This window comes from Oryx dammah, unplaced genomic scaffold, assembly GCF_014754425.2.
Source record: "Oryx dammah isolate SB20612 unplaced genomic scaffold, SCBI_Odam_1.1 HiC_scaffold_23, whole genome shotgun sequence".
Classification (NCBI taxonomy): domain Eukaryota; kingdom Metazoa; phylum Chordata; class Mammalia; order Artiodactyla; family Bovidae; genus Oryx; species Oryx dammah.
Genome location: NW_024070207.1, coordinates 1,593,089 through 1,665,177, shown reverse-complemented (window position 1 = coordinate 1,665,177; position 72,089 = coordinate 1,593,089). Strand labels below are relative to the sequence as shown.

Here is a 72,089-nt window from a genome sequence, read left to right as displayed (position 1 = left end):
ACTGTAGCCCGCCAGGCTCTTCCGTCCATGGCATTTTCCAGGCAAGAATATTGGAGTGGGTTGCCATTTCCTTCTCCCAGGGGAAAAAAAAAATCAAGTATACTTCAACTTAAAAAAAAAATGTAAATCATTGGGCCCCCATCTCAGAACAACTGAATCAAAAATGTTGTGACTGAAGGCCAACAATTTGTTTTAGCATGCCTTCTAGAAGATTCTGATCCATGCTAAAATTTGAAAGAAAAAAACAAACTGCATTAGCAAAATGAAGGAAATAATGAATTTAAGGACTGATTGCTTTGAATGGGCAGTTATCTGCTTAATGACTTTTCTTTTTTCCTTTAATTCACATTTAATTAATTTAAAATACCATTGACCTCTGCCTGTTAAAAAATGGCTACATATTAGGAAAAGTGGATACATCTATTGGATTGGCCCAAATGTTCATTCAGGCTTTTCCAACATTTTATGGAAAAATACTAACAAACATTTTGGCCAACTCAATAGGCTTTTCAATAGCTGGCTTGGGATCCCTAGATGTCTGGTCATGGCCTATCTGGAATATCAAATGACAAAAAGTTTTGAATAAAATAGGAGGTGATATGTTTTATGATGATGGGAGAAATTTAGTAATCATCTTCACTTACATAAGTAAGTTGCCTTTAATGTTTGTTTACCCCAAAGTCATATAGATGATTAACACTATGTTGGGGGAGGGAGTGAAACAAAAGAAAATCACTACTTTCATAAAGTTCACTTTCTTGTGAACCTTGGTGAAAATGTATGATTTTCCTTCTTTTTGTCTCCTTCACTATCAGTCAAACTTGAACTAGGACTTGACCTCATAGCTATGGCATTGAAGACACTGTGAATTCAAGAAAAGATTTTCATGTTCTGTTTGCCAAGTGTCTTTGTCTTTGAGTTACCTGCAAAACTCCAAAAGGTCATGATTGAGGTGGAGGATATCTCCTGCTAGTTGTACGTTGACTGCAAAGTGCCAGATAATATTGTGGCTGACCAGCAACTAGCAAGTATTTACTTTGTGCCAGATACTAGTCTAAGTTTTTGCATTTAAAAATTCATCTGTGTCTCTTATATGTGAAACGAATCGCCAGTCCAGGTTTGATGCATGATACAGGATGCTCAGGGCTGGTGCACTGGGATGACCCAGAGGGATGGTATGGGGAGGGAGGTGGAAGGTTCAGGATGGGGAACACGTGTACACCCATGGTGGAAAGCCTCCAATTAAAATGAACTTATATTTAAAAAAAAAAACTCATCTGATCGTAACAAACCTAATGAGCCAGGGGCAATTATTAACGTTCCCATCCTACAAATCGGGATACAGAGGCACTTTGTAACTTTGCCAAAGTATTCACAGACTGCATGGAACCAGCATTCAATTCTAGACCATCTCTCTTAAGAAACTGGGCTCTTAATCAATGCACTGGTGCTACTTTGTTATGTCAAGGAGATCATTTCCTAAGAATTCTATACCAGAGAAATCTTCCTGAAGCGTTCGTGACAAACAGTAGAAGTTTCCTCTGATGATGCTGAGAATAGAATGGGTAATTCCTTCTGTGAACTGTCAACCAAGTAACTAGCACTGTCTCCTTAACAGCACTGACTCTGCAACTAAAGCCATTACCTCAGCCTTAGAAGAATTCCTCACATGTTCACTCAATTTCTCTCTTTTATTTCCATCTCATAATATATACGTGTAAAATCCCTTTTGTATGTGTACATGTTTCTTTTTTAGCTCTCATTCTCTCCCCAAAATTCACCCTCAAACTTACCCAAATAACCTTTTGGAAGTGCTGAAGTACGGCTGTTTCTATAGCAGCAGCTTTCAAATAGCTGATTTTTTTTTTCTTTTGCAACACTAGCTTTTTAAGGTCAATCAGAAAATTAAAGCAACTATTCATGAATATGCTGATATTTCAAGCCTTGTTCTTTTTCTGATGAAATCCTATTAATGAATTCTAGCTACAGGAAGACAGAGTCAAAAACTTGAAGAAAAACAGCTCTTTTGGAAGAAGGAATATAGCTTAGACTTCCCCAATATCAGAATTTAATGATATTTTATTCTTCATTACAAAGACCACCAACTTTTTAAGATTAGGAACAATAACTTTTCTTTTTTTTTTTTTTTTGTTTTGTCTGGTATCTCACAGAGCTAACTTCATAGAAGTTACTCAGTAAACACTTGCTTTTTAATTAATTAATTAAAAATCAAAGATTAGGACTTCTGCTGCCAGTCAAGATTCAGTAAGTCAACTGTAGTCTCTCTCTTCCACTGATTTCAACTAAGACCTCTGGGAAAACTGTAAAAAGCAACTACCAGAGGTAAATATAAAAGAGTATTTTTCTTCCTGTTAATTTCCTTAAAAAATTGAAGTAGGTAGAATGGCCACCAAAGATGCCCATGCACTAATCCCTGGAACCTGTAAATATGGTACGTTACAGGGGAAAAGGCACAGTGCAGATGCAATTAAGGTCACGACTGATGTTGAAATCAGAAGAAAGGGAAGTCAGAGAAATTTAAAGTAAGTGAGGTCCTCAGTGTGCCACTGCTAGAAGGAGACACATAGATAGCATGAGAAAGAATGCAAACAGCTTCTAGAAGAAAAGACTGACCCCAGCTGACAGTCAGCAAGGAAATGGGAACTTGAGAGGCCCAGATTGAAGGAAATGTACTCGGGCAACACCTGAATTTAAAGCAGATTCTCCCCCAGATTCTTCAGGAAGGAATGCAGCTCTGCGGACCCTTTGACTTAGGTTTTCTGAGAACTTGTACAGAGAACCCAGCTGAATGATGTTGTGCCTTTATCTCTAACCTACAGAACTGTGGAATCATAAATGAGTGCAGTTTTAAGGTTTGTGGTAATTTGTTAAGGCAGCAGTGGGAAAAGAATTCATGTCTAGGTATCAGAAGTGAGGTAGTTATACAAAGAAATAAAAGAAAAATAGGCAAACAGGTTTGGAATCATTTGAGAGTGGTGGTTTGAAGAATTTTGAAGAATATGATAGGAAAAAAGTCTATCTTGCCCAAACACCCTGTCAGTAGAAATATGGATGCTGCTTGTAAAGGCTCAGAAGGAAGAGAGGAAATTTCAAAGAAATCTTAAACAATTTAGAGAAAGTCCACATCACCATGAAATCTGGACTTGGAGAATACTACTGGTGAAGGCTCAGAAAAAAAGAAAAAAGAAGAAAAAAACATGTTCTTAGAAACTGGAGGACAAGGGACCCATGTCATGCATTGGCTGACAGTTCAGTGGAATTGTCCTGCAGTGATATTGAAGCAGAATTTGTAAATGAAAGTCTGGACAATTAGATGTGATTTTCAAGGAAAGTGTTGAAGATGGTTTTCTCTTGATGTTTATGGTAGAATGCAAGAAAAGAGACAAATTAAAGGAAGTACTGTGAAAGAAAAAGAAATCAAGACTTAATGATTCAGGAAATTCTTAGCATACTCAGATGTCAAAATGTCAGAATATTCAGTCAGACAAAATATTCTTTGAAAAGATTGAGGGCATGATTCAGATTCCCTGGAAGAAATTAGGGAGTGTCTAAGAATTTTAAGAATATTATCTTTTAGACATCTCAGCAGAAGCCAAAAATGGGGAAGGGATATTCTCAGAAAGATGTGTAGACCTAACTTCTGTTTAATGAGCTTTTTTTGTGACATCCACAGGAGACCCATAAAGTTCTTAAAATTTTATATCAGCAGAAACACTGCTAACTTAGATTGAAAAGGACAGAGAGAGTACAGAATGGAAGAAGGCTGCTGAACCTTCAAAATGCTACTGGTGGTAAGCAGGTTAATAAAACTACTCAGCTGCAAACACTCTGCTACTTTTCATGAAAAAGGAAAGATGACTCAGAGGGCAGAGCCAAGAGACAAGAGAGAAGAACTTAGAGGGCAAAGCTGAGAGCTACAAAAAATTACTTCAAGGTATTGAACAATAAGTGAGCTTGAACAGCTGGATTTCAAAACTTATTTGGACTGGTGATTCTTTTTTACAATCCAATATCCCCTTTTGGAAATGGAATATTTATAATCTGCTATCATATGCCGATGCCACAAGTGTATGTTGGGAGCAGAAACTTGTTTTTTTTCAGTTTCACAGGTCCCCAGATGTAAAGAAACTATGCCCTAGGAGTTGGACTTAATGGATTATAGTCAAAGCCTCATCCACACCTGGTTTAGATGATGAGACTTGGAATTACTGAGTTGCTGAGATTTGTATGTAAGCTTTGGGTTTGGAATTGATGCTATAATAGGATGAGAACTTTGAGGACCTTTGGGTGAAGTGAATATAGTGTTCATTTGGAAGGGACATGGATCTCAGTGAGCCAGATGTACTATGGTAGACAGAATATCCCCCAAATGTTCCACAATTCTAATACCAGGAATTTATTAATCTGTTACATTATGTGACAAACAGGAATTTGCAAAGAGTCAGACACGACTGAGCAACTAAACTGAACTGAATTGAACTGAGATAAATCCACGCACCTACGGACACCTAATCTTTGATAAGGGAGGCAAGAATATACAATGAAAAAAAGACAATCTCTTTAACAAGTGGTGCTGGGAAAAGTGGTCAACCACTTATAAAAAAATGAAACATGGCGGTCAGGAGGAGCAACCCCATGTGCAAGGAGCAGTGGCTGCGTGGGCGCAGGAGGGCCTAGAGGATCCATCCCGCGTTGAAGGTCAGGAAGGGCCACGGTGAGGAGATACCCCCCATTAAAGGTAAGGAGCAGAGGCTGCACTTTGCTGGAGCAGCCGTGAAGAGATACCCCATGATCAAGCTAAGAGAAACTCAAGTAAGATGGTAGCTGTTGCAAGAGGGCATCAGAGAGCAGACACACTGAAAACATACTCACAGAAAACTAGAAAATCTAATCACACTAGGACCACAGTTCAGTTCAGTTCAGTAGCTCAGTCATTTCCGACTTTATGCAATACCATGAATCGCAGCACGCCAGGCCTCCAAGTCCATCACCAACTCCCGGAGTTCACTCAGATTCACATCCATCGAGTCCGTGATGCCATCCAGCCATTTCATCCTGTATCGTCCCCTTCTCCTCCTGTCCTCAATCCCTCCCAGCATCAGAGTCTTTTCCAATGAGTCAACATTTCACATGAGGTGGCCAAAGTACTGGAGTTTCAGCTTTAGCATCATTCCTTCCAAAGAAATCCCAGGGTTGATCTCCTTCAAAATGGACTGGTTGGATCTCCTTGCAGTCCAACAGACTCTCAAGAGTCTTCTCCAACACCACAGTTCAAAAGCATCAATTCTTCAGTGCTCAGCCTTCTTCACAGTCCAACTCTCACATCCATACATGACCACAGGAAAAACCATAGCCTTTACTAGACAGACCTCAGTCAGCAAAGTAATGTCTCTGCTTTTGAATATGTTACCTAGGTTGGTCATAACTTTTCTTCCAAGGAGTAAGCGTCTTTTAATTTCATGGCTGCAATCACCATCTGCAGTGATTTTGGAGCCCCCAAAAATAAAGTCTGACACTGTTTCCACTGTTTCCCCATCTATTTCCCATGAAGTGATGGGACCGGATACCATGATCTTTGTTTTCTGAATGTAGAGCTTTAGGCCAACTTTGTCACTCTCCACATTCACTTTCATCAAGAGGCTTTTTAGTTCCCCTTTACTTCTGCCATAAGGATGGTGACATCTGCATAGCTGAGGTTATTGATATTTCTCCCAGCAATCTTGATTCCAGCTTGTGTTTCTTCCAGTCCAGCATTTCTCATTATGCACTCTACATATAAGTTAAATAAACAGGGTGAGAATATACAGCCTTGACACGCTCCTTTCCCTATTTGGAACCAGTCTGTTGTTCTACACCCACTTCTAACTCTTGCTTCCTGACCTGCATACAGATTTCTCAAGAGGCAGGTCAGGTGGTCTGGTATTCCCATCTCTTCCAGAATTTTCCACAGTTTATTGTGATTCACAGAGTCAAAGGTTTTGGCATAGTAAATAAAGCAGAAATATATGTTTTTCTGGAACTCTCTTGCTTTTTCCATGATCCAGCAGATGTTCACAATTTGATCTCTGGTTCCTCTGCCTTTTCTAAAACCAGCTTGAACTCAGGAAGTTCATGGTTCACGAATTGCTGAAGCCTGGCTTGGATAATTTTGAGCATTATTTTACTAGCCTGTGAGATGAGTGCAATTGTGTGGTAGTTTGAGCATTCTTTGGCATTGCCTTTCTCTGGGATTGGAATGAAAAGTGAACTTTTCCAGTCCTGTGGCCACTGCTGAGTTTTCCAAATTTGCTAGCTTATTGAGTGCAGCACTTTCACAGTATCATCTTTCAGGATTTGAAACAGCTCAACTGGAATTCCATCACCTCCACTAGCTTTGTTCGTAGCGATGCTCTCCAAGGCCTACTTGACTTCACACTCCAGGATGTCTGGCTCTAGATTAGTGATCACAATATTGTGATTATCTGGGTCGTGAATATCTTTTTTGGACAGTTCTGTGTATTCTTGCCACCTCTTCTTAATATCTTCTGCTTCTGTTAGATCCATACCATTTCTGTCCTTTATCAAGCCCATCTTTGCATGAAATGTTCCCTTGGTATCTCTAATTTTCTTGAAGAGATCTCTAGTCTTTCCTGTTCTGTTCTTTTCCTCTATTTCTTTGAATTGATCACTGAAGAAAGTTTTCTTATCTCTTCTTGCTATTCTCTGGAACTGCATTCAGATGCTTATATCTTTCCTTTTCTCCTTTGCTTTTTGCCTCACTTCTTTTCACAGCTATTTGTAAGGCCTCCCCAGACAGCCATTTTGCTTTTTTGTATTTATTTTCCATGGGGATGGTCTTGATCCTTGTCTCCTGTACAATGTCACGAACCTCATTCCATAGTTCATCAGGCACTCTATCTATCAGATCTAGGCCCTTAAATCTATTTCTCAATTCCACTGTATAATCATAACGGATTTGATTTAGGTCATACCTGAATGGTCTAGAAGTTTTCCCTACTTTCTTCAATTTGAGTCTGAATTTGGTCATAAGGAGTTCATGATCTGAGCCACAGTCAGCTCCTGGTCTTGTTTTTGTTGACTGTATAGAGCTTCTTCATCTTTGGCTGCAAAGAATATAATCAATCTGATTTCGGTGTTGACCATCTGGTGATATCCATGTGCAGAATCTTCTCTTGTGTTGTTGGAAGAGGGTGTTTGCTATGACCAGTGCATTTTCTTGGCAAAACTCTATTATTCCTTGCCCTTCTTCATTCCGCATTCCAAGGCCAAATTTGCCTGTTACTCCAGGTGTTTCTTGCCTTCCGACTTTTGCATTCCAGTCCCCTATAATAAAAAGGATATCTTTTTTGGGTGTTAGTTCTAAAAAGTCTTGTAGGTCTTCATAGAACCGTTCAACTTCAGCTTCTTCAGCATTACTGGTTGGGGCATAGACTTGGATAACTGTGATTTTGTATTGTTTGCCTTGGAGATGAAGAGAGATCATTCTGTCGTTTTTGAGATTGCATCCAAGTACTGCATTTTGGACTCTTTTGTTGACCATGATATCTATTCCATTTCTTCTGAGGGATTCCTGCCTGCAGTAGTAGATATAATGGTCATCTGAGCTAAATTCACCCATTCCAGTCCATTTTAGTTTGCTGATTCCTAGAATGTCAACATTCACTCTTGCCATCTCTTGTTTGACCACTTCCATTTTGCCTTGATTCATGGACCTGACATTCCAGGTTCCTATGCAATATTGCTCTTTACAGCATCGCTCTATCACCAATCACATCCACAGCTGGGTATTGTTTTTGCTTTGGCTTCATCCCTTCATTCTTTCTGGAGTTATTTCTCCACTAATCTCAGCCTTGTCGAACTCAATGAAAGTAAGCCATGTCCCCGGGGCAACCCAAGAGGGTCTTGTCATGGTGGAGAGGTCTGTCAGAATGTGGTCCACTGGAGAAGGGAATGGCAATCACTTCAGTATTATTGCCTTAAGAACCCCATGAACAATATGAAAAGGCAAAATTATAGGATACAGAAAGAGGAACTTGCCAGGTCAGTAGGTGCCCAACATGCTACTGGAGATCAGTGGAAAATAACTCCAGACAGAATGAAGGGATGGAGTCAAAGCAAAACAATACCCAGCTGTGGATGTGACTGGTGATAGAAGCAAGGTCTGATGCTGTAAGAGCAATATTGCATAGGAATCTGGAATGTCAGGTCCATGAATCAAGGCAAATTGGAAGTGGTCACACAGGAGATGGCAAGAAAGAACATCGACATTCTAGGAATCAGCGAACTAAAATGGATTGGAATGGGTGAATTTAACTCAGATGACCATTATATCTACCACAGTGGGCAGGAATCCCTCAGAAGAAATGGAGTAGCCATCATGGTCAACAAAGAGTCTGAAATGCAGTACTTGGATGCAATCTCAAAAATGACAGAATGATCTCTGTTTGTCTCCAAGGCAAACCATACAATATCCCAGTAATCCAAGTCTATGCCAGAACCAGTAATGCTGAAGAAGCTGAAGTTGAACGGTTCTATGAAGACCTACAAGACTTTTTAGAACTAACACCCCCAAAAGATGTCCTTTTCATTATAGGGGAATGGAATGAAAAAGTAGGAAGGCAAGAAACACCTGGAGTAACAGGCAAATTTGGCCTTGGAATACAAAATGAAGCAGGGCAAAGACTAATAGAGTTTTGCCAAGAAAATGCACTGGTCATAGCAACACCCTCTTCCAAAAACACAAGAGAAGATTCTGCACATGGGCATCACCTGATGGTCAACACCGAAATCAGATTGATTATATTAAATGCGGCAAACGTATAAAAATTAAAAAAAAAAAAAAAAAAACAAGACCAGGAGCTGACTGTGGCTCAGATCATGAACTCCTTATGACCAAATTCAGACTCAAATTGAAGAAAGTAGGGAAAACCGCTAGACCATTCAGGTATGACCTAAATCAAATCCCTTATGATTATACAGTGGAAGTGAGAAATAGATTTAAGGGTCTAGATCTGATAGAAAGTGTGCCTGATGAACTATGGAATGAGGTTCATGACATTGTACAGGAGACAAGGATCAAGACCATCCCATGGAAAATAAATACAAAAAGTCAAAATGGCTGTCTGGGGAAGCCTTACAAATAGCTGTGCAAAGAAGAGAGGTGAAAAACAAAGGAGAAAAGGAAAGGTATAAGCATCTGAATGCAGAGTTCCAAAGAACAGCAACAAGTTATAAGAAAACCTTTTTCAGCAATCAATGCAAAGAAATAGAGGAAAAGAATAGAATGGGAAAGACTAGAAATCTCTTCAAGAAAATTAGAGATACGAAAGGAACATTTCATGCAAAGATAGGCTCGATAAAGGACAAAAATGGTATGGACCTAACAGAAGCAGAAGATATTAAGAAGAGTTGTCAAGAATATACAGAAGAACTGTGCAAAAAAGATCTTCATGACCCAAATAATCACAATGGTGTGATCACTCATCTAGAGCCAAACATCCAAGTCTTGTGGGCCTTAGGAAGCATCACTACGAACAAAGCTAGTGGAGGTGATGGCATTCCAGTTGAGCTATTTCAAATCCTGAGAGATGATGCTGTGAAAGGGCTGCACTCAATAAGCCAGCAAATTTGGAAAACTCAGCAGTGGCCACAGGACTGGAAAAGGTCAGTTTTCATTCCAGTCCCAAAGAAAGGCAATGCCAAAGAATGCTCAAACTACCGCACAATTGCATTCATCTCACAGGCTAGTAAAGTAATGCTCAAAATTCTGCAAGCAGGCTTCAGCAATATGTGAACCATGAACCTCCTCATGTTCAAGCTGGTTTTAGAAAAGGCAGAGGAACCAGAGATCAAATTGCCAACATCTGCTGGATCATTGAAAAAGCAAGGGAGTTCCAGAAAAACATCTATTTCTGCTTTATTGACTATGCCAAAACCTTTGACTGTGTGGATCACAGTAAACTGTGGAAAATTCTGAAAGAGATGGAAAGACCAGACCACCTGACCTGCCTCTTGTAAAACCTGTATGCAGGTCAGGAAGCAGCAGTTCGAACTGGACATGGAACAACAGACTGGTTCCAAATAGGAAAAGGAGTACGTCAAGGCTGTATGTTGTCACTCTGCTTATTTAACTTATATGCACAGTACATCCTGCACTCCATGGGGTCGCTGGGGTTCGGACATGACTGAGCAACTTCACTTTCACTTTTCACTTTCATGCAATGGAGAAGGAAATGGCAACCCACTCCAGTGTTCTTGCCTGGAGAGTCCCAGGGACGGTGGAGCCTGTCGGGCCACCGTCTATGGGGTCACACAGGGTCGGACACGACTGAAGCGACTTAGCAGCAGCAGCAGATCAGAGTACATCATGAGAAACGCTGGAAGAAACACAAGCTGGAATCAAGATTGCTGGGAGAAATTCAATAACCTCAGATATGCAGATGACACCACCCTTATGGCAGAAAGTGAAGAGGAACTAAAGAGCCTCTTGATGAAAGTGAAAGAGGAGAGTGAAAAAGTTGGCGTAAAGCTCAACATTCAGAAAACGAAGATCACGGCATCTGGTACCATCACTTCATGGGAATTAGATGGGGAAACAGTGGAAACAGTGTCAGACTTTATTTTGGGGGGCTCCAAAATCACTGCAGATGGTGACTACAGTCATGAAATTAAAAGACACTTACTCTTTGCAAGAAAAGTTATGACCAACCTAGATAGCATATTCAAAAGCAAAGATATTACTTTGCGACTAGGTCCGTCTAGTCAAGGCTATGGTTTTTCCTGTGGTCATGTACGGATGTGAGAGTTGGACTGTGAAGAACGCTGAGCACCGAAGAATTGATGCTTTTGAACTGTGTTGTTGGAGAAGACTCTTGAGAGTCCCTTGGACTGCAAGGAGATCCAACCAGTCCATTCTGAAGGAGATCAACCCTGGCATTTCTTTGGAGGGAATGATGCTAAAGCTGAAACTCCGGTACTTTGGCTACCCCATGGAAAGATTTGACTCATTGGAAAAGACTCTGATGCTGGGAGGGATTGGGGACAGGAGGAGAAGGGGACGACAGGGGATGAGATGGCTGGATTGCATCACTGACTCTATGGAAGTGAGTCTGAGTGAACTCCGGGAGTTGGTGATGGACAGGGAGGCCTGGCGTGCTGCGATTCATGGAGTCTCAAAGAGTCGGACATGACTGAGTGACTGAACTGAACTGAACTGAGAACACTTTCTAACACCATACACAAAAATAAACTTAAAATGGATTAAAGAACTAAATATAAGACCAGAAACTATAAAACTTCTAGAGGAGAACATAGGCAAAACTCTCTGACATAAATCACAGCAAGGTCCTCTATGACCCACCTCCCACAATACTGGAAATAAAAGCAAAAATAAACACATGTTACCTAATTACAATTTAAAGCTTCTGCACACCAAAGAAACTCTAAGCAAGATGAAAAGCCAGCCTTCAGAATGGGAGAAAATAATAGCAAATGAAGCAACTGACAAACAACTAATCTCAAAAATATACAAGCAACTCCTGCAGCTCGATTCCAGAAAAAATAAACATAGCATTTTGAAAAAAATATTCCTTGAAAATAAAATGCTTAGGGATAGATTAATGATGTATAAACAATAACTTAAAGACATACTTGTTATAACTGTTTTAGCAACTTTCATTTCTGACATAGATTTTGTCACAGTGAACTATCATCTAGTCATGTTGAGGTAGGATGTAGTGGGCCTCTGGGCCAGACACCTGGAATTTGTCAAGTGGAGTAAAATCTAAGCTTCCTTTTCACTCAGACCCTCCAAGGACAAATCTAGTGGCAAAAGCTGAGATCTGCTAAAGCAAATAGATAAGGTGCCCTCTCCTGAGATTAAGGAAGACTTCTCTGTCTGCATATGCACGGGGAAGCTTCTTGAGGTTCAAAAAGGGAGAGTGCCCTGCTCCATAATAAGTGTAAACATGCAGCTGCTGGCCTCTGCAGTGGGATCCATCATAGAAAAAAAGTTGTGTATGCATATTGAGGAGGGTCCATGGACCAGTCAGGTGTGAAGAAAGAAACAAGATAGTTGGCCAAAGGTAAACAAAGACCTGGTAGAAGGCGATGGCACCCCACTCCAGTACTCTTGCCTGGAAAACCCCATGGACGGAGGAGCCTGGTAGGCTGCAGTCCATGGGGTCTCAAAGAGTCAGACGGCTGAGCGACTTCACTTTTACTTTTTGCTTTCATGTATTGGAGAAGGAAATGGCAACCCACTTCAGTGTTATTGCTTGGAGAATCCCAGGGACATGGGAGCCTGGCGGGCTGCCGCCTATGGGGTCACACAGAGCCGGACACGACTGAAGCGACTTAGCAGCAGCAGCAAACAAAGACCCAGAAGGACTGTCCTATATAAGTGATTTACATCACCTCTTTACTGCTCTCTTCCTCATTCAAAATGCCCTCACTCCTCTCGATGTGTGTCTCTGCCTAGCTTCTGACATACAGCATTTCTCATTTAGGATGCCTGCACTCCTCCCCTAGTGTGTATCACTGCCTTGCCTCTGACAAATAAATAAACTGTTTTCCTGTGAGCCTCTCATACATTATACTGTGCCTCTAATAGTAAAATTTGTATCTGCTTTGCAATTTTTGCCTCTTTGAAACATTCTTGCTTTCAAATGGTGGAAAAAGCCAGGGCCATTTTGCTTTTAGCTCCTGGTAGTCTAGTGGCTAGGAACTCAGTTTTCATCCAGGTTATCTAAATCCAGTCCTTAGCCAGGGAACTAAGATTTCTCTTCCCTGCTCTCCCTCCAAGATCAATGTCAAAGTTAGTTTTAGAAGAATGTTGTAAAAAAAATCTATAAATATGAGTTGAGTGGTTGATAGTACAGTATGTCAGACACAAGATGAAAAGACAGTTGTAGCCATAATTCATAACAAAAGTCCAACATGACTGGATTTTATTGAGAGCTTTATTCAAGTAAATTTTTAAAATTTATTTAAGCAATTTTTAAGAGCTTCATTCAATAAGCTTTATTTGCCAAAACAAAACATGCAGTTCTTTATACTACTTCATTGTATGCCTATAATAAAATTTATTTTTACTTTTTCCTGTTAATTATTGCAGTTTCTTATTTCAATTTAGACTTTTAAATTCTCCAGTTTCACCCTCCCAGCTCCAACACCTTTTTAATGCTCCTTATTTGTCCAGTTATCTTTTGACAAACTTGAGAGGATCAAAGAATAGCGACTTTATTCAGAAAGCCAGCAAGTGGAGAAGACAGTGGACTTGTGTCGAAAAGAACCATCTTACTCGAGTTAGAATTCAGGCTTCATTTATACTAGAAGGGGAGGGCATGTAGCTGATTGTTGCAAACTTTTGGTACCCCATCAGACTCTAGAGGAGATGTGATAAACCTGTGTTCTTGCAGCTGTCCACGTAGGTCTAGTCACCGTGCTCTTGTAAACCTCAAACAAGACAAATGTTATTCTCTGTTCTGCAATTTTTTATCTCTATATGAATGAAACATGTTATACCTAAAGATCAAGCCCTGGAGGCAGAGCCTTGAGAAAGGGCTATTATGTGCATTTCAGGGTATAGGCAACATTGCTTTACAAAGTACAGAGCCAGAATAACCAGAGGTATAGACAGATAAAGGGATAAATCCAATATGCAGTCAGGACTGTTTTCTGTCACAGCTGAATTCTGTAAGTCAGAGATAACAATAGGGGATATTGTGGTGGATTTGAATTCCCTGATATCATTGGGAACAATGGGATCCTGTTGTGGTAGAGGTTATATATTAATAGCAATATTTAACTACCAGAGACAAAGTGTGTGCAATTTCTCAATAAACCAAACAATGTAATGATAATCAGAGAGTGTTTTGACCTGAAACAAACTATGGCAATTATCAATTGACCACAGAGTAAATACAGAAGTAAATATGTTGGAAGCCTACTGAGTTGCTAGTTGATGATAAAAGTATGAAAAACTCCAAATCAAGTTAGAAACCTAGCTTGAGTCACTATCATGGGAATCCATGGCCTCTTCTCCAAATACTAAAATATAATTAAGTCAAATCCCTTCAACTCAGGGGCAAATTGTGAACCTTCAAGGAGGGACCCTGCAATGTAGCAGTTCATGTTACACCATGAACGTTCTTCAGTCCTACTTCAGTTAAGACCTGAATCCAAGTAACTATGCATTGGTGAAAGGATAATACTGTAACCTTCTTGGGATTAATAGCTACTTACCTGAAATTTAGATTAATGACTTCTAGAGACAAAAATGCCACTGTAGTCCACCGGTCAAAGTAGGGACTTAGTGAAATCAGGTGAGAGATGTAATCTTGGCTCACATCCATTCCACAATACATCCATTTGGAAGGTAGACCTTTTCTGTTACTTCTTTGGTTGCAGTGTACATAGTGAGAATAGATATATTAAGTATTAACAGAATTTCATAATATCTCCTTGTCTCAGAGTTAAGTTGAAATACTTCATAGAATTGATCAAGTTGTAAAGTGATGATATGTCAAGCGGGAGGGCTATTATGGTAGACAAAATAGTTTCATGGAGGACTCTTATTGCAGAAAAAGTGAAGTGGGGGCCTCTTCCAAGATCACAAACCAAAAGCCCTCAGAGAATTTAAGAGATTAGTGCCACTATCAAATACTTTAGAGATGCAGGGTAAATGATTCCTATAACACTCCCATTTATCACACTTGCTTGGCTGTTGAAAAAGCTAGATGGATCATGGAAAATGACAGTAGATTATTACAAATAATCAGGAAGTGATGTGAATTGCAGCTGTGGTTTTAAATGTAGTATAGTGACTGGAGCAAACCAACACAGACTCTGGAATCTAGTATGCAGCTACTGACCTGTAAAATGCTTTATGTTACCTTATAATTAGTATAGAATATCAGAAATAGTTTACATTTGCATGGCATGGACATGATATATTCTTTACTGTATTGCATCAGGGCAAGGAACTCTCCTGTTCTCAATCATAATATAGTCCAGAGGAACTTTGATCATCTTGGCCTATTAGATTGATATTATGTTAACTGGACCTACAGAATAGGAAGTAGCAAGCACCTAGATCAGTTTTTATCAAACTTCATTGGTAAAGGGTAATTTATTTTTTTAATTTCCAATTTTAAAAGTTTTATTTTTTTCATTTTACCAAGGACTGATACTTTTGTAAAATATAATAAGCACAATTTATTAGAAATCTGTATGATTAGATGTTGCAAGTATGTCAACTTGCTGTTTAAGTTTTTAGGCATTTCTATCCATTTCTATATTGATCTTGTTGCAGACAAATGACAATTTAGGAACTGACATGAATCCATGGAGCATATTTTCAGGAGCACTGCTACAGACTTCTTAGTAAGACATATGCATACCAGAGAGTAGGAGATAAACCATGCAAAGTTCTGGTATTGAGTATACTCAGATATTTCCTTCCACAATAAGAGATAAGTTGTCTCACTTTTTAACACACACACACAAATAGGCATAATGCTTTGTGGTCCTCTTTGGGTTTGGGAGGCAACAGAAAACACATTTGTGCTGCTCTGACAGATTCATTTTACAGTCTATACATCTCATTTTAAGTGGATTCTAGAAAAGAATGGACTCTCCATCTGTTCCAGGCTGTAGGGCAACATGTTTTACTAAGGCTTAATGAACCAGAGGTCCCCAAAATACAGGCAGTTTCTGTGGCAGACAGACATGTTATATGAAGTCTCTGGCAAACCCCAATGGGAAGACAATAGCACAGAACACTTTGGTTTAGGAGAAATATCTTACTCTATTTCTATTTCAAAATTATTTGTTTATTTATTTATTTTTGGCTGTCCTGGGTCATCATTGCTGCACAAGGGCTTTCTCTAGTTGTAGCAAGTGGGGACTAGTTTCTAGCTGTGGTGTATGGGTTTCTGATTTCAGCGTCTTCTTTTGTTGCAGAGCATGGGCTTTAGAGTCACAGGCTAAGTAGTTGTGCATGGGCTAAGTTGCCCCATGGAATGTGGGATCTTAGTTCCTGGATCAGAGATTGAATCCATGTCCCCTGAATTGGCAGGCAAATTCTTAACTATTGGACCACCAGGGAAGTCTCCTCTATTTCCCATTTAAAAACAAAACAGTTCCAGACTTAAGAATGAGCCCTAAAAGAGATTATTATTGATTATGAACTGGTGTTGTCTGATTCACACAACATTGAATTTGGATGTGCAGAGCAGCATTTCACTACAAAATGGAAGTAGTATATACTTCAGCTAAACATATCTGGAAGGAAATGTAAAGACTATGAGCAGATGATCCAGTAATTGTGCTCTTTAGAATTTAACCAAATGAATGGAAAACCAATATCTACACAAAAACTTACACATGGAGGTTTATGGCAGCTTTAGTATAATTGCCCAAACTTGAAGGCAACCAAGATGTCTGTCAGTAGGTGAAAGAATAAACTGTGGCCTAGACAATGGAATATTATTCAGCATTATAAAGAAATTCATTTTCTAACCATAAAAAGGCAAGGAGGAAACTTAAGGTGCATATTACTAGGTGAAAAAATCAATCTGGAAAGTCTACATATTGTATGAACCCAACAATATGACATTATGGAAAAGGCAAAACTATGGAGACAGAAAGAGATCAGTGGTTGCCAGGGTATGAGAGAAGAAGGAATACACAGGTAGAGCACAGAGGATTTTTAAGGAAGTAAAACTATTCTATATATTGTTGTACTAGTGAATATGTGCTATTATACATTTTTTCCAAACCCAAAGACTGTACAGCACTAAGAAAACAATCTAATGGGCAAACTATGGGTAATAATAATGGATCAATGTAGGTTCATCAATTTTAACAAGCACATGTCTCTGGTGTTGATTTGATAAGGAGGGAAGCTATGTGTTTGTGGAGAAAGGCGATGTATGTGAACTCTTTGTTCTTTCTACTCAATTTTGCTATGAACCTAAAACTGCTCTACAAATAAAGTTTATTAAAATTTATGAGCAGATATCTCAGATTCTCATGACATCTGGTTATGCTGCTTTATCACCTCTCCCTCAAACACATCTATTACTTTCTGAGGGGCTCCTTATGAGTAGTTAATGAGGAGGAAAAGGCATTGGGCCTGATTTACAGATGAAACTACAAAGCATGTCAATACCACCTAGAAGGAATGGCTGTGAAAATCATTCGTGAAGGGAAATCCTTCCAGTAGACAGAATATTCAGAGGTATATATGACTTTGTACATCAGTGGGAGGAGAGGTGGCTTGAAGTGTGGATCTATATCAATTCATGAGCAAAGACTAAAAGGTTGGTTAGGCATTTACAAATATCAGAATTGGGAAATTAGCAACAAAGAAATTACAGTAGGTGGGGAGTTGTTTGAAAAGACCTCTTCATATGAGCAATGACTATGTAGATATTTGTAGCCTATGCAAATACTGAAGCTTCCCAGGTGGCACTAGTGGTAAAGAACCTGCCTGTCAACACAGGAGACATAAGAGATGCAGGTTTGATCCTCAGGTGGGGAAGATCCCCTGAAAGAGAGCATGGCAACCCACTTCAGTATCTTCCCTGGAGAATCCCCATGGACAGAGGAGCCTGGCAGGCTACAGTCCATGAGGCTGCAAAAGAGTCGGACATAACTGAAGCTACCTAGCATGCACACACACATGCAAATACCAACCAAAGGTCATTTATATCAAGAAAGCTCTCAATAATCAAATGGGAAAGATGAATGGCTCTTTTGGGTAGTCAACCTCCTTTCCCAATCACTCTGATGCTTATTCAGTAGGTCCGTGGTGGCAGGGATGGAAGCTGTGCATTGATTCAAAAATAGGTTCTTCCCATTGCCAGAGCTGATCACCACTTTTGAGTGACTGACCTGCTCACACCAGAGGTAAACTTTGAGCTCCAAAGATGCTATCATTTCCAACGAATCAGCAGGCTCTCTGGTGTCCAACTGATTATAGTAGATAATCTTCTTATGGAGGAAGGCAACACTTTGCCCTTCATGAGATAGAAACATATTCTAGATATAGACTTCCCTTCTCTGCCTGGAAAGATTGTGCCAGCACCATTATTCGTGGACTTATAGAATGTCTGTATCAATTGCCATGGTATCCCACACAATATTAGCTCTAGCTGGGGTATACATTTTAGAGCAATGGGCCCACATAGAGTGAATTGACTGGTTTGATTTTGTGCCTTGGGTTTCCCAGGTGGCTCAGTGGGTAAAGAATCTGCCTGCCAGTGCAGGAGATGCAGGAGACCAGGGTTCGATCCCCAGGCCAAGAAGATCCCCTGGAGGAGGGCATGGCAACCCAATCCAGTATTCTTGCCTGGAGAATCATATGGACAGAGGAGCCTGGTGGGCTACAGTCTATAGTGTCACAAAGAATTGGGCATGACTGAAGTAACTGAACACACACCTACACACACACACACACACACACACACACACACACACACACATTATGTGTCTTATGTGATCTGCTGAAGATTCATTTTTTATGATGAATAGAAAAAAAACAACATGCAAGTTTAAGATGCTGTCCTAAAGGATGCCAGTGTATGTCTCAAACCAGTGACCAATAAATGGTGCAATTTCTCCCATAACCAGGAACTAAGTGGTGGGTAGGAGTGGCCTTCCTACAACTACAGCTTGTAATATACTTGAAGAATTTTAGCTTCCATTCCCACAATCTTGGGCTTGGTGGGCTTGAAAATCCTAGTGTATAAGGGAGGAATATTTCCACCAGGAAATAAGGTAATGATGGATGGCAAGCTGGAATTAGTTTGTAGGCTTTTCTTTTTCCTTTTTTAGCTCTTCATGCTACTAAAGCAGGGCTTCCCCGGTGGCTCAGTGGTAAAGAATCCGCCTGCAGTGCAGGAGCTTCAGGAGATGAGGGCTTGATCCCTGGGTCAGGAAGATTTCCTGGAAGAGGGCCATGACAACAGACTCCAGTATTCTTGCCTGGAGAATCCCACGGATAGGGAAGACCAGTGGGCTACAGTCTGTAGTGTCGCAGAGTCGGACATGACTGAAGTGACTTAGCTTGCACTGTACACAGGCCACTAAACCAATATGCAAAGAAGGGAGTCACTGTATCGAACTAAGTAATTGATTCTAATTTTAGGAGGAACTTTAGTTGTTGCTATACAATGGGACAAAGAGGATTATGTTCAGAATCCGGGGCCTTGACAACTGGGAAAGGGAGTAACAAGAGGCAACCCCCCTTGTGTCTCTTGTTACTTCGTCACTCAACTGTCCACATCAACTGAAAACTGCAACAACCCAACAAAGTCAGGGCCATAGGATTCATATCCCTCAGGAATGAAGGTTTGTTACACCCAACTAGGTAAAGAACCTCATCCATTCAGGTACTGACAGAGGGTAAGGCAACCAGGGAATGGGAGAGGAAAGGTAGCTGTGGTTACCAACGATGCTTTTCATTCCTTTTAACTTTTTCTCCTTTTAATGAACAGTAGTGGCTAATACTTTACAGGCAGTATGATCGAAATGATACCACCTTGCAGTGATATGGTAGCTTCTGTAACTTCATGCAACTCCTTGGGTGGAGACATGAAATTTTTACTCAGATGAAGGACAAGAATGGATGCTGAGGTGTAAAAGAGGTTTATGGTGCTAATTATGGGCCTCCCTTATAGCTCAGTTGGTAAATCATCTGCCTGCAATGCAGGAGACCTGGGTTTGATTCCTGGGTTGGGAAGCTACCCTGCAGAAGGAAATGGTAACCCACTCCAGTATTCTTGCCTGGAGAATCCCATGGTCAGAGGAGCCTGGCAGGCTACAGTCCACGGGATCACAAGAGTTGGATACAACTTAGTGACTAAACCACCACCAGTGATGATTAGCTTTCATTTGACCCTCCAGCTCTTCTCTCTACCCTTTTTCAACTGACTTGGTGCCCCAGGAGGCTGACCTATGTTGGACTATATTGACAAGATCCCATGACTTCTGATTTCCAGTCAGGTAGAGCTAGTGGGGAACCAGGACAGGAGATCAGAAAGAAAGACAAAGTGAGATCAGGGAATTTGTTCTCTGAAATGTCAGATCAGGCTGACTGTGACCAGACTCAATCCAAGGTGGTCTTATATACACAACTGTTACCTCTTCAGGTCTAGAAGTTGTAACAACTCATTATTACTAGCCCTAGGTTACCACACTATCTCATATGGTTCTCCTACATTCTGCCAACACTTTTGTAAATAATTCTTCTATAAATAAACCCTTCTATTAAAAAGTTTTTTTTAAATTTTATTTGAGTATAGTTGCTTTACTATGTTGTGTTAGTTTCTACTGTGCAGCAAAGTGAAATAGCTAACATATACAAATACCCTCTTAAAAAAAAATCCTTCCCATTCAGGTCAACACAGAACGTTGAGTAGAGTTCCCTGTGCAGTACAGTACGTTATCATTAGTTATATATTTTATTCATACTATCAATAGTTAATCCTAATTTCCCAATTCATTGGATTCCCCCCTTTCCACTTGGTATCCATATATTTGTTCTCTATATCTCTGTTTCTATTCCTGCTTTGTAATTTTACAATATTTTTCTCTTTCTGACTTGCTTCACTCTATAAGACAATCCATTCACATCACTGCAAATGACCCAATTTTGTTCCTTTTTATGGCCGAGTAATATTCCATTGTATATGTGTATCACATCTTTATCCATTTCTCTGTTGATGGACATTTAGGCTGTTTCCATGCCCTGGCTATTGTAAACTGTGCTACAATTAACATTGGGGTGCATGTGTGTCTTTTTGAATTATGTTTTTTTTTTCTTGGTGTATGCCCAGTAGTGGAATTGGTAGGTCACATAGTAGTTCTATTTTTAGTTTTTTAAGGAATCTCCATACTATTCTCCATAGTGGCTCTATGAACTTACATTCCCACCAGCAGTGTAAGAAGGTTTCCTTTTCTCCACACCCTCTTTACATTTTATTGTTTGTAGATTTTTTGATAATGGCCATTCTGACAGGTGTGCGGTGATATCTCATTGTAGTTTTGAGTTGCATTCCTCTAATAATTAGTGATTTTGAGCATGTGACTCTTGGCTATGTATATGTCTTCTTTGGAGAAATGTCTATGTAGGTTTTTCACCAATTTTTGATTGGATCATTTATTGTTTTGATATTGAGTTGCATGAGCTGTTTGCATATTATAGAGATTGATCCTTTGTTGCTTCTTTGCAAATATTTTCTCCCATTATGAGGATTGTCTTTTTGTTGTTTATGGTTTCCTTTGCTATGCAAAAGCTCTGAAGTTTAACTAAGTTCCATTTGTTTATTTTTGTTTTATTCTCATTACTCTAGGAGGTGAGTCAGAAAAGATCTTGCTGTGATTTATGTCAAAGAGTGTTCTGCATATGTTTTCCTCTAAGAGTTTTATAGTGTCTGGACTTAAATTTAGGTTTTTAATTCATTTTGAGTTTTTGTCTGTGGTGTTAGGGAGAGTTCTAATTTCACTCTTTTACATGTAGCTGTACAGTTTTCCAGCACCACTTATTGAGGAGGCTGTCTTTTCTTCATTGCATATCCTTGCCTCCTTTGTCACAGATTAGGTAACTATAGGTGCATGGGTTTATCTCTGGGCTTTCTATTCTGTTCCATTGAACTATATTTTTGTTTTTGTGCCAGTATCATACTGTCTTGAGTACTGTAGCCCTGTAGTATAGTCTGAAGTTAGGGAGCCTGATTCTTTCAGATCTGTTATTTTTCTTTTTTTCTTCAAGATTGCTTTGTCTATTCAGGATTTTTTGTGTTTCCATATGAATTGTGATTTTTTTTTGTTCTAGTTCTCTGAAAAATACCATTGGTGGTTTTATAGGGATTGCATTGAATATGTAGACTGCCTTAGATAGTACAGTCATTTTCACAATATTGATTCTTCCAATCCAAGAACATGGAATATTTCTCCATCTGTATGTGTCATCTTTGATTTCTTTCATCAATGTCTTATACTTTTCTGCATATAGGCTTTTTGTCTCCTTAGGTAGGTTTATTCCTAGGTATTCTATTCTTTTTGTTGCAATGGTGAATGGGATTGTTTCTTTAATTTCACTTTATGATTTTTCATTGTTAGTATCTAGGAATGCAAGGTATTTCTGTGCATTAATTTTATATCTTGTGACCTTACTATATTCATTGATTAGCTCTAGTAATTTTCTGGTGGCCTCTTTAGGGTTTTCTAGGTATAGTATCATGTCATCTGCAAACAATGAGTTTTAATTTTACTTTTTCTTTTCTAATCTGAATTACTTTTACTTCTTTTTCTTCTTTGATTGACATATCTGGAACCTCCAAAACTAAAACAATAATAATAATAAAATAAACCCTTTTAAATTATCCTAAATTGTGTGTGCATTCTGTTAAATGACTAGATCTGTGATTGATACAATCCCCTGGGCAGTGCTCTTGGTACAGTCTACTATCTATGGTTGGGTGAGTACAAGCCAGATATCTATGTGAAGTGAAAGCCGCTCAGTCTTGTCCAACTTTTTGTGACCCCGTGGACTGTACAATCCATGGAATTCTCCAGGCAAGAATACTGGAGTGGGTAATTGTTTCCTTCTCCAGGGGATCTTCCCAACCCTAGGATTGAACCCAGGTCTCCTGCGTTGCAGGCAAATTCTTTACCAGCTGAGTCACAAGGGAAGCCCATGAATACTGAAGTGGGTAGCCTATCCCTTCTCCAGCGGATTTTCCCTACCCAGGAATCAAACCGGTGTCTCCTGCTTTGGAGGTGGATTCTTTACCAACTGAGCTATCAGGCTATCAGATATGTATAGTCAGTTTATAAAATTTTTATGCACATATATGGATATATATATATATATATAGCAATTGATTTTTGTCTTGTTAATTGCAATTATCTTTTAGAATTTGATTGTTAAATATTTATTCAATATTACATAGGACTATTGGGCCTATAGAAATCATTCATATGGGATTCTTGGTTAGGTCTAAAAATACATAGCCATCATGGTTCAGCAGACATTAAATGACTGCTTCATGACTATATATATATATATAATATATATATATATAGCTTCACACCTGATGGGTTGATATTCATATTTCTATCTTGTTTTATGCACTGTCATATTATTGAGATTGCTTTGAGTTACACTACATCATGTATTTTATTCATTGCTTTCCATTCTGTTCATTTGTGATAGGTGTAATGGGGTTATAATATGGTTCTTCACTTTCTATTAAGATTTCTGTACTTACAAATCTTTATCTGAGTAAAGAGGCTATAATAAAGGGAAACATATTTCTCTAGATTATATCTGAAGAAGATTGATCTATAATATTAATACTCTGAATGTTGGGATAAGGAATGAATAATGTACATCTTAAAAATAGGTAAACAAATAGAATAAAGATTACATTTTTGGGTGGATGGGTTGAAACTGATATATACTGATAACAAAATAATTAAGTTGTTCTGGGCCACTGAAGACAGAAAGAGGATTATAATTACCTCTGTGAAAGAAGAAAATCTGTTTCATGAAGAGAAGACAGGAAAAAATGAGATCTTAAAAATGCAGGGAATTTATTTTACTATTTGCATTTTGGTGATGTATTGATGTAGATACATACACACATACATAAAGGAAGGGAGTGTTAAGAATATAAGAATTGGGAGGCAGTAAGGTGCTATACTGGGATGCAAAGGGTATCTGTTACTTTTGAAATGGAAAAGATAGTAGTGGTTGAAAAGCTAGAGAGTCTTAAAGCCTAAATATTTTCCATAGATTAACTCATTTAACTGTAGGGCTGCTGTGAGGCAGGCGGTTTTCAAGGCCTGCATTTCTACACTGTACTGTCTCCAAATTTGGCATTAAGTTTTTGCACTTAAGTTGGCAAATAAAGTTTATGGTAAAAACTGCAACATATTAATCAAAACTAATAAGTTTTATCAAGTTCCTGTTTCATAGCATTTAATGTCAATTATATAATAACTATGCTTAGGTGAAATGATTGGCAGTAAAATGATTGTCTTAGGTTCTGAATTGGGATGAGAAGAAGGTAGTCTCATGGCTACAACAGACAGCTGTAACTGTGTACAGAAAAGATTTAGAAATACTCATATGAAAAGGGATTTTCAAGTCTGGAAACAAAGAAAGACATAAGTAATTATTTTAAATATATACAACAATAATACTGCCATGAAGTTGGGAGGATAAAATACAAAGTTCCTTCGGTGGAAGACTTAATTGCCTATAGTAGCCCTTTGGAGAATGTGGCGTGGGGGGTCCTTTGGACAGACTACGTATTTTAATACTGTAAAACGTTGATACAATGCTGTCAAAGGAAATGAGAAAGGGAACAGGGCTCATAACCTTTATTTTTTCAAAACCTTTAATTTTTAGTATCAACTAAATTTTTGAAGATAGCCTTTAAAATTATTCCCATGAAACAGGCTTTTCCTAAAAGTACTACATATAATCAGACTCCATAAGTCAAGTAGTAAATGAAAGAATACTTTCCTGAGTTGTCAGCATCCTTATCTAAAACTCTTTGATGCAATTACACAGAACTTAAAAATATCAGGGAATAGTCTGAATGGTGGGAATACTAACCTCATAGTCTGCAGGCCTGTCACAGAGTAGGATGTACAAACAAAATGCAGAGACTCTCAATCCACCCAGGTTTTTCTCCACATGCGGAAAATAAACTGGATTTTACAAGAATATTTTAACCAGTTATTCTTAGATAGTACTATTGCTAAAAACATTTGATCAATATTTTTTTAAAAAATCAAGTTCATATAAATATTTGATGACTTAATATGACTATTTTAATTGATACAAATGGTTATTTTAATGATTGGTAATTTAGTTTCTAATCTATTTATATTTCATAAGTTTCCAAGAGCTATAGAATTTTGAATTCTCAGTAAGATAGCAAAATGGGTGATGAACTTTTCAGTATACAAAGTAATTCTATAAATTTATGTCAGCTTAAATTCAAAGGAAAAATGAAAGTTTTATTTTCTCCATATGGGAAATAAGATACTAAAAATAACTAGCAATAAAATGATTTATCATAGAAATATTCTTAATTTTTGTAAATAACTTCTGAGAAAAGACATCTAAAAACATCATTTATAAGAGTTCTTGATTATGCCATTCATAGTAGTTTATTGGAAGAAATATTAGCATATTCAAGATGTCCTAAAACAGTTCTGCTCTTAGCAAGTTTCTGAGCACAAAATCATACTCACGGTGTGTTAATATTATCAGCCTCCATCATAAAAATTGATCCAATTTCTTATGAATACCTATTTGAGCATTTCTACATCCAGAAAATATAATTCCTCAAATAGCTTGCTGTATAATCAGGATTTCAAAGAAGTGCAAGTTACAACAAAGGAAACTATAAGCAAGGTGAAAAGACAGCCTTCAGAATGGGAGGAAATAATAGCAAATGAAGCAGTGGACAAATAATTAATCTTAAAAATATAGAAGCAACTTCTGCAGCTCAATTCCAGAAAAGTAAATGACCCAATCAAAAAATGAGCCAAAGAACTAAACAGACAATTCTCCAAAGAAGACATACAGATGGCTAACAAACACATGAAAAGATGCTCAACATCACTCATTATCAGAGAAATGCAAATCAAAACCACAATGAGGTACCATTTCACGCCAGTCAGAATGGCTATGATCCAAAAGTCTACAAGCAATAAATGCTGGAGAGGGTGTGAAGAAAAGGGAATCCTCTTACACTGTTGGTGGGAATGCAAACTAGTACAGCCACTATGGAGCAAAATAGTACAGCCACTATGGAGAACAGTAGAGAGATTCCTTAAAAAACTGGAAATAGAACTGCCATATGACCCAGCAATCCCACTGCTGGGCATACACATCGAGAAAACCAGAATTGAAAGAGACACGTGAACCCCAATGATCATCGCAGCACTGTTTATAATAGCCAGGACATGGAAGCAACCTAGATGTCCATCAGCAGATGAATGGATAAGAAAGCTGTGGTACATATACACAATGGAATATTACTCGGCCATTAAAAATAATATATTTGAATCAGTTCTAATGAGGTGGATGAAACTGGAGCTGATTATACAGAGTGAAGCAAGCCAGAAAGAAAAACACCAATACAGTATACTAACACATACATATGGAATTTAGAAAGATGGTAATGATAACCCTGTATGCGAGACAGCAAAAGAGACACAGATATATAGAACAGTCTTTTGGACTCTGTGGGTAGGATCATTTGGGAGAATGGCATTGAAACATGTATATTATCATATGTGAAATGAATCACCAGTCCAGGTTTGATGCATGATACAGGATGCTTGGGGCTGGTGGACTGGGATGACCCAGTGGGATGGGATGGGGAGGGAAGTGGGAGGGGGGTTCAGGATGGGGAATACATGTACACCCATGGTGGATTCATGTCAATGTATCGCAAAACCAATACAACATTGTAAAGTAATTAGCCTCCAATTAAAATAAATAAATTTATATATAAAAGAAAAGAAGTGCAAGTTAGCACTATTTACAATAGTCAATACATGAAAACAATCTAAATGTCCATCAACAGATGAATGGATAAAGATATAGTACAAATACACAAAGGAATATTACTCAGCCATAAAAAATAAAATATTGCCATTTGCAGCAACATGGATGGACCTAGAGATTCTCATACTAAGTAAAGTAAGTTAAAAGAGAAAGGCACATCATATGGTATTATTTACATGTGCAATCTAAAATATGACACAAATGAACCCATCTCTGAAACAGAAACAGAATCATGGACATAGAGAACAGACTGGTGGTTGTCAAGGAATAGAGGGTTGGGGGATGGATGGAGTGGGAGGTTGGGATTAGCAGATGCAAACTTTTATGTAAAGAATGGATAAATAACAAGGTGCTACTGTATAGGACAGAGAACTATATTCAATATCTTATGATAAACCATAATGGAAAATAATTAAAAAATAAAGAAAAATAAAGATGTGCAAGTCAGATTAATTATGCCCAGTATATCTATGTATGGAAAGTGGTGTTTCCCTTTGTTCTAGTAGAAATTTGGTAAGATGCACTAGATTTTCTTTCATTTTATGAACCTTGAAAATATTATGGTAAGTGAAAAAAGCCATCCTCAAAAGACCACATATTGTATAATTTCATTTAAATAACATCTATAGAAACAGAAAGTATGTGGAGGCTTGAGGGTAATGGGGAGGTAGGATTTCTTTTTTGAAGTGATTAAAATGTCCTAATGGATTGTGGTTATCTTTGTATATATTTGTGAGTATACTAAACACAACACTAAATTACATATTTTTAAATATGGATTTTATGATACCTGAATTATCTCAATAAGCCATTTACAAACTGAGTCAGGGAGCAGATACATAGCAATGGTACACTGGATTTATTCAGACTCTCATTTGTCCAAGGGCTTTACCAGGTAATTCAATTTAATGAAAGTTATGAGGCATCTAACATATGCAAAATACTGGTACCATCATTGCAAGAGATGAAAGATGAAACAGCTTCTACTTGTCAGGAGACTACAATGAAGAAAGGAAAATGATGATATAATAATAAAATAATGGTGATGATGATGATGTTAGGAGGGAAGGAAAGGAGTAGCATTCATTGAGTATTTGCTATGTCCCCAAAACTGTATTAAATGCTTTAAATGTTATTTTATCTAATTCTCATAGCAGTCACGGAGATAGATATTGTTGTTTTTCTGATTTTGTATCTGAAGAAACACACATGAGAGGTGAACTAACTTACTTAGGGTCACATATCAAGAAATGGCAGGGTGAGAATTTTAAACTAGTACTTATCCAAGAGCCAATGCTCTTAACAACCTGAGCCTGTGGATATGCAAAATATATAATACAACATTTTATAGAACTAACACCAAAAAAAAAAAAAAAGATTTCCCTTTTATCACAGAGGATTGGAATGCAAAAGTAAGAAGTCGAGAGATATCTGGAAAACAGGCAAGTTTGGCCTTGGAGTACAAAATGAAGCAGAGCAAAGGCTAAGAGGGTTTTGTCAAGAGAACACGCTGGTCATAGCAAGCACCTGCTTCCAACAACACAGGAGACGACTCTACACATGGACATCACTCAATATCGAAATCAGATTGACTATGCTCTTTGTAGTCAAAGATGAAGAAACTCAAAAACAAAACCAGGAGCTGACTGTGGCTCAGACCATGAGCTCCTTATTGCAAAATTCAGGCTTAAATTGAAAAACATAGAGAAAACCATGAGGTCATTCAGGTATGACTTAAATCAAATCCTGTATGATTATAGAGTGGAGATGATGACTAGATTCAAGGGATCAGATCTGGTAGACAGAGTGCCTAAAGAACTATGGACAGAGGTTCATAACATTGTACAGGAGGTGGTGAACAACAACAGCAACAAATTCCAAAGAAAAACAAATGCAAGAAGGCAAAGTGGTTCTCTGAGGAGGCTCTACAACTAGCGAAAGAAAGAAGAAAAGCAAAAGGCAAGGGAGACAGGGAAAGATATACCCAATTGAATCCAGAGTTCCAGAGAATAGCAAAGAGAGACAAGAAGGCCAACTTAAATGAACAATGCAAAGAAATAGAGGAAAACAAAAGATTTGGGAAAGACTAGGGATCTCTTCAAGAAAATTGAAGATATCAAGAGAACATTTCATGCAAGAAGAAGAAATTAAGAGTTGGCAAGAATACACAGAAGTACTATACAAAAAAGGTCTTAATGACCTGGATAACCACAATGGTATGATCACTCACCTAGAGCCAGAGATTTGGAGTGTGAAGTCAAGTGGGCCTTAGGAAGCATTACTACAAAGCTAGTGGAGGTGATGGAATTCCAACTGATCTATTTCAAATCATAAAAGATGATGTTAAACTGCTGTACTCTATATGTCTGCAAATTTGGAAAACTTAGCAGGGGACATAGGACTGGAAAAGATCAGTTTTCATTCTAATCCCAAAGAAAGGTAATGCCAAAAAATGTTCCAACTACCATACAATTGCACTAATTTAACATTCTAGTAAGGTTATGCTCAAAATCCTTCTACCAAGGCTTCAGCAGTATGTGAAGCCAGAAATTCCAGATGTAGAAGCTGGGTTTAAAAGAGGCAGAGGAACCAGACATTAAATTACCAACATTTGTTGCATAATGAAGAAATCAAGGGAATTCCAGAAAAATACTTTCCTCTACTTCATTGACTATACTAAACCTTTGACTGTGTGGATCACAACAAACTAGAAAATTCTTAAAGAGAGGAGAATACCAAACTACCTTACCTGTCTCCTGAAAAACCTCTATGCAGGTAAAGAAGCAACAGTTAGAACCAGACATGGAACAACTGACTAGTTCAAAATTGGGAAGGGGGTAAGACAAGGCTGTATATTGTCACCCCGCTTATTTAACTTATTTGCAGAGTACATCATGTGAAATGCTGGGCTAGATGAAGCACAAGCTGGAATCAAGACTGCCAGGAGAAATATCAATAACTTCAGATATGCAGAGGATACCACCCTTATGGCAGAAAGCAAAGAGGAACTGAAGAGACTCTTGATGAGAGTGAAATAGGAGAGTGAAAAAGCTGGCTGGAAACCAACATTCAAAAAACTAAGATCATGATATATGGTCCCATCACTTCACGGCAAATAGAAGGGGAAAAATTGGAAGCAATGACAGATTTTATTTTCTTGGGCTCCAAAATCACTGCAGACAGTGACTGCAGCCATGAAATTAAAAGACTTGCTGTTGGGAAGGAAAGCTATGACAAACCTAGATAGTATATTTAAAAGCAGAGACATCACTTCGCTGACAAAGGTCTGTATAATCAAAGTGAAAGTCATTTAGTCGTGTCTGACTCTTCGTGACCCGATAGATTATAGTCCATGGAATTCTCCAGGCTAGAATATTGGAGTGGGTAGCCTTTCTCTTCTACAGAGGATCTTGCCAACCCAGGGATCGGACCCAGGTCTCCCACATTGCAGGTGGATTCTTTACCAGCTGAGCCGCAGGGAAGCCCAAGACTAGAGGACTGGGTAGCCTATCTATTCTCCAGTGGATCTTCCCAACCCAGGAATCAAACCAGGGTCTCCTGCATTTCAGGTCAATTTTTTGCCAACTAAGTTATCAGGAAAGGTTATACATAATCAAAGGTATGGTTTTTCCAGCAGTCATATACAGATGTGAGAGTTGGACCATCAGGAAGGCTGAGTGCTGAAGAATTGATATTTTTGAATTGTGGTGCTGGATAAAATTCTTGAGAGTCCCGTGGACTGCAAGGAGATCAAATCAACCAACTCTAAAAAAAATCAACCCTGAATATTTATTGGAAGGACTGAGGCTGAAGCTGAAGCTCCAGTACTCTGGCCATATCATGCAAAAAGCTGACTCATTGGAAAAGGCTCCGATATTGGGAATGATTGAAGGTAAAAGGAGAAGGGGGCAGCAGAGGATGAGATGGCTAGATAGCATCATTGACTCAATGTACATACATTTTAATCAATTCCAGGAGATCGTGGAGGACAGAGGAGCCTGGCATGCTCTAGTCCATGAACTTGCAAAAAATCAGTCACGACTTAGTAACTGAACAACAACAAGAAAAAGGTAGTTTGATGTATGTGTCATGGGAATCAAAAGTGATAGAGTCATTTGAAGAAAGAACACATCTTATTTGCAGCTCAAGTAGGACTAAGAAAACTAGTTCAGCTCTGAAGTACATAGGTATGCTTGAATGTTTGACTACAATTTTCATGAGTCATGAAGTAGCTTCAAACCTACATCACAAATTAAATACTTCTTTTTTCAGTAAAATAAATATGGTCAAACAGAAAATGACCACAGAACTACAATGTCAAAGGTGAACCTTTCTCAAAACAAATTTGTAATAGCCAAAGAAAGTATCACAAGATACAAAACCAGAACCCCCAATTCTATTTATTCTCCTTATCTCCAATATAATCTTTATCTTCAGTCTGAGATCTTTTATTTTTTTCTTTTTCTGCTTGCAATTACATTCTTAATCTAGATTGTACTGATTTTCCCCCATCTCTTGTCTACTTTCTTTTTTTTTTTTAATTTTTTTAAATTTATTTATTTATTTATTTTTAATTTTTACTTTACAATTCTGTATTGGTTTTGGCATAGATATTGACTTTCCCACTGTTTCTCATCCCACAACTTTACTTAAGTATTTTGTCTAAAGCTATTCTTATGAATCACAGAGCACACAATACTAGTAACAGTTGTAGTGCTTTTCACATGAGGGATAACTTATTTAGCTTTTAGTCTGCAGGCAACGTACTAAATGTTCACCTAAATCTACTTAGTCTATTGTCTTCTATATATTTCCTTATCACTTTTTTTTAACCATCGTCTATACTTATATGTAAGAAATAGCATCCCTATTCTTCATTGATTTCTATGAGTGCTTTAAAACTGCCTTCCAAAAACCTTTACCAGAAGATTGTTTTGGCCATAATCAGAGGAATAATGAAGTAGTTTTACTTCCTAGACAGTTATCATTGCTGATAAGTGTGAAATATCCTAGGCCACCCTCTTTTTCAGTCATTACATAAAAACCAATGCAAATAAAATAACATTTCCTTCTGTTATGGCATAAATGATTACTTTTTAATCATTCTGCTGACTACATGAAGATGTGATAGAAATAAGTGAGTTATTTTATGTAAATAATGAAACAGACATTCTAGAGTTGTATGTTACTATTCAGAATACAATAGTTGATTGCTGCAGTAATGAAAAGGAAGACCCAAAATCTCAGTGGCTTAACACATAACAGTTTATTTCTCACACTCAAAACATTCACCCCAAGTCTGTCAGCTCTTCAGGGCAGGTCCCTTACAAACAGAGACTTAGAGATACAGGTTGCATCCATCTTGTAGGTACACTATTTGGAGCACACTGCTTTCAGGTCCACATGACAGGTAAAGAGAACTGGAGGGTCACACAAGACTTTTTACTGTACCGGTACTGAAACGAAACATCACTTTTGTTAACAATCTCTCTGTAATCCCTCTGCTAGAAGTAATAAATGACATTGCCTAACTACAAGGGGCTGGGAAATGAATGGTAGCCCATAGATATTTGATAGTTGTTAATGTCTTTGCCACATTCTACAAATAATACATGCTTTTTAATATTTTAATAAAAAATAATTTTTTGAAAACTCTATATGGACAAAAATATCCCTTAAATATAATAGTTTTTATTGGCATATAGATATAGCTATGCTTTAGGAAACAGCTACAGTTATGAAGCTTCAATGTGACCAGCAAGGTATTATGTTTATAATGTTCCAATAATGTTACTGAGAGATTCTGGTGTATGCACTGCAAAAATTTGGGGAGTCAATATGATATTTATCTACCAGATGTTTTCTATCTTTATAATAATTTTACTTGTGATACAAGGGAGCTGACATAGAATCACCTACTTAAAAAAATAGCTATCTATTCTCTCCTCATGCCAAAATACTTTGTACATATGACATTACAATTAGCACATCCTCTGTAATGGGTGTTTTTAGGCATCAATTTATAATTCAGATTTCTCTTATATAAAATATGTAAAGCAAAAATAAATTTCAACTTATTTCAGCTTAGTGGTAAACATGAATCGGCAACAAACTCCAAATCTTAGTAAAATATGAAACAGACTATAATTTCCTAATTTAACTCCTATTTTAATTCAATATTAATGCTTAAGACAACAAATGTTTAAACAGCATACTAAGATTTTGGCAGTAGTTTTATGTAACAAGACATAGCGTACTAGAGGTCTGGCACTCAACTTGCTTACAGTAAACCAGCTTCAATATGAAGGCATTAAATATTTTTTATAACCTTCTTTTTACATGCTAAATATTTTGGAAAGTATGCAATCAAACACAGTAATAAAATTAACATAGTAAAATTAGTAAATTAAAAACTTGAAACTTGCACCCTAGGCATAAATCATATTAAAAAAGGATTACTGATTATATAGAATGTCCCTGGATAATCAAAACTTAATAGCATAAAACATGCAGAACATTTCAGGATAAAGATTTATTAATAAAAAAAAATACCAGGCTCTATTTAAAATGATTCTCCTCCAAAGGGTATCAAAGTTAATTTAAATCATGTAACACTCTAACACTAAATATTATTCAGTACTGTTGAAGTGGAGGTAAGTTTTATAAAACTGGGGTTTTACATATACGGTAAGTTGCTGTCTTTCTTGTTCATGTGAAGCAGCATACATTACTAAGTAAGAAGAGAATGGCTGCTGCACTAGCAAAAATAGGATGTATAAGTATCAAAGGCACACTATTCAGCTCGCCAAAGTGACAGCAAACTCTTTCCCCCTCACAAGCCCTTTCCCCATGTAAACAAAAGTTTATTATGGAGAAAAGAAAAATAAACCTAATTTTACTCTTCAAACATAAATATTTTGAGACATTAATGTTAAGTCTATGCTTCAAAAAGGTATTGTTGCCTGGATATTTCTGATTATATTTTAAAGATGTATCCAAATTAGATACTTTTGACATTAGATACATTGTTTGGTCAGAATTATTTATCATCTAAAACATTTAATTTAATTCTAAACATTTTAACCACTAGTATGACAACACAATTTTAGCTCTCAGAGAAATTAGCCAGTGGAGGGAAAAACACGTAAACAAAACAAAACAAAACCCTACATTTAAGCTGCAGGCAACAATTAAGGCCGTTTCTGGCACAGTGGCATTTGACTGGCAACAAAGTCCAGGAATAATTCTACTAACACAGGGAAACTCATGCATTTTGGTAAATATGCTCTAACACTCAGAGTTGAATTTTCCTATAGACCTTCCTTGCTTTTTTCAACAGGTAAATCTTCCTTTTTTTTTTTCCTTGATACTATCCTGATTTGTGACTTGAACCTGATTTCTTTTTCTTCTTCTTACTATGTTTTTTGTGCTGTTTCTTCTTCTTCTTCTTCCTTGCTTTTTCTGTTGCTTTTTCTTGCTCTTCACGTCGTCTCTTCTTTTTTGCTTGCATCTCTTCTTCATAATCTGATTCTGATGAGGACTCCGATGATAAAGGTTTATCTTCAGAACAAATCTTCTTTCTTTTTTTGTTGAGACTTCTAATACACTTTTCTTTCTCTGTTTCATCCTTTGACTTCTTTTTCTTTTTTACAGATTCCTTGCTTTCTGATTCAGAATCACATGGAGAGCTTTCTGATGATTTGTATGAATCGTTCTTCTTTTTCTTTCTCTTTTTTCCTTCTTTCTTTTCCTCATCTTCGGGATCTGGAGAACTGCTTGAAGAATCAGTGCTTGATGAAGAAGAAGATGAAGACCGACAAGATTTTTTCTTTTTCTTTTTCTTTCTGTCTCTTTTTTTGGATAAGCTCTCATTTCCACTTAATAATTTCTCTCTGCTTTTTTCTAGTTCCTTCTTCCAGTTCTCATTCATTTTTTCTTCAAATTCAGCTAATGCCTTGGAGCCTTTCTTTTTATTTTCTAATTGTTTCTTCACTTCTTCCCAGGTGGGCCTTGGTCGATTCAGATAATCTTGTATTGTTGGGCCTGCAGATTGAGATGGGCCCCTCCATCTGGCCATTGCTATAGGATTCATATAGGCCACCCGATTGTCCCGCTTACCCATGGTGCCTGATGGTTCCCAGAGCAGACTCTCAGTTGCTAAAGAGAATAAAGATAGACACCCTCTTTAAATTCTTCATCTGCTGGTATACCAAGAAGGTTCCATTCTGTGAGAGAAGCAGATGGAATGATTACAAAACGCCTTTAATATAAGACAAAGTAAGCACATAAGTTTAATTGTTCACTGTTTATCACATAGTATGGTAGATAGATTTACAAAATCTTAGAACTTGAGAAAAAATAATATATACACAAAAGGTTTACATGTTTTAGACATTGTGGTATAAATATAAAATAAAGTGTTTTCCATATCTCATGTAGGGTTCTGACTGTTACCTAAATTTTAAATAACTATGTATTTTTATATTATATGGTACTTACCTTTTTTCTTTCTTTCATTCTGCCTTATATGGTATAATGAGAGAGAAATTTCTGTAGCCAAATAATGTACCAGGCAGATCTTCCCCATTTTAGTAGAGTGCAGCACAATCCATTCCACTCTTTGACAGAAACCTAGGAGTCATGCCTGAAAAATCCTTCTCCCTCAATTCACATATCCAATTCATTAATAAATTTTGCTGCTTAAACCCCCACAACAAGAGGTCTCATGTTTTTTCACTTCTCTTCAAATATGCTGTCATCAAAATAGTGCAGGTACTGTCACCTGTCATTTGGATTATTAATCTCTATTAGATGCCAGGGACTGCTCAGTGTTGTGCAGTGGATAATCTTATTCAGTCTCTAGACTAATCTAGAGGTTAGTCATAGATCAACGTCCTATGAAGTTGACCCCGTTATCCTATTATACAAATGAAGAAACTGAAGCTTAGAGAGTTGGAGTAAGTTGCATAAAGTGACATAATAAATGGCAAATGGTAAAACCAGGATTTAAATCAAGGCAGCACGAGGGCAAACCCCGCACACAGCACAACATTATATCGCCTCTTGGCATCAGCTTCTTGACAGCCCGATTTTTTGCCCTTATTCTCTTCCCTTTCAGTACCACACTGAAATCAGAAGGATTTTAAAATAGTCTAGTGGCTTTATACTTTAATGGAAATCAATCCAAATTCCTATAAAGATCCAATACAATCTGTCCTGCTTATAGCTCTTACATTTCAACAGTTTTCTCAATTCTATCTTTTTTTAGTTTTCTCTTGGTTTCTGAAACATGCTAAGCTTCAAGCTTAGCCACCTTAGCCAGTTTTACCTCATCTTCAGATCTAAGTTTAAAGTCAGTTCCTCAGAAAGGCAACTATTAGGTTGAACTATATAAAATCACCAATTATATGGAACAAAAATACTCAAATACTAGCAATTTCACATGGGTCAACCTTATACTATGTTGCTTCTGTATCTATCCCTTACACTCATTATTCTGTATAACAGTTTCTTGCCTCTTTTATTCATAGCACTTAGAAAAATGATGATTATTTTCTTTATTTGAATGTGTATTTGTGTGTGTGTGTGATGCATGTGTGTTCACATGCATATGCATATGTGTATTCATTTCTAAATATAAGGCCAAGAAGGGTAAAGGTCACATTTGGCCTGTCTTCTAGCCATGATATTCCCAGTACCTTACATGGCATCTGGTCCACACTAAGTACTCAATAAATATTTCTCAATAATAAACAAACAAATGAGTGGGTTGATGGATGGGTAACTCTGTGAGACAGGTGCATTCAGAGAAGGCTTCTGAAGTTGGTGATGTCAGTACAAGGTTTTAAACAATAAATAGGAGTTCACTTAAGAAATGAGGAACTGAAGGACATTCTAGGCAGAAGAAACAATACATGGCTTCTGCACAACAAAGGAAACTCTAAGCAAGGTGAAAAGACAGCCTTCAGAATGGGACAAAATAATAGCAAATGAAGCAACGGATAAATAATTAATCTCAAAAATATACAACCAACCCCTGCAGCTCAATTCCAGAAAAATAAATGACCCAATCAAAAAATGGGCCAAAGACTTAAACAGACATTTCTCCAAAGAAGACATACAGATGGCTAACACATGAAAAGATGTTCAGCATCACTCATTATCAGAGAAATGCAAATCAAAACCACAATGAGGTACCATTTCACGCCAGTCAGAATGGCTGCGATCCAAAAGTCTACAAGCAATAAATGCTGGAGAGGGTGTGGAGAAAAGGGAACCCTCTTACACTGTTGGTGGGAATGCAAACTAGTACAGCCACTATGGAGAACAGTGTGGAGATTCCTTAAAAAACTGGAAATAGAATAGCCATACGACCCAGTAATCCCACTGCTGGGCATACACACCATGGAAACCAGAATTGAAAGAGACACATGTACCCCAATGTTCATCGCAGCACTGTTTATAATAGTCAGGACATGGAAGCAACCTAGATGTCCATCAGCAGACAAATGGATAAGAAAGCTGTGGTATATATCCACAATGAAGTATCACTCAGCCATTAAAAAGAATACATTAGAATCAATTCTAATAAGGTGGATTAAACTGGAGCCAATTATACACAGTGAAGTAAGCCAGAAAGAAGAACACTAATACAGTATACTAAAGCATATATATGGAATTTAGAAAGATGGTAACGATAACCCTTTATGTCAGACAGCAAAAGAGACACAGATGTATAGAACAGTCTTTTGGACTCTGTGGGAGAGGGAGAGGGTAGGATGATTTGGGAGAATGGCATTGAAACATGTATAATATTATATATGAAACGAATCACCAGACCAGGTTCGGTGCATGATACAGGATGCTTGGGGCTGGTGCACTAGGATGACCCAGAGGGATGGTATGGGGAGGGAGGTGGGAGGGGGGTGCAGGATGGGGAACACGTGTACACCCGTGGCAGATTCATGTTGATGTATGGCAAAACCAATACAATATTGTAAAGTAATTAGCCCCCAAATAAAATAAATAAATTTATATTAAAAAATAAATAAATAAAGTGTAAACTTGGAAAAAAAATTAAAAAAAAAATTGGACTTACCTGGGGAAAAAAAAAAACATGAAAGAAAACAAAGAGACTAGAAAGATCACCATATTTAGTGTTGATGGAGCCTAAACTGAAAGAGGGCAGTAGCAGGAGGTGAGGCTGCATAGGAAGTAAATAGCCTGATCGTAGAGGCCTTCTTAGGTCATTTTAACATTTTAGATTTTGTCCTATAGTTGTTAGGAAGCCAACACAAAGTCTGAAGAGAAAGCTGAAAGCTGATCTGATATATCACAGGTATTTGTCAGTCTCCATCCTGACTTTGACCCTTTAAGTCGACCTAATATACCTACCCACCATAAGCTCAATGCCACAGATTTTTACAGTGACTCTTGGTAATAGTTTCTGGATTTTATTTGTGTTAACTTACTGTCCCTCCTCTTCAGTTCTCTTAGGTATTTTTGTCATTTTCCTTCTTAGCGGAACCCAAAGGTCTGTCAAATATCATTGTTTCCTATATTTGATCTTCAAATGACTTTATGGATTTTAGTTAATATTCAATTGGTGGTTGTTTCCACTACTGCACACTTGGAAGAGCATCAGTTCAGTTCAGTCGCTCAGTCGTGTCTGACTCTTTGCGACCCCATGAGTCACAGCAGGCCATGCCTCCCTGTCCATCACCAACTCCCTGAGTTCACTCAGACTCACGTCCATCGAGTCAGTGATGCCATCCAGCCATGTCATCCTCGGTCGTCCCCTTCTCCTCCTGCCCCCAATCCCTCCCAGCATCAGAGTCTTTTCCAATGAGTCAACTCTTCTCATGAGGTGGCCAAACTACTGGAGTTTCAGCTTTAGCATCATTCCTTCCAAAGAACACCCAGGGCTGATCTCCTTCAGAATGGACTGGTTGGATCTCCTTGCAGTCCAAAGGACTCTCAAGAGTCTTCTCCAACACCACAGTTCAAACGCATCAATTCTTCAGCACTCAGCCTTCTTCACAGTCCAACTCTCACATCCATACATGACTACTGGAAAAACCATAGCCTTGACTAGAGGGACCTTAGTCCACAAAGTAATGTCTCTGCTTTTGAATATGCTATCTAGGTTGGTCATAACTTTTCTTCCAAGGAGTAAGCATCTTTTAATTTCATGGCTGCAGTCATCATCTGCAGTGATTTTGGAGCCCAGAAAAATAAAGTCTGACACTGTTTCCACTGTTTCACCATCTATTTCCCATGAAGTGATGGGACCAGATGCCATGATCTTTGTTTTCTGAATGTTGAGCTTTAAGCCAACTTTTTCGCTCTCCTCTTTCATCAAGCGGCTTTTTAGTTCCTCTTCACTTTCTGCCATAAGGGTGGTGTCATCTGCATATCTGAAGTTATTGATATTTCTCCCAGCAATCTTGATTTCAGCTTGTGTTTCTTCCAGTCCAGCGTTTCTCATGATGTTCTCTGTATATAAGTTAAATAAGCAGGGTGACAATATACAGCCTTAACGTACTCCTTTTCCTATTTGGAACCAGTCTGTTGTTCCATGTCCAGTTCTAACTGTTGCTTCCTGACCTGCATACAGAGTTCTCAAGAGGCAGGTCAGGTGGTCTGGTATTCCCATCTCTCAGAATTTTCCACATAACCCATTCTAATTACAGTTCCTTGAAACTTAGTCCTAATATCATCTAGAAAGACAGGCAAAGACCAGTTCAAAAAGATTTGAATGAGATGCTGAAGTTTTAATTTATTCTATGGGACTTATAATGAAGCTAATGGGGAGATAGTGACTATTTTAAGCAGGAGAGTGATATGATCACGTGTGAGTATTTAAGAGACAATTTCTTACAGTATGAAAGATGAGCTGGAGGTAGGTAAACCTGAAGATAATGAGATTAGTTCAGGTATTCATACAGATAAGAAAAGAGTCTGAAATAAAAATAGTGGTATTATAGGTGAAAAAGGGGAAAATATCATCTATACTAAGGAGATTCTCCTGGAATTAATGAGCAATTAGATACAAAGCATGAGGAAGAGAAAGGAATCTAGGGCAAGGTTCTGGCTTGTAGTTCAGTCACTCAGTGTCCAACCCTATGCAACCCGATGGACTGCCGGATGGCAAGCTTCCCTATCCTTCAATATCTCCTGGTGTTTGCTCAAACTTACATCCATTGAGTTGGTGATGCCATTTAATCATCATCCTCTGTCGCTCCCTTCTCCTCCTGCTCTCAATCATTCCCAGCACCAGAGTCTTTTCCAATGAGTTGGCTCTTCACATCAGGTGGCCAAAGTATTGGAGCTTCAGCTTCAGCATCAGTCCTTCCCATGAATATTCAGGGTTGATTTCCTTTAGAATTGACTGGTATGATCTCTTTCTAATCCAAGGGACTCTCAGCATTTCGAAAGCATCAATTCCTCAGTGGTCAGCCTTCTTTATAGTCCAACTCTCACATCCGTAACATTACTACAGGAAGAAACATAGCTTTGACTATATGGGCTTTTTGTCATCAAAGTGATGTCTCTGCTTTTTAACATGCTGTTTAGGTTTGTCATAGCTTTCCTTCCAAGGAGCAAAAAGTCTTTAATTTCATGGCTGCAGTCACTATCCACAGTGATTTTGGAGTCCAAGAAAATAAAATCTATCATTATTTCCAAGTTTTCCACATCTATTTGCCATGAAGTGATGAGACTGGATGCCATGATCTTAGTTTTCTGAATGTTGAGTTTTAAGCCAGCTTTTTCATTCTCCTCTTTCACCCTCATCAAGAGGCTCTTCAGTTCCTCTTAGCTTTCTGACATCAGAGTGGTATCATCTGCATATTTGAGGTGGTTGATATTTCTCCTGGCAATCATGAGTCCAGCTTGTGATTCATTCAGCCTGGCATTTCTCATAATGTACACTGCATAATAGTTAAATAAGCAAGTGACAATACACAGCCTTGAAATAATCTTTTCCCAATTTGGAACCAGCCTGTTGTTCCATGTCTGGTTCTAGCTGTTGCTTCTTGACCTGCATACAGGTTTCTCAGGAGGCAGGTAGGGTGGTCTAGTATTCCAAACTCTTAAAAAATTTCCACAGTTTGTTGTGATCCACACAGTTAAAGGCTGTAGCATAGTCTATGAAGCAGAAGTAGATGTTATTTCATGGAATCCCCTTGCTTTTTCTACAATCCAACAGATGTTGCCAATTTGATCTTTGGTTCCTCTGCCTTTTCTGGCTGGTGAGACAAGATAAAAGGCCAATGACTGGATACTATAGGAAATGACATAGACTTTGAGTAACGTTCTAGGTTCAATGTTAGATTTATAAAGCTTGAAACATGTGAATGAACCTACATGTAGGAAATTGGATGTATGGGTGATAAAACTCTGGAATGTGACCTGAGTTTGAGATACAGGATTGGCAGTCACTTTGTGATTGCTAAAGTCATGTGAGAAAATTAAATTACCTTGAGGGAAGACTTCATATGAAAAAAGCTTTGAGCACTGGGTCCAAATGAAAAACACACAAGGGGCTGGCAGAGAAAGTAAAACTTACAAAGAAGACATCAGAAAATTAGCCAGACTGGGAAGAGCTACAGCAGTATCAGAATATAAAGTAAGGTCACAGAAAGAGAGTGGGGAGAGTAAAGTTTCAAGGTGAGGGCAATCATCCTTAAAGGTTCATAAATTTCACTTGAGGAATTTCATTTAGAAATTTGAGGAAAAAACCTAAATGTTCATCAATAACAAACAGGTTGTATGAATTATAGTACACACATACAGAAAGTTCACCAATGTAACTAACTACTGGTTATCTCTGCATATGAGAAAGCATTATTTCCTTTTGTAAATTTTCCTATACTATTTATATTTTTTCTACAATGAGCAGGTATTAAGTTTAACTTTTAAAAAATCCAGAAAAAAAAATGATGTTACGGACAACTATACTAAGTCAAATAGGTCAAATAAGATAAAATCTGAAAATGCCCATTATATTTGACTGTGAAGAAATTATTGGCAACTTTTGCTAACAAAATTTCAATTAGTTAGGGCAGAGACCAGATGACAGAGGGTTAAAGAATAAATTGGAGGTGAGAAATTAGAGACTTAGGGTATGTGTTAGTTGCTCTGTCATTTCTGACTCTTTGCAGCCCCATGGAATGTAGCCTGCCAGGCTTCTCTGTCCACGGAATTCTCCAGGCAAGAATACTTAAGTGGGTAGCCATTCCCTTCTCCAGGGGATCTTCCTGACTCAGAGATTGAACCTGTGTTTCCTTCATTGCAGGCAGATTCTTTACCAGCTAAGCCACCAGTGAAGCCCAAGGAGAGATGAAGAATTTTCAAAAAATATTTTTTTACTCTTGTTTGTTTTTATCATAGAAGAAACCTGAACATATTCAGAGGCTGATGATGTTTAAATAGAAAGACTTTAAAGAAGACAGGAAAGAGAGGCAATAATTCTTTGTGGCAAAGCCATAGAAGAAACAGAGAGGAATCAAAGGCATAGTTGGAGGAACTCCCTTCTTGAAAGAGCAGAGGAAACAAATAAAGAGTATGGGTATAGGTTGTTTTGTTTTTTTCTTTTGTTAGTGACAGGGAAGATGAAAGGGGAAAATTTGAAGCATTTCTCAAATAAGAGCCTTCATTTTCACTCAATCATACATGCCAAGATCATCTGCTACTATTGACAGGTTGAGATAGCACAGGAGTTTTGAGAACAATAATTACAATTTGGAATAATACCAGACAAGTGTTGTGGGAGAAAAAAATAATAATAATAACAGCAACAAAGTCTCCTGCTCAAGTACTCTGTCTTAAAAGTACTGTGGCTTACTTTCTGTTTCTATTTTAGAAGAGAAACTTTATTTTCTTTATCTCTATTCATTTGTATGAAGTATGCTGAATTTATATAAATATTAGATACAAATTGTAATAGCCTTACTGGTGATCTAAGTGTTATAACAATTATCTGTTCATTCATTTTTATAGCAACTTCCTTTTGATCATCTATTATGCACCAGCTACTATGTTATATCCCATGGAGATTATGATCTAGTAAAGGTAAAAGTCATTACACAAATATCAAACAAGTGAGTACTAATCATAATCATGATTAGAATGATAAAGGAAAAGCATAGGACACTATGAATAATAGATGAACTAATTTAGAATAGAAGGTCAAATCTGAGATACTAACATACAATTAACATGTAATCTGAGACCTGACAGATAAATTAGAGCTAGCCAGATGAAGGTGTGGAGAAGGCAATGGCACCCCACTCCAATACTCTTGCCTGGAAAATCCCATGGACGGAAGAGCCTGGTAGGCTACAGTCCATGAGGTCGCTAAGAGTCAGACACAACTGAGTGACTTCACTTTCACTTTTCACTTTCATGCATTAGAGAAGGAAATGGCAACCCACTCCAATGTTCTTGCCTGGAGAATCCCAGGGACAGAGGAGCCAGGTGGGCTGCCCTCTATGGGGTCATACAGAGTCAGACACAACTGAAGTGACTTAGCAGCAACAGCAGCAGATGAAGGTGATTAAAGAGTAAAGGAGTAATAAAAGAGCCAAAGTTGACTGTATGTTCCAATCACAAGGAATATCAGATGCTAAGGCCCTAAGGTGAAAAGGAAAAGCCAAATGCAATGCATATATTCACACTACTACACTGTTGTAAACCAGTCATCATATCCAATTCTCCATGTTAAAAGGGATTTTATCAACACCATTTTTCATTGAACATGCTCAGGTGAAAGTCAATATGAATTCAAATTAATTAAAAGCATATTTTAATGTTTCACAGTCTTAATTTCAATTGTCACTATCACCAAGGCTAGTTATTTTAAAGAGCTACTCTATTTTACAAATCATTTCATTCAATTTTTAATGATATGCCAAACTGTAGGCAACGTATTCTCTTTCACAGACATAGGAACCTTCAGCTGAAAAATTTTTGCAAATAGTTGGCAATAGATCTGAGACTTTACACTATGTCCGAGGTCAGGGGTGGCAAACAGGAGGAGCTACCCCTGCCCGAGGCCAGGGGAGGCAGCTGGGAGGAGTAACCCCACATTCAAGGAGCAGTGGCTGCATGGGTGCAGTAGGGCCTAGAGGAGCTATTCCACAATCAAGGTCAGGAGGGGTAGCAGTGAGGAGATACCCCTTGTCCAAGGTAAGGAGCAGCAGCTGCACTCTGCTGGAGCAGCCGGGAAGAGATACCCAATGTCTAAGGTAAGAGAAACCCAAGTAAGACGGTAGGTGTTGCAAGAGGGCATCAGAGGGCAGACACACTGAAACCATACTCACAGAAAACTAGTCAATCTGATCACACTAGGACCACAGCCTTGTCTAGCTCAATGAAACTAAGTCATGCCCTGTGGGGCCACCCAAGTCAGGCGGGTCATGGTAGAGAGGTCTGACAGAATGTGGTCCACTGGAGAAGGGAATGGCAAACCACTTCAGTATTATTGCCTTGAGAACCCCATGAACAGTATGAAAAGGCAAAATGATAGGACACTGAAAGAGGAACTCCCCAGGTCAGTAGGTGCCCAATATGCTACTGGAGATCAGTGGAGAAATAACTCCAGAAAGAATGAAGAGATGGAGCCAAAGCAAAAACAACACCCAGGTGTGGATGTGACTGGTGATAGAAGAAAAGTCCAATGCTGTAAAGAGCAATACTGCATAGGAACCTGGAATGTTAGGCCCATGAATCAAGGCAAATTGGAAGTGGTCACACAAGAGATGGCAAGAGTGAATATCGATATTTTAGGAATCAGTGAACTAAAATGGACTGCAATAGGTGAATTTAACTCAGATGACCATTATATCTACTACCGTGGGCAGGAATCCCTCAGAAGAAATGGAGTAGCCATCATTGTCAACAAAGGAGTCTGAAATGCAGTACTTGGATGCAGTCTCAAAAACGACAGAATGATCTCTGTTCGTTTCCAAGGCAAACCATTCAATATCACAGTAATCCAAGTCTATGCCTGAACCAGTAATGCTGAAGAAGCTGAAGTTGAATGGTTCTATGAAGACCTACAAGATCTTTTAGAACTAACACCCAAAAAAGATGTCCTTTTCATTATAGGGGACTGGAATGCAAAAGTAAGAAGTCAAGAAACACATGGAGTAACAGGCAATTTTGGCCTTGGAATATGGAATAAAGCAGGGCAAAGACTAATAGAGTTTTGCCAAGAAAATTCACTGGTCATAGCAAACACCCTCTTCCAACAACACAAGAGATTTTACACATGGACATCACCAGATGGTCAACACTGAAATCAGATTATGATCTTTGCAGCCAAAGATGAAGAAGCTCTATACAGTCAACAAAAACAAGACCAGGAGCTGACTGTGGCTCAGATCATGAAATGCTTATTGCCAAATTCAGACTGAAATTGAAGAAAGTAGGGAAAACCAATAGACCATTCAGGTATGACCTAAATCAAATCCCTTATGATTATACAGTGGAAGTGAGAAATGGATTTAAGGGACTAGATCTGATAGATAGAGTGCCTGATGAACTATGGACGGAGGTCCGTGACATTGTACAGAAGACAGGGATCAAGACCATCCCCATGGAAAAGAAATTAAAAAAGCCAAATGGCTGTCTGAGGAGGCCTTACAAATAGCTGTGAAATGAAGAGAAGCAAAAAGCAAAGGAGAAAAGGAAAGATACAAGCATCTGAATGCAGAGTTCCAAAGAATAGCAAGAAGAGATAAGAAAGCCTTCCTCAGTGATCAATGCAAGGAAATAGAGGAAAACAACAGAATGGGAAAGACTAGAGATCACTTCAAGAAAATTAGAGATACCAAGGGAACATTTCATGCAAAGATGGGCTTGATAAAGGACAGAAATGGTATGGACCTAACAGAAGCAGAAGATATTAAGAAGAGTTGGCAAGAATACACAGAAGAACTGTACAAAAGATCTTCACGACCCAGATAATCATGATGGTATGATCACTCACTTTGAGCCAGACATCCTGGAATGTGACGTCAAGTGGGCCTTAGAAAGCATCACTATGAACAAAGCCAGTGGAGGTGATGGAATTCCAGGTGAGCTATTTCAAATCCTGAAAGATGGTGCTGTGAAAGTGCTGTACTCAATATGCCAGCAAGTTTGGAAAACTCAGCAGTGGCCACAGGACTGGAAAAGGTCAGTTTTCATTCCAATCCCAAAGAAAGGCAATGCCAAAGAATGCTCAAACTACTGCACAATTGCACTCATCTCACATGCTAGTAAAGTAATGCTCAAAATTCTCCAAGCCAGGCTTCAGCAGTACGTGAACCATGAACTTGCAGATGTTCAAGCTGGTTTTAGAAATGGCAGAGGAACCAGAGATCAAATTGCCAACATCCACTGGATCATCAAAAAAAGCAAGAGAGTTCCAGAATAACATCTATTTCTGCTTGATTAACTATGACAAAGCCTTTGACTCTGTAGATCACAATAAACTATGGAAAATTCTGAAAGAGATGGGAATACCAGACCACCTAACCTGCCTCTTGAGAAATCTGTATGCAGGTCAGGAAGCAACAGTTAGAACTGGACATGGAACAACAGACTTGTTCCGAATAGGAAAAGGACGACATCAAGGCTGTATTTTGTCACCCTGCTTATTTAACTTATATGCAGAGTACATCATGAGAAATGCTGGACTGGAAGAAGCACAAGCCGGAATCAAGAATGCCAGGAGAAATATCAATAACCTCAGATATGCAGATGACACCGCCCTTCTGGCAGAAAGTTAAGAGGAACTAAAAAGCCTCTTGATGAAAGTGAAAGACGAGAGTGAAAATATGGCTTAAAGCTCAACATTCAGAAAATGAAGATCATGGCCTCTGGTCCCATCACTTTATGGGAAATAGATGGTGAAACAGTGGAAACAGTGTCAGACTTTATTTTTTTGGGCTCCAAAATCACTGCAGATGATGACTGCAGCCATGAAATTAAAAGATGCTTATTCCTTGAAGGAAAAGTTATGACCAACCTAGACAGCATATTAAAAACCAGAGATACTACTTTGCCAACAAAAGTCCATCTAGTCAGTGCTACAGTTTTTCCAGTTGTCATGTACGGATTTAAGAATTGGATTATAAAGAAAGCTGAGCACTGAAGAATTGATGCTTTTGAACTGCGGTGTTGGAGAAGACTCTTGCATGTCCCTTGGACTGCAAGGAGATCCAACCAGTCCATCCTAAAGGCAATCCGTCCTGAATACTCATTGGAAGGACTGATGCTGAAGGTGAAACTCCAATACTTTGTCCACCTGATGCAAAGAACTGACTCATTTGAAAAGACCTTGATGCTGGGAAAGTTTGAGGACAGCAGGAGAACGGGATGACAGAGGATAATATGGTTGGATTGTATCACTGACTCAATGGACTTGCGTTTGAGCAAACTCTGGGTGCTGGTGATGGACAGAGAAGCCCAGTGTGCTGCAGTCCATGGGGTCGCAAAGAGTCAGACACATCTCATAACTGAACTGACTGACATGACATATGCACATACATACATACATATATACTACCAATACCTTTAATTATCATTATGTTCTGCTATTTCACACCGACTGATAATATAGAGGATCATCACAGTTTTATGGAATTCACAGGCCAAATAAGAAAAAATAGAGGGTTTATGGGGACGTTTAATGATACTTGAAAATTTCCTGAAAATACTAGTTTTAGCAAGTATATATAAAATGATATCTTTCTTCCAAATAAAACTCAAGCAACAACACATTCTATTCTAGTTGGTAACATGACTGTTCTCAGGGAGAAATTATCCCTTATTTTGACTGGAATCAACATGATACAAAGCTGTGCTATGTTAAAAGCCTTCACTTCAGGTGAATTCCCTCTAGCATAGCTGTGTCATGGCACATTTATCATTCCAGGGAAAAGGTGTAGAATCTGAAATACTGCCTCGTTTTCTGTCTACAGAATTGTCAAATGGCAAGGGATCAGTCACCTCTAATATCTTAATGATCATACCAGAAAGTTTAGAGCAGCAATAAAATATTGCAGATACAAGCATAAAATGGAAAAGAAAGGCTAAGTATAAATTTTAGCTAATTGTTTATTTTAAAGAAACGAGCACTTCACCCTCTTATTTCTCTTAATATAGTAATATATTTTGGATTTTATATTCAGAAAAACAAATCATTTTTATTATTTAGCTTTTATGATGATGAAGTAAAATGTTTTTTAAAACAAACTTTCTGTTTTAGAATATCTTTAGATTTATAATAAAGTTGCAAGTAAAGAATCTTTTGCATCTAGTTTTCTTATTGATAATGTCTTACATTACTTTGTACATTTGCCACAACTAATGAACCAATACTGACACGTTCATATTAACTAAAGTCTATTCTTTATTCAAATTTCCTTAGTTTTTAAGTTAATATCCTTTTTCTGTTCCAGGAATCCATCCAGTATACCATATTACATTTATTAATCATGTCTCCCGGGCTCTTCTAGACTGGCAGTTACTCAGAATTTTCTTTGTTGTGAGGAGTATTGATCAGATGTTGATTTTCAGGACACTCTTCAATTTGGGTTTGTCTGATGTTTTTCTCATGTTTAGAATTAGACTGCCAGTTCTTGGAAGAAAGAACACAAGTCAAGAACCATTCTCACTGCATTACATTGAGGGTACATGTGAAGGTGACTTATCATTGATATTAATGTTGATCACAAGACTGAGGTAGTGAATGTTTGCCAGCTTTTTCCACTGCAAGATCATACTCTGTTTCCATACTGTACTCTTTGAAAGGATGTCAGTATGTGCAATCCACACTTAAGTAATGGAGATTTATGCTCTACCTCCTTAATGGGAAATAGTTACATAAAATATTTTAAATTCTTTTGTATGGGAGATTTGATCAGTGTATCAGTATAAATCATGAGTATTAATTAGGTTTATACTTTGGGCAATATTTCAATACTACTTTACTTATTTTGTTGTTGAAATTATTTCAGTGTTGGCCTTTAGGGGCTCTTTTAGTTGGCTTCTGTATCCTTTTGACACACCCTTATCATTTTGTCTCCTAAATACTTCCTTACTTTCTGATTCTACAAGACACTCTAGGATCATCTTATATATCCTCTGCAGTAGCCCCCATTGGAATATTGCTGCTTCTGGACTCTTTCAGCAGACAGAGCTAGGAAATAGGAAATGAATTTAATTTATTCAATCACATACTAAGCTTGAACTAAGTACCTGGCACTTGGATGACAAATATAAATTATTTGGAGATGGAACACAAAACACTGTGTTTACTATAACACGGGAGAAACAACAAATAACACACAAGGGAATTCCCATAAGGATAACAGCTGATCTTTCAATAGAAACTCTTCAGGCCAGGAGGGAATGGCAGGACATATTTAAAGTGATGAAAGACAAAAACCTACAACCGAGATTACTGTACCTAGCAAGGATCTAATTCAAATATGAAGGAGAAATCTAAAGCTTTACAGACAAGCAAAAGCTGAGACAATTCAGCACCACCAAACCAACAAATGTTAAAGGATCTTCTCTAGACAGGAAACACAGAAAGGGTGTATAAGCTCGAACCCAAAACAACAAAGTTAATAGCAACGGATCTCACTTATCAATAATTAACTTAAATGTAAATGGGTTGAATGCCCCAACCAAAAGGCAAAGACTGGCTGAATAGATAGAAAAACAATACCCTTATATATGTTGTCTACAAGAGACCCACCTCAAAACAAGGGACACATACAGACTGAAAGTGAAGGGCTGGAAAAAGATATTCCTCACAAATAGAGACCAAAAGAAAGCAGGAATAGCAATACTCATATCAGATACAATAGACTTTAAAATAAAGGCAGTGAAAAGAGACAAAAAAGGACACTACATAATGATCAAAGGATCAATCCAAGAAGAAGATATAACAGTTATAAATATATATGCATCCAACATAGGAGCCCTACAATATGTAAGGCAAATGCTAACAAGTATGAAAGGGGAAATTAACAATAACACAGTAATAGTGGGAGACTTTAATACCATATTCATACCTATGGATAGATCAACTAAACAGAAAATTAACAAGGAAACACAAACTTTAAATGATACAATAAACCAGTTAGACCTAATTGGTATCTATATAATATTTCACCCCAAAACAATGAATGTCAACTTGTTATCAAGTGCACATGGAGTCTTCTCCAGGATAGATCACATCCTGGGCCATAAATCTAGCCTTGGTAAATTCAAAAAAAAAAATGAAATCATTCCAAGCATCTTTTCTGACCACAATGCAGTATAAGATTAGATGTCAATTACAGGAGAAAAACAATTAAAAATTCCAACATATGGAGGCTGAACAACATGCTTCCGAATAATCAACAAATCACAGAAGAAATAAAAAAGAAATCAAAATATGTATAGGAATGTATGAAAATGAAAACACAACAGCCTAAAACCTATAGGACACTGTAAAAGTAGTGCTAAGGGGAAGGTTCATATCAATACATGCTTACCTCTAGAAACAAGAAAAAAGTCAAACAAATAACCTAACTCTACACGAAAGCAACTAGAAAAGGAAGAAATGAAGAACCCTAGGGTTAGTAGAAGGAAATAGATGTTAAAAATTAGGGCAGAAATAAATGTAAAAGAAACAAAAGAGACCATAGTAAAAATCAAAAAAGCTAAAAGCTGGTTCTTTGAGAAGATAAATAAAATTGACAAACCATTAGCCATAGTAATCAAGAAACAAAGGGAGAAGAATCAAATCAACAAAATTAGAAATGAAAATTGAGAAATCACAACAGACAATATAGAAATTCAAAGGCTCATAGGATACTACTATCAGCAACTATATGCCACTAAAATGGACAACTTGGATGAAATGGACAAATTCTTAGAAAAGTATAACTTTCCAAAACTAAACCAGGAGGAAATAGAAAATCTTAACAGACCATTTACAAGCACAGAAATCCAAACTGTAATCAGAAATCTTCCAGCAAACAAAAGCCCAGGACCAAACGGCTTCACGGCTGAATTCTACCAAAAATTTAGAGAAGATCTAACTCCTATCTTACTCAAACTCTTCCAGAAAATTGCAGAGGAAGATAAACTTCCAAATGCATTCTATGAGGCCACCAGGACCCTAATACCAAAACCAGACAAAAATGCCACAAAAAAGAAAACTACAGGTCAATATCACTGATGAACATAGATAAAAAAACCCTTAACAAAATTCTAGCAAACAGAATCCAACAGTATATTAAAAATATGATACATCACGACCAAGGGGCTTTATCCCAGAGATGCAAGGATTCTTCAATATCCACAAATCAATCAATGTAATACACCACATTAACAAATTGAAAAATAAAAAACATATGAATATCTCAATAGATGCAGAGAAAGCCTTTGAAAAAATTCAACATCCATTTATGATAAAAACCCTCCAGAAAGCAGGTATAGAAGGAACATACCTCAACATAATAAAAGCTATATATGAGAAATCCACAGCAAACATTATCCTCAATGGTGAAAAATTGAAAGCATTTCCCCTAAAGTCAGGAACAAGACAAGAGTTCTCACTCTCACCACTACTATTCAACATAATTTTGGAAGTTTTGACCACAGCAATCAGAACAGAAAAAGAAATAAAAGGAATACAGTTTGGAAAAGAAGAAGTATAACTCTCACTGTTTGCAGACGACATGATCCTCTACATAGTAAACCCTAAAGACTTTACCAGAAAATTACTGGAGCTAATCAATGAATATAGTAAAGTTTCAGGATATAAAATTAACCCACAGAAATCCCTTGCATTCCTATACACTAACAATGAGAAAACAGAAAGAGAAATTAAGGAAACAATTCCATTCTCCATTGCAATGAAAATAATAAAATACTTAGGAGTATATCTACCTAAAGAAACAAAAAACCTATATATACAAAACTATAAAACACTGATGAAAGAAAACAAAGAGGACACAAATAGATGGAGAAATATATCATGTTCAAAATGGAGAAAAGACAATGTCTTAACAAGAGGTGCTGGGAAACTGGTCAACCACTTGTGAAAGAATGAAACTAGAACACTTTCTAACACCATACACAAAAATAAACTCAAAATGGATTAAAGATCTAAACGTAAGATCAGGATCTATAAAACTCCTAGAGGAAAACTAAGCAAAACACTCTCCAACATAAATCAGAGCAGGATCCTCTATGACCCACCTCCCAGGGTAATGGGGATAAAAAGCAAAAATAAACAAATGGGACCTAATTAAACTTAAAACTTTTTCAAAACAAGGGAAACTATAAGCAAGGTGAAAAGACAACCTTCAGAATGGGAGAAAATAATAGCAAATGAAGCAACTCAAATAATTAATCTCAAAAATATACAAGCAACTCCTGCAGCTCAATTCTAGAAATATAACCAACCCAATGAAAAAATGGGCCAAAGAAATAAACAGACATTCCTCCAAAGAAGACATACAGATGGCTAACAAACACATGAAAAGATGCTCAACATCACTCATTATCAGAGAAATGCCAGTCAAAACCACAATGAGGTACCATTTCACCCCAGTCAGAATGGCTGTTATCAAAAAGTTGACAAACAATAAATGCTGGAGAGGGTGCAGAGAAAAGGGAACACTCTTGCACTGTTGGTGGCAATGCACACTAGTAAAGCCACTATGGAGAACAGTGTGGAGATTCTTTAAAAAACTGGAAATAGAACTGCCATATGACCCAGCAAACGCACTGCTGGGCATACACACTGAGGAAACCAGAATTGAAAGTGACACATGTATCCCAATGTTCATCGCAGCGGTGTTTATAATAGCCAGGACATGGAAGCAACCTAGATTTCCAGCAGCAGATGAATGGATATAAAAGCTGTGGTACATATACACAATGGAATGTTACTCAGCCATTAAAAAGAATACATTTGAATCAGTTCTAATGAGATGGATGAAACTGGAGCCTATTATACAGAGTGAAGTAAGCCAGAAAGAAAAATACCAATACAGTATACTAATTTAGAAATACAGTATATGGAATTTAGAAAAATGGTAATGATAACACTACATGTGAGACAGCAAAAGAGACACAGATGTATAGAACAATGTTTTGGACTCTGTGGGAGAAGTTGAGGGTGGGATGACTTGAGAGAATAGCACTGAAACATGTATATTATCATATATGAAACAGATTGCCAGTCCAGGTTCAATGCAGGAGACATGGTGCTCAGGGCTGGTGCACTGGGATGACCCAGAGGGATGGGATGAGGAAGGATATGGGAGGGAGCTACATGATGGGGAATACATGTACACCCATGGTTGATTCATGTCAATGTATGACAAAACCACTACAATATAGTAAAGTAATTGGCCTCCAATTAAAATAAATAAATTTTAAAAATTAGCAACCTGCACACTTTATGTATGATTGTATTTCTTTTACATTCCCTTGAACAACTCTGGGGATAGGGGTGCTGATTCTCTGTGCAGGCAAAAATCTTGTGTATAGCTTTATAGTGTGCCATAGTATCCACAGCTTTGCATCCTGGGATTCAACTAACTGTGGCTTGTGTAGTACTGTGATATTTATTGAAAAATATGCATGGGTCCATGCAGCTCAAAACTGTTATTGCAGGGTCAACTGTACTTCAGTAAAACTGTTTTAAAAATAACTATTTTTTTTACTCAGAAAAAATCTGTCTAGAAGAACTAAAAAAAAAAAAAAACAACAACAAATAATAAGTCCAAAATTAAATGAATTTGCAATGCTTGGCTTCTTAAACATCTACAACTAAAGATAATGCCAGAGCAGTTTTCATTGTGTATTGTGTATCATGTTTGTGTGGCACGGGTGGTGGGTAGGATTGTGTATATTATCATAATAGGGAAGGTATAAACAGAAGTCCAAGAGTCATGTTCAACCTGAAATAGATTCTGTGTTAACCATCTCATGTAGAACTATGAACATTTTACCCAGCAAAAGAATATCATATAACAGTGGAACAGAGATCATATTACTATACAAGTAACATCTATTTCTGTTTTATTAACTATGCCAAAGGCTTTGACTGTGTGGATCACAGTAAACTGGAAAATTCTTCAAGAGATGGGAATACCAGACCACCTAACCTGCCTCTTGAGAAACCTATATGCAGGTCAGGAAGCAACAGTTAGAACTGAACATGGAACAACAGACTGGTTCCAAATAGGAAAAGGAATACATCAAGGCTGTATATTGTCACCCTGCTTATTTAACTTATGCAGAACACATCATGAAAAACGCTGGGCTAGAAGAAGCACAAGCTGGAATCAATATTGCCGGGAGAAATATCAATAAACTCAGATATGCAGATGACACCACCCTTATGGCAGAAAGTGAAGAAGAACTAAAAAAACCTCTTGATGAAACTGAAAGTGGAGAGTGAAAAAGTTGGCTTAAAGCTCAACATTCAGAAAACTAAGATCATGGCATCTGGTCCCATCACTTCATGGGAAATAGATGGGGAAACAGTGGAAACAGTGGCAGACTTTATTTTTCTGGGCTCCAAAATCACTGCAGATGGTGACTACAGCCATGAAATTAAAAGACGGTTGCTCCTTCGAAGGAAAGTTATGACCAACCTAGATAGCATGTTGAAAAGCAGAGATATTACTTTGGCAACAAAGGTCCGTCTAGTCAAGGCTATGGTTTTTCCAGTGGTCTTGTATGGATGTCAGAGTTGGACTGTGAAAAAAGCTGAGCACCGAAGAACTGATGCTTTTGAACTGTGGTGTTGGTGAAGACTCTTGAGAATCCCTTGGACTGCAAGGAGATCCAACCAGTCCATCCTAAAGGAGATCAGCCCTGGGTGTTCTTTGGAAGGACTGATGCTGAAGCTGAAACTCCAGCACTTTGGCCACCTCATGCAAAGAGTTGACTCACTGGAAAAGACCCTGATGCTGGGAGGGATTGAGGACAGGAGAAGAAGGTGATGACAGAGGATGAGATGGCTGCATGGCTTCACCAACTCGATGGATATGATTTTTGAGTGAACTCCTGGAGCTGGTGATGGACAGGGAGTCCTGGCATGCTATGATTCATGGTATCACAAAGAGTCAGCCACAACTGAGCAAATGAACTGAACTGAATTGAATTTACAGATAGCCTTATGAAGAAAAATAGCATATTATATACTAGCACTAATACTTAAAATAGAAAAAACTATGATATTATACATAAATTAAATTCATTATATGAATATAATATTTATTTTCTTTTAGGGACCTGCCATTATAAAATTAACTTATAGACCAAAAAAAGCTACAGAAATAAGTGTGTTTCTTGAGATACCTAAAGTAGTGCATGCACATCAAAAATAGACCATTGTTAGAAATAGGTACCTAAAATCTATGGCTTGGTGGTGGGGGGATATAATTCCAATCAAAAACAGCATAGCTCATTAATATATTATCTTTGTATGAGGTTTTTTTCACAAGTATTTTTTTCTCCTTTTACTCTCCCTGTTCCATTCCAAATTTTTCTGTATCAGCGTGAGTGATTAAGAAACTAATGCTTGAAAAGCATGTAAACAATGCTCTAAGTAGGTAATTTTATAATGAAAGCTGTGGTTGAGCCATATTTATCCAATATCATAAATTAGAAGAGATGTATTTTCTAAAAGAGTCACAGTTGTCTTAAGGTCAAAACTATTTCACCCTTAGGATTTCAACCACTGATTAGTTTTTTTTTTCAATTCAGCAGAAAAACAAAGGATATGAATAAGCAATTCCCAAGTAGACAATAAACATTTGAAAAGACATTCAATTTTACCACTAATCTAAGAAATACAAATGCATAATAAGAAATTAACTTGGAGATGTTTATTAAAATGTGAATGGTGACTATCAGCATGTTTTGAGTTATTTTAAATTTATTTTTTGGAATTCAACATACTGACTTCCTTCAATCCATATTATTTCTAGAATATATAAAGTTATTTTAAAAACTGCCTCCTTAGTTATTTGCAGATAAATTATGGAGATTGGATCAGGCTTCCCTGGTGGCTCAGATAGTAAAGAATCTGCTCACAGTGCAGAAGACCTAGGTTTGATCCCTGGGTGGGGAAGATCCTCTGGAGAAGGTAATGGCTACTCACTCCTGTATTCTTGCCTGGAGAATTCCATGGACAGAAGACCCTGGCATGCTACAGTCCATGCGGTGGCAAAGAGTTGGACATGACTGAGCACCTAACACTTTAACTAACTTTATGGAGAATGGATCAGAAAACAGAATTCAGAAACAGAACCAAATGATTTAGTTAATACAGTAAAGGTGGCACTTCAAATATGTGTGAGATAGAAAGATTATCAAATAAGTGATACTCAGAAAATTAACTTGCTAATAAAAATACATTAAAAAGTCTGAATCCCAAACTCATTGCTCACTTCAAAATACTAATTCTCCATTGGGTATATGTACCACAGCTTTCTTATCCATTCATCAGCTGATGGACATCTAGGTTGCTTCCATGTCCTGGCTATTATAAACAATGGAGTATTACTCAGCCATTAAAAAGAACACATTTGAATAAGTTCTAATGAGGTGGGTGAAACTGGAGCCGATTATACAGAGTGAAGTAAGCCAGAAAGAAAAACACCGATACAGTATACTAACGCATATATATATGGAATTTAGAAAGATGGTAACGATAACCCTGTATGTGAGACAGCAAAAGAGACACAGATGTATAGAACAGTCTTTTGGATCTGTGCAAGAGGGAGAGGGTGGGATGATTTGGGAGAATGGCATTTAAACATGTATAATATCATATAAGAAATGAATCGCCAGTCTAGGTTCGATGCAGGATATAGGATGCTTGGGGTTGGTGCACTGGGATGACCCAGAGAGATGGTATGGGGAGGGAGGTGGGAGGGGGGTTCAGGATTGGGAACACGTGTACACCTGTGGCAGATTCATGTTGATGTATGGCAAAACCAATACAGTATTGTAAAGTAAAATAAAGTAAAATAAAAACATTTAAAAAATTAAAAAAAACCCAAAATACTAATTCTTGTTGGTACAAAACTTAACATGTATATTAAACCATTAAAGTACTATAAAATATAAGTTCCTTCATTAACAAAATATGTCCATCATTTTAAGGGAAAATAATAATTTGTAGAACAATATTTACAGCATAGCTTCATCGATTTAAATCATTGTTTCCATAGTATATATTTTAATTAAAATTATAAAATGAAAGGATATGCACCCAGTAAGTTTTAGTGAGCATTATATCATATTCCTCTACCACATGTGCCTGGAACATGGCAGGCACAAAAATATAATAGTTGAATGACTAAATAAATGAACTGATGCATTGTTGGTGTAACTGCAAATTGTGATAATTTTTTCTGGAGAGAAATTTTGCACTATGTATCAAAGAGTAAAATGAGCAGGCAGTTTATTTCAGGACTCTCATTTCTAGGAATTAATCATATGGCTAATTTTTACAAGTGCATAGAGTAGGTATCTGAGATAACTATTTTGTAACGGGAAAAATATGTGTACTAGTAGAGAGGTAGTAGAAGTAGCTGCCGTACAATAGGAATCTGGTTAAACTAAGGGAAATATTTCCATGGAATATGCATCTATTTAAAAATGAGATGTTCAACCATTTACTGTGAAAATATAGCCACAATTAATTGATAAATGAGCAGATTACAAAATACAATATGATGTCACATAGATAAAACAGCATATGTAAACAGGTATATGTATATATTTACAAAGAAAATTCTGGAAGAAAATGCATCAAAATTCTAACAGTGGTTATCATTTGATTAAGATTGTGTTTGTATTATCATTGAAATTTTCTATGCTGTATTTTTCATTACAATGCTTACATACTTTGACAATCAGGAATAAATAATAAAAGTAAATTCATTTATAAAATAGAAATAAAAGTGTTTCCTAACTTTTAAAAAATACGACTAAATAAGCACAAATTCTGTAATAAAAAGGAAAGATAAGAGTTAATCTAAGTTTAATACTTTTCCTCATTTGAAATGAATAATTCATCATATTTTATATTTTAATTTGTTACTTGTAGTCTATGAGCAAGTTTAGAAAAGTGAATGTGATTAATTAGGTTCTTTTCTACATTAGTATTCCAAATCACCTCTGTGGATTTTTCTGCTTCCATGGAACTAACAAGGTATCTTCCAAATAAAAGGCTACATCTTGTGAATTTTTGTTCAAATATAGATAGGTAATTCTTGTCATTCATAGAAATGGGCTAAGTATGTTCCTTACCTTTCAATGAAAAGTAAACACTGGTCTTTTTGGTTGTACCAAGAGAGTCGTTCTGTTGCAGAAAAGAATCCTGTAAATAAAAATAACAGATACCTGTTTTTAAACTTCATTTTGCAAAAGTTTATTCATCTATTACTGGACCTGTAAATCATACTTCAGTATGGCTAGAATTTTACAATGTTAGAAGGAAACTGGTGGCAGATGACGTTGTAAAGTACACCCTGACAGAGGATGCAGTTTCATCAACACAGATTCCCCCTCCCATCCTGCTATTCGTGAAATTAAAAGCTGCTGCACGAAAGTATAGAATAAACCATCTGCTTTTAAATAATACTGCCTAACATTTTAATGCCCGTTTATCCCTTTTATCTACAAGGTTGTTAAAAGCATGGAGAAAGACTACGTGGCAAATCACCTGCAAGGACGGGGTCTATTATATGTCAGATTAAAAAGAGAAATACAGTAAAAAATGGTGTAACTGACTCACAGCAACATGGGTTCGCAAACCTTGTAGATGGATATAAGCCAGGCTTGCCAAACATCACAAACAACACTTATTAAAGCTGCTACGTGGAATTCAATATGCCTGCTTTCTAGCCCCTCCCCCCTTCGCCAATAAACGACTCCCCCTTTTTACCCAGTGTAAAAATACATGCTCATAAGACATTCAGATAAAAGAAAGCGAATTTTTAAAAAAAAATCCATAATCATACTATCCAATGATGCCATTTGGAGATTTTTCTTCCAATTTTTTAAAAACAGCTTTTTGTCACGAGGCCCCTGACAAACCAAACGGGAATTAAGGATGAGCGGATGGGAGCATACTCCTCTTCCCTTGTTAAGAACCATGACTAGTATTTTTACCTCATATCTAAGCTTTTTTTTTTTTTGTAAATTATAAATCTATAAAGATAGAATTTTAAGGGGAAAAAAAAGTCTTCGGTGGTGTGTTGCCTCAGCCACCAAGGAGCGACTGGAAAGGAAGGCGGAGCCTAGAGGCGGCGGTGTGCTTGCGCACTTATTGGGCTGAGGCATTGTCAATCAAGGTCAATCAAGTTTGTCTAGCAAATGAGGTGCGAGCTAAAGGCACACTGGGAACTAAATGAACTGGAGGTCTGACTGCGAGGGGAGGGGGCTCAAGATGTAAGCAGTGAAGAGATCTCGGGCTCTCGCAATGCGACATTCAGCTGCGTCACACCTCAGTCCGCCGCAGCTGCTGCTCAGAGAGGCCTTGCCTCCACCACTGTCGCCCGGGCCTCCGCTGCCGCTGCCACCTCCGGTGCAATCACCTCGGCCCAGCCGCGCCCCGCCCAGCGCTCCTGCTGCCTTCACCGCTGCCACCTCCTCAGCTCCGGCTTCCGCCGCCACCACCCAAGCATCCGTGAGTCATTTTCTACCCATCTCTGGGCACGCGGTAGTGACCACCCTAAGAGGTGTGCAGACTTGCAGAATGGCAGAAGCGGATCCTAACAGGGTCTCGGAACCTGCCGCCCAGGGGGTGGATGGAGAGATGGTAGCTATCTCGTCTAGCGATTCTGGGGACGAATCTGACAGCAGCAGCTCTAGCAGCAGTAGTAGTTGCAGTAGCAGCAGTGGCCGCAGCCCCTTCTATAGACGTATAAGTGTCCCTGGGCCCTCCAGAAGTGTGAGGCGGGCTCCGTCAGGTAGAAGTTTCGTGGATCAGCTGCCTCGGGCAGTTAGAAATCGTGTGCAGGCTCTCAGAAATATTCAAGACGAATGTGACAAGGTAGACGCCCTGTTCTTAAAGGCAGTTCACGATCTCGAACGAAAATATGCCAAACTCAATAGGCCTCTGTACAACCGGCGACTCCAAATCATCAGTGCAGAATATGAGCCCACGGAAGAAGAATGTGAATGGAATTTGGAGGATGAGGTGTTCCACAGCAATGAACAGATGCAGGAAGACTCTAGTGAGATGCCTGCTTTAGAAGGTGAGGAAGAAGAGGATGACCTGGAAGCAAAACCTGAGGTCAAGGCTGAAGAAAATGTAACACCAAAAGAAAATTCCAAAGCAAAGACTGAAGAAAAAGCACAGTCCAAAGATGCTCTGGAGGCCAGGCCTGAAGTAAAAGAAGATCCAAAAGAAGCCCTCCAGGCAAAGGCAGAAGATAAAGGGCAGGCTAAAGCAGCAGAGGCTAAGGCAAGGACTCCAGGAAAAGAGGCTCCAAAAAGAGTTCCTGAGGTCACGCCTAAAGAAAGAGCTCTTAAAAGAGCTCGAAAAGGAAAGCCTAAAAGAGAAGATCCTAAAGGCATTCCCGACTATTGGCTGACTGTGTTCAAGAATGTTGACAAGCTGGGGCCCATGATTCAGAAGTATGATGAGCCCATTCTGAACTTCCTGTCTGATGTTAGCCTGAAGTTTTAAAAACCCAGCAGGCCTGTAAGTTACACATTTGAATTTTGCTTTCTACCCAATCCGAGGTGCTGACCAAGAGATATATAATAAAGTCAAAGCCAGATCGCAATGATCCCTTCTTCTCCTGGGGCTGGGAAATCCAAGATTGCAAAAACTGTAAGATTGGAAAAGAGGAAAGGATGTCACAATGACCACCCAGAGTTGCACAGCAGCTACTGGACAAGTTGAAACCCAGCCAAGAGTGGTTCCTGGTGCATCATTCTTAAATATCTTTAGCCCTTCTGAGATTCCTACTATTGGAAAGCTTGAACCACGAGAAGATGCTATCCTTGATGAAGATTTTGAAATTGGTCAAACTTTACATGATAACGTCATCCTGAAATCAATCTATTATTATACAGGAGAAGTCAATGGTACCTATGATTCCATAAAGATTATGGAAATAGGAAGTAACAAAAATATAAAAGAGGCTGCCTGAAAGAATTTTCAGGAATCTCAAATTTCAAGCAGAAGTGAAACAGGTTTATATAGCCTTGAAAAAACCTGCCCTGTAATCTCAACACTAGTATTCCTCATAGTCTTGAGTTTTTGTACTTTCTTCGTAGCCTAAAATATTGTCTTAAATTGTCTTAAAATTTCAGTTTATTCTATCTAGCCTGTTGTTGTGTAATCTTCAAAACATGTAACTTGCTGTCAGTTGTCTAAAGCATGTTGTTTGGTACTACAACGTTTTAATTTTTGTGAAATTTTTGTTGTGTTCCTATTACAATATAGCTGTGAAAACTGTAAGAATTGTTAACCAAGACAATATTTCCTTGAAATAAAACAAAGTTCCTGAAATATCAATGCAAGTGTTTTTTTTTTTTTTTTTCCCAGACTGGAAGACTAAGACTTTAAATCTGCTTTGTACTAGCTGTGCTTTCATTTGCTACAGAAATACAATATTATACTATCTTGAACAGTGCATTGTGAAATTTGACTGCTTAAAAAAAGATTAGCATACATTTAATAATGTCCATCAAACCATGTATGATATGACTGAGCGTGTTAATGTGACATAGTGATTTATAAATTTAAGTATGATGAAGTTACTGTTTACTACTGAGGTGTTAATATAACATAGTATTTTTTTTTTTAAATCTGCTCATCTTATCCTGTGTAACTGTGAACTAAAGGTACTAACCACATTTTCTTTGTAATATGTTCTACTTTGCCTTTCACTGGAAATGATCACTTTATATCATTTGGTATTTATTTTTCATGTTCTATTGCAACCTAAAATAAAGAAATGTCAAATAAAGTGTATCATGCTATAAAAATTACAATATTTGCCTCATTATAAAAATGTGTTGCTTATTATAGAAAAAGTAGGGAATCCTTAGGAAAAGGGATATTTTAAAATATATGGTTATAATTAACGTTCTGATGCATTTGCTAGATCTTAGGTCTTTTTTTGGAGGATTTACATTCAAGTGATTGTAGAAAAATGGGACAGGGGGAGAGGAAGAGAGGGGAAGAGGGGAAGTAGAGAAAGTGGGGAGGGAGAGGGAGGGTGAGGAGGGGGATGGAAGGAGAACGGAGGGGAAGAGAGAAGGATGGGAAATGAGAGGGGAGAAGGGAAGGGAGGAGGGTAGGGAGTGGGAAGAATGGGAAGAAGTGGGGATGGGGAAGGGGGGAGATAGGCAGGAGTGCCTCACCCAGAAAGGATATCAATAAAAGTTCACTTCCCAGAGTAGGATCTGAAATGACCCAGGCCCATCTTCCACTGTGACTTGGGAGGAGGTCTCCCTCCCTTGTGTGGTTTATTTTTCCTTGTAAGTAATATTATGCATGATCCTAAGACTTTGGTTTGAATTTATTTTAAGGAGGAGACCCCTTAAACTCAGTTTACCAGAGTGCTTTGTACTAGGCACAAAGTCACAAGCACAGCAAATAATACTTTGTTTCACATCTGCCATTTCCCCAACTTCATATATTTTCTTCAAGACCTTACAGGAAAGAGTTGCAGCATGAGGAAGACAGGATTTGCGAATTTCAGGGTCTCTTGCCATAAAATTATGGCAACAGTCTTCCCAGATCCCACCATGTATAGTTTAGTATCTTGCATTTATCCCCGCTTAACAGTAGCCCCTCATGACTATGTGTTTGTTGTGTGCTCAGCCGCTTCACTTGTGTCCGACTCTTTGCGACCCCACGGAGCATAGCCTTCCAGGCTCCTCTGTCCATGGGATTTCCCAGGCAAGAATACTGGAGTGGGTTGCCATGCTCTCCAAGCGATCTTTCCAACCCAGGGGTTGAACTGGTGTCTCCTGCATTGCAGGAAGATTCTTTACACCTGAGCCACTGGGAAGCCCCTTCGTGTCTATAAATGTAAAAATGTCCCAACCCATGAAATATATGTTTAACCAGTCATGCATGTTTGGATATTTAGGTTATGATTTATACAAAATCAGGAAGCAAATGATTGCTTTTAGCAATACCTGTGCTATTCTGAGAGTGCCTGTATTTTAGTTCTGAGACTTTTGCATCCATCGAGAAAATGGTGTGACAGCAGATTTACTTATAAGCCAGTGCCAAATAGAAGACTGTAGTAAAAAGCATGTACCTGGCTCACTATGGGCTACCCAGGTGGTGCAGTGATAAAGAATCTGCCTGTCAATGTAAGAGACTCAAGAGATATGGGTTTGATCCCTGGTACAGGAAGATCCTCTGGAGGAGGAAATAGCAACCCACTCCAGTATTCTTGCCTGGAAAATTCCATGGACAGAGGAGCCTGGTAGTCCATGGGGTCTCGCAAAGAGTTGCCCATGACTGAACACACACACAGACACACACACACACAACACCTGGGTCACTGCTGCAGAGGTTCTCAAATGGGATCATATACTGTGCTTGCCAGACATCACAGTAGAGCCCTTAAAATTTCTACATGGAATGCAACATCCTTATTGCAGCTTAGCAAATTTACTGAAGTATTTAGCCCCTTCCTGCTCTGTATTTTCCAGTATTAAAGGAACACATGTCATTATGAAATATTTGCAGAATAAAAGGATAAATGCAGATAATAATAATCATTCAGAAGCACACTACAGGAAGATTGGTATATGGAGATTGGTGTATTTTCTCCCAGTTCATCTCTTTAATTAGGTTTTACCAAAAGTTCTTTTCTCAGATCAAGTTGGGTGGGCATAAGAAGATAATTGGAAAGACAACTTACTGGTCTTTTCAGGTTAAGTCTGGTGGGGGGTTGGGTTGGGAAGCGGGCAGGTGTCCTAGATTTTTTAATCAGTATAGCTAGGATTCTGGGAATGCAAAAGGTGGGAGGTGGGTGCTTCAACTACCTAGGCTAAGTCAAAGGTAAAAAGAGCCAGGAAAGCCGATGAGCTTGCAGGTTCGTTGGGCTGCAGGTTTGTCCATCACACTCTCAGCCAATGAATGATGCCAGGAAAAAAAAAAAAAAGCCGGCTGGGAATGCAGTTCACTGGCAGGGGGCAGGGGCGTGAGAAGGGTTTCTTGGGGTCTTCCTCAGTGCTTTCTTACTAGTGTGCTGTTTCCTTTGGCAGTGATTAAGGATGAGGCCAGCCGTTTCCTTTCTTCCCCTAGCCCGACCTAAGAGGTCTTCACCTCCTCCGCTGCTGCAGTCGTCCCCGCCTTCTCCTTTGAGAGTTTTTAGCAACCTGAATTTGGCCTTGAGGGTCCAGGTCGTCACTCTAAAAGTTTGTTCTTTCCCTTTAACATGGCAAACGTAGATAATGGAAGGGCTTTCCTAAGCAGCAGCAGGGGCTCCTGAAGAGGTCAGGGAAGAAAGGAGTTAAGAAAGAGACTACACAGATAGTCAAATGATGCAAATGCTCCCATTCTGACTGGGTCTAACGGTATAGGTGACCTCAAAGAGCTTCAGGGGTTAAGTGATAAGATAGAAGCTGAGTTTAAAAAGGAATTGCCGCTTTGGAAAAAAGGATAAATCCTCACTTGATTAGGTGTTCGCGAGGATTAGGACAACCTGCAGTATAATAACTCCAACACATATGCATTCAAATTTTATGTTTTGTGTTTTTTTGTGTCTTTCAAATTTAAAAATGAAAAATTTAAGTATTGTAACACAGCGTTTAGAAATACACTTCTTTACAAGAGATGTAGAACACAACACATTCTGTAAAGCCTCTGTATAGTTTAGTCCTTATGATGCCCTTTTAGAGTGTAACTGGGAAAATTATCAGAACTCCACTGAAGCTAATATTTACTTGAGAAAAAAAAAAGTACTTTACAGAGCCAGTTTACATGTGTGATGTCTGCTCCTCAGAGTTACAAAGAGTTGAAATCAACTTCGACCAGATGTATCTTATTATTGTTCCATAAATTATGAATTATTTATTATGCTATAGTACTTTACATATAGTACATTATTATCACGGACTTAAAGTAGCATAGAGTTATGAATTTTTAATAACACATTAATACCACTTCTAAATTATTTATGTTTTTAAATTTTGCATGACGGAGGTATTTCCAAAGAAAAAATAAACATAATGGAGCTATTATTTCCTTCTGTGTTGCTAGTAAAAGTGTTGGCAAGTGGTTTTCTCATCTTTTAGTCATAAGTTATGTAAACTATGGGTATTAAGTATATTTTTGCAGTATACTTCACTGTAAGTTATCACTTTATTATTTTATTATATCTTGATTATAAAATTCATTCATTACAGAAAATATGGAAAATATACTGAAAAGTATAAAAATTATTTTAAACAATCCTATCTTCAAAGATAACCACATTTCACATGAAAATATTTTTATCTATTTTTATTAATGTACTGCTATCCCTTTAACTTTTCATTTGATATATTTTGGAACCCTTTCTCAATCAGAGCATGTAAACTTCATTCTGCTTAACATAATATATCATAATGTATTTCATCAGTTTCTTATGGGCATTTAGGTTAGGAGAATCTTTTTTCTTTTTTTTTTCAGGAAAATTTAGCTTTATATACAAATTGTTAAGATAGCACAGAGTTTACAAATATCCCATATTTAGTTTCATTTGCTATTCAGATCTTATGGTAGTATGGTATGTTTTTCACAATTAATAAATAACATGATATATAATTATTAACTAAATATATATTAATATTTTATTAATATTGCCTTCATTTTTACCTAATGCCCTTTTACAAGCAAATAGAATTTCATTGTATGTATTTGATGCACCAGCTATGTCTTACTTTTCCACAATAATTTTATTTTGTCTCATCTTTTCATATAAAATTTTATGCCTTGGGTATGTTGTTGAATACAACAAAATTCCACTTTGACCATTGGGAGCTCTTTGAGTTGGCTCCTGTGTTGCTTTGATAGATCCATCTTTTTTTTTTTTTCATTATCACTTTCTTATTTTCTGGGACTATAAGATGCTCCAGGTTTGCTTCTTTTATTTCTGGCCTGGTCCTAAAAACCAACCATTTCTGCAAAGATCATGGTTCTGTTTATTGGAGACAACACTGGAAGCTGAGTATGCTTGTTCCATAGGTTTTCTTGCTTCTAATCCATTTCAACTGAGAGCACAAGGTAATATATGTATATGTATTAACCTGTGCCTATACTCATATTTCTATATTTAACTACTCATTTCTATATTTAGGTACTCATGAATTCATATTGATGTCTCCAACTCTAATCTGTTAACACATGGATTAACATATGTTAATCTAGCCTTCCCCTCTTGTTTCTAACATACCACTCCAACAGTAAGAAACATGGATTCAACTGTCTGCTATCCTTTTACATAATTGTCCATCCCACTATATATTTGAAGTGAGTGGTTTCAAAATTGTTAACCAGTTCTCTATGAGAAATACTTTACCCAAAAGAGGATTGTGGTTCCTTTTTGCTTTATTATTATTCTTTTTTGTCTAAATTTCCAAGGTCACCTACATTAGAACATTTTTCCACCACCACCTTCATTGAAATTATTTCATATAGTTGTAATACAGTTAGATTCTTGTTGCAGTTATCATTTCATCTTGAGATCGAACTTCTTAAATGTTTTACTTTATTTACATATATGAAGATTTGTATACATTATTCTTTGTGTCATTAAGTTCTATTGGTTTTAACAAATGTAAAGAAAATCTAGATTCTTTGCCTATTTAACTACACCCTCCAGCCCATGGCAACCACTATGCTTTTAACTATCTTAGTTTTGCCTTTCCCAGAGTGTCATATTAATGGAATTATAGTGTATGTAACCCTTTCAGATTAGCTTTTTTGATTTATCAGTATGCATCTATCATTCATTTATGTCTTTTCATGGCTCATTTCGATTTGTTGATGAAGAATATTCCATTTTATGGATGTACCATAGGTTTTGGCTCCAGATCTAATACTCTTAACCACCATGTTCCATATCTCTTCCTCAAAACTATAAAAATTCAGGCTATCATTATTTGGGGAGTTTTCTTTCTTTTTTTTTTTTTTTTTTTGATTCTTAAATCTACTCTTAGCGATTTTTCCTCCCTCTCTATCCCTGTGCTTTTGCAGATAATTGTAGTGCACTAAGTCTGACTTGAAGAATCTTGGTTTTTTGTTTTTTGTTTGTTTGTTTGTTTTTTGCTCTGATAACAAACAGTGACATGCCAGGAGTGGACAAAGTGAAATCCCAAACTCTGTTACAAGGGTATAATTTTAAGAGCAAATTTTTCTAATTGATTGGTAATTTTAAGAACTGTCTTTTTATTAAGGGAAAATGTTGCAGTTGCAAAGAATTGGACACAACTGAATGAGTAAGCACAAGCACAAGCAAGAATTTAGGTAGCTATGTGACTTTATCTTTCTACACAACTAATCAGTTGTTTTGACACCATTATTGAATATTGAATATTCAATGTAATTAATTCCTGCCTTTATTATGTAATCCATTCCCTTATGTGTTTGTACCTATTTCTGGGATTTCTTTGGAAGGAATGATGCCAAAGCTGAAACTCTAGTACTTTGGCCACCTCATGCGAAGAGTTGACTCGTTGGAAAAGACTTTGATGCTGGGAGGGATTGGGGGCAGTAGGAGAAGGGGACAACAGAGGATGAGATGGCTGGATGGCATCACTGACTTGATGAAAGTGAAGCTGAGTGAACTCTGGGAATTGGTGATGGACAGGGAGGCCTGGCGTGCTGCGATTCATGGGGTCACAAGGAGTTGGACACGACTGAGCGACTGAACTGAACTGAACTGGACTGTTCTGTTTAGTATTGTTATTCTTGTGCCAGTATAAATCTTCTAAAACAAATTTCTCATATACATTTTATTATATGGTAAGAAAGGTCCTTATAAAACTTGTTTTTAAGATTTTGGAGGGACATTTTTATCTATTTATTTTCTGAGATGAACTGTAGTATCAGTTTTTTTTCGGGCTCCCTCCCTAAGGCCTATTGATATCTTGATTATTATTTTATGATTTCATTTACAGAGAATCAGGAGTATCATATTATTGTCTTCTTATCCAAGGACAAGCTGTGTTTAATATCCTTCAGTAGAACTGTAGAGTTTACCTGTTAAAAGAGGCTTTTAAAGAATATTCGGAGCCTGTTCTTCAGTTTCTTCTTCCTTCATCTACTTTTTGATTATGCTGTTCTGCTTCTTATTTTCAAATCATCTGTGCTTAGGCATTGTCTCTTTTATTTCCAGCTTTGAATGGGAGCAAGTGTTTGCTGATGTGTGAAGTGGTAGGAGGAATGAGCCTGTTCATCACAGAAACTTCAATTCAGGTTTGTCTCATTCTCTTTCTGAATTGCCGTATTTATTTTCTCCAGAAATGGCTGGAGGCCATTTCTATCTTCAGGTTATGGTATTCTCTACTTTCTCAGCCCTCACTAGTGCCAGCTTTGGATTGAGTAGGTCAGCATGACTCAGTGAAATGCCTACTTTAGAGGTATTCTGTTGCAATCTTCTCGTTAATTTCTGCTCAACAGAGTGGCCGGCATCTTTCGCTATCTGTTGCTTATCTGCCTCCTCATATTGAAGCATTCTCTAGCTGACTTCTGAAAATGAAGATGATGTGTTGGTATAATTTCTCCTTAACTCCAGCTCCCTTTTTGTTCTATATTATGAAGCTATTTTCCTAATGGGTCATTTCTTGCTGCTTTCAATGTCTGTCACAGGCCTAAATCAGATATTCACAGCTTGAACACTTAAGGGAAAAGTAAGTGTTAGCTCAGAGTCATACAATATTTTTGTTTAAATTTCATTGTAAGTGGAAGATATTCTTTCCAGTGTGTGGCTAAGGATTGTGATGATTTCTTTGATTTAAAGATCATTCCTGCCTTTAATTTTTATTTGGATAATTCTGGTGCACAGGAAGGATTGAAAACAACAGAGCAATGTAGAAGGGAATCTCCAAGAGGGGATGGGGTATGTCATGTTCCCTAAATGTACTGACCTCAGAAAGCTTTTCTGCAGCACAGCTAATAACAATTCTCCTAACTTATAGTGTTCTGAAATACCAGTCTGGTGAATTTGGCCTTGGACAAATAAGGAAATTAGCCCAGCTTTATCTACTAGGAAAAGCATCCTTAATCAGCACTTAAAAAGTTTATTTTGAGATAATTAATGACTCACAGAAAGTTGCAAAAATAGTGCAGAAAATTCCTGTATACCCTTCACCCAGCTGCAACTAATGGTAAAATCTTACATGACTAAATACCCAAGCCAGGAAATTAAGATTGGATTCTCTACAGATGTCATTCAGATTTTGATAGATTTTACATGCATTCCTCTCTTTCTGTGAGTGAGTGTGAGTGTGTGTTTGTGTGTAGTTCCTTGTCATTTTATCACATGTATAGATTCATGGAACTACTACTAAAATCAAAATTCAAAACTATTCCTCTTGCCCCTAAATTCTGAAAACTATTACTTTGTTCTCAATTTTGAAATGAAAACATTATACAGATTGTTACATGAATAGATTATATAGCATGTAACCTTTTGAGGATGACATATTTTCACTAAGCTAAATAACTTTACAATCCATAGAATTTGTACCTGTATCAATAAGCTATTCTTTTTATTGCCGAGTAGTATTCCAGCATGTTAATCACTGATTTATGACTCTTTTATAGGAGAATAAGGGTTTCTCTGGTGGCTCAGTCTGTAAAGAATCTGCCTGCAATGCAGGAGACGCAGGTTTGTTCTCTGGGTGGGGAAGATCCCCTGGAGAAGGAAATAGCAACCCACTCCAGTATTCTTGCCTGGGGAACCCCATGGACAAGGAGCCTGGCAGGCTACAGTCCATGGGGTCACAAAGAGTCAGACACAAGTTAGCAACTAAACCACAACAACCACCATGATGCTGCTGCTGCTGCTGCTGCTGCTAAGTCGCTTCAGTCGTGTCCGACTCTGTGCGACCCCAGAGACCATAGGAGAATAAAAACAAGTGGAAAGGAAACAGGACTGCCAGTGGCAATAACCTCCCATAGGGACAAATTAAAAGGTCCCTCTTCCGAAAATCTGAAAGTTTAATTCTTGTTGTTCAGTAGCTCAGTCGTGTCTGACTCTGTGACCCCATGAACTGCAGCACGCCAGTCTTCTCTGTCCTTCACCATCTCCTGGCACTTGCTCAAACTCATGTCCATTGAAACGGTGATGCTATCCAACCATCTCATTCTCTGTCATCCCCTTCTCCTCCTGCCTTCAATCTTTCTCAGCATCATGATCTTTTCTGAGTCAGCTCTTCACATCAAGTGGCCAAAGTATTGGAGCTTCAGCATCAGTCCTTCCAGTGAATATTCAGGGTTGATCTCCTTTAGTATTGATTGGTTTTATCTCCTTGCAGAAAATGTTTATGCAGTGCTTACTGTACACTAGGAGTATACATGTTATTATTTGTGTAATCTTTATTAATCTTTATTACACATCCATTGTATCATCAAAAAAGCAAGAGAGTTCCTGAAAAACATCTACTTCTGCTTTATTGACTATGCCAAAGCCTTTGACTGTGTGGATCACAGCACTGTGGAAAATCCTTAAAGAGATGGGAATACCAGACCACCTTACCTGCCTCCTGAGAAATCTGTATGCAGATCAAGTAGCAGTAGTTAGAACTGGACATGGAACAACAGACTGGTTCCAAATAGGAAAAGGAGTATGTCAAGGCTGTATATTGTCACCCTGCTTATTTAACTTATATGCAGAGTACATCATGAGAAATGCCGGGATGGGGGAAGCACAAGCTGGAATCAAGATTGCCAGGAGAAATACCAATAACCTCAGATATGCAGATGACACCACCCTTATGGCAGAAAGCAAAGAACTAAAGAGCCTCTTGATAAAAGTGAAAAAGGAGAGTGAAAAACTTACCTTAAAACTAAACATTCAGAAAACTAAGATCATGGCATCTGGTCCCATCACGTTGCGGCAAATAAATGGGGAAACAATGAAAATAGTGAGAGACTTTATTTTTGGGGGCTCCAAAATCAAGGAAGATAGTGACTTCAGGCATGAAATTAAAGGACTCTTGCTCCTTGGAAGAAAAGCTATGGCCAACTTAGCATATTAAAAAGCAGAGACATTACTTTGCCAACAAGTTCCATCTACTCAAAGCTATGGTTTTTCCAGTAATCATGTACGGATGTGAGAGTTGGACTATAAAGAAAGCTGAGGGCTGAACACGAAAGAATTGATGCTTTTGAACTGTGGTGTTGGAGAAGACTCTTGAGAGTCCCTTGTACTGCAAGGAGATCAAACCAATCAATCCTAAATGAAATCAGTCCTGAATATTCATTGAAAAGACTGATGCTGAAGCTGAAGCTTCAGTACTTTGGCCACCTGATGCAAAGAACTGACTCACTGAAAAAGACCCTGATGCTGGGAAAGATTGAAGGTGGGAGAAGGGATGACAAAGGATGAGATGGTTGGATGACATCACCAAATCGATGGACTTGAGTTTGATCAAGCTCTGGAAGTTTGCAATGGACAGGGAAGCCTGGCGTGCTGCAATCCATGGAGTCACAAAGAGTCAGACATGACTGAGCAACTGTACTGAACTGAATTTTTCTTACAGTATTATTAATCAGGTAAATTATTGTTTTTATTTAACAAATGGGGAGACTGACGTATAGAGAGATTAAGTAACTTGTCCAAGCTCATACAATCAGTAAGTGACAAAGTCAAGCTTTAAAGTTGGGAATCTGGTTCTAGTCCATGTTCTAAACTGCTCTATTATTCCACCTGTCTACCATGCTATACCACCTAGAGAAGCACCTTCTTTGTGCATATGTAGGAGTAGATAAGGCCCAAGGGAAGCAGCAGAGAAGAAATAAATACAACCTGGAAGAAAAGGGGATGCCTTTCCACTTCCCCAGCAGTAGTGTCCCCTGAATCCATTTGTTACCCATGTATGAGAAATCTTATCAAATTTTATAACTTAGTGAGACCACTGGGTAATGGTAAGCCCCTAGGTCATATTTATCATACACAGAAGTATGATGAAAACTGACTTAGTAAGTTTCTATTTCAATTAAATATATAGTGATCCATTACTACTAAAGATTTATTTTACCTTTTCAACTGCTTATATTTTTAATCATTCCATGATACCTAACCTGCCTCTTGAGAAACCTGTATGTAAGTCAGGAAGCAACAGTTAGAACTGGACATGGAATAACAGACTGGTTCCAAATAGGAAAAGGAGTACGTCAAGGCTGTATATTGTCATCCTGCTTATTTAACTTATATGCAGAGTACATAATGAGAAACACTGGGCT

General features: G+C 37.8%; 2 protein-coding genes across 5 annotated transcripts; one reads left to right on the top strand and one right to left on the bottom strand.

Moving 5' to 3' along the window:
• Positions 1-31,873: 31,873 nt before the first annotated feature.
• FAM133A (family with sequence similarity 133 member A) lies at positions 31,874-58,931 on the bottom strand. Of its 4 annotated transcripts, none has more exons than XM_040266680.1 (3): positions 58,675-58,931; positions 57,962-58,031; positions 31,874-34,848 (listed from the first exon to the last, which is right to left on the bottom strand). In XM_040266680.1, the coding sequence occupies exon 3, from the start codon at positions 34,743-34,745 to the stop codon at positions 33,993-33,995; it is 753 nt and encodes a 250-aa protein (XP_040122614.1). In that variant the 5' UTR covers positions 34,746-34,848; positions 57,962-58,031; positions 58,675-58,931; the 3' UTR covers positions 31,874-33,992. The 4 variants fall into 4 exon arrangements, with proteins under 4 accessions (XP_040122614.1, XP_040122615.1, XP_040122613.1 ...); XM_040266681.1 differs by having other exon boundaries at positions 58,826-58,931; XM_040266679.1 differs by lacking the exon at positions 58,675-58,931 and adding an exon at positions 58,449-58,605.
• An 8-nt stretch (positions 58,932-58,939) lies between these two features.
• On the top strand, positions 58,940-61,470 carry NAP1L3 (nucleosome assembly protein 1 like 3). Its single transcript, XM_040266678.1, is given in 3 exon segments — positions 58,940-60,399; positions 60,402-60,494; positions 60,497-61,470. Coding segments are annotated over 3 exon segments (1,677 nt in total). The 5' UTR covers positions 58,940-59,135; the 3' UTR covers positions 60,817-61,470.
• Positions 61,471-72,089: the final 10,619 nt, after the last annotated feature.

Bases quoted from the DNA above. Each gene is read 5' to 3' on its own strand.
- FAM133A (XM_040266680.1), bottom strand. From the start codon at position 34,745: ATGGGTAAGCGGGACAATCGGGTGGCCTATATGAATCCTATAGCAATG.